This window comes from Dipodomys merriami, unplaced genomic scaffold, assembly GCF_024711535.1.
Source record: "Dipodomys merriami isolate MVZ:Mamm:240054 unplaced genomic scaffold, mDipMer1.0.p SCAF_217, whole genome shotgun sequence".
NCBI lineage: Eukaryota > Metazoa > Chordata > Mammalia > Rodentia > Heteromyidae > Dipodomys > Dipodomys merriami.
Window position 1 is genome coordinate 1,060,094 of NW_027203571.1, and position 72,089 is coordinate 1,132,182.

Genomic DNA, 72,089 nt, shown 5'->3' on the forward strand with positions numbered 1-72,089 from the left:
CAATGATTGTGAATGGCAGCAATGTTTGTGGGGAGATGAAGGACTTGAATTATCTGGAGTGCCTAAAAGATGGCAATGCTATCTAAAGGGCTGATCGTTTAGTTATCTTTTAAAGTGTGGTCTTCTTATTTCATCTAAAAAGATAAAAGTATGCTTTTCATCACATTCTGGCCTGTAAAACAGTGGAATCATTTCCTTCGTAAATCATATGCCCTGCTACTACTGTAGTGAAACCCACAAACAACTGCTCAGCTTTGTTAGCTGCTCTAGATTTTGAAATTTTCTTCCAGTAGCCCTCCCTAGTGATTCAAGCCCAGACTCATGAGATAGTCACATAATCCACAATTACAAAGCACCACAATATAAAAGACCACGTGCAAAATGAGGTTCATTTTTTTCTTTGTTTTTTCCTTTTTTTTAATTTACTGTCTTTTAAGGAGCGTGGGGCTGTTTATTTCTCATTATTGTTGGTATGACTTAAATAAATTTACCAGATTTTTGAAATAAAATACATATAAAAAGGCATATTTAGTCACAAAATAAAAGTAAACATTTGAGTGATTCTTTTCATTCTACTCCTGTTCACAGTTATTTTAAAATAACTTTGAGATGAGACAAGCATATATGTAAATTGCCACGCATCAAGCATACAGGACTCTGTAATCTTTGGGTTTTGATTTCTATATCAACTTCACCTAGAAAAGAAAATTATCACTTGCTTCATGTCTTAAATAATCTATTTAAAACAAGTTTTATTAATTTTATCAATACATCTCATAATCTATGGAATTGAGGCATTGCATAAGTATTTGATTTCTTATTTCCACTACATTAATATTACACTTATTGTAGTTTTTTGCAAAGAAATAATGACATTCTTGAGGATAAAACATTCCTGTTTTTCATTTTGGTTGCCTAAATGCAAGTATTAGAATTTTTGAGAATATAACTTTAAATCAAAACCTTCAAATTTCATAGGACTTCAATTGTGTTACTTACATCTTTAATGTTAGAATAAAAAGCATTATTAAATAGAAAGCAAAATTATGTTATCACTCCTCAATCTCTGAATTAATTTTATGATAAAAATAATTATATTTATATAATATATATACTGAAACAAAGTATGTGATATGGAAACAAAAAACTCCTTTTTTGTTTTGTGTTCATTGTTGTTGTTTATAGTTTGTGATGATTCTATAGTCTTTACCTCATGCCTGGTATATTCATTGTATGTCTTCAGGAAAGTATGGGTGGGCACAGAGCTTTAGTGAAAAATTGCAGCAGTGGAGTTCATTGAACATTGATAAAAGTGAACTATTTAACAAACGGGTAGGGACAGGAGGGTAGGACTGGGAACTAGTGAGGGAACTGAAGACATTTTATGAAAGGAAATGTACTCATTACCTGACTCATGTAATTGTAATCCCTCTATAAATCACCTTAATAATAACAGACTAAATTTATTTAAAGGCAAACAAAATATTGTTTCTTAGAATCCTAATAGTTTGCTTTGTTCAGTGGTTTGGGCTGGTTGAGTCTATCTCTGAAAATAGATACATTGACATTCATTGGGAGAAGTTGTGAGCTCATTGGGAGAAGTTGTCAGCTACTAGAAGATAAGTCAATTATGATTGTCTGTATGGTTTTTGAGACTCTGATTCATTTATTTCTTTATTCTAATTTGTGTTATTTCTGTCTACTGGTTTTTGGTTTGGCTTGTTCCTGTTTTTCAAGTACCTAATGCTGATTCAAGATTGTTCTAATTTGTTGATATACACACTCAAAGATATAAATTTTCCTTGAGTATTGCCTTTGCTGTTGTATCCCAGAGGAGGTAGCATTTTGTCTGTTTCACTTCCACTGAATTCTATAAACGTTGGAACTTCCCTCCATATCTCATCAGTAACTCACTGATGATTTAGCAATGTGTTATTCAGTCTCTGTGTTTCAGAATTTTCTGTGATGCCTTTTGATGTCGAGATCTCATTTGGTCCCATCATGGGCTGACAGATTACAAGGAGTAATTTCATTTATTTTGAATTTTCACAGATTTTCCTTGTGATCTGAGATATGATCTATTTTGGAGAACGTTCTGTGGGCTGCTGAGAGGAATATATATTGTGACACTGCTAGATGAAATATTCTGTAGATATCTGTTAGGTATGGTTTGTCAATACAGTTATTTAGCACTGAAGTTATTTTGCTAAGTTTTTACCTGGCTGGCCTGTCCAGAGGTAAGAATGATGTGTTCAAGCAACCAACAATGTGTTTGGATGTATACATGTTTTTAGGGTAAGTAGTATTTGTCTGATAAATTTGGGAGCTCTAGGATTCAGGGCATTGATAGTTAGAATTGTTATATCCTCCTAATGGATAGTTTTCTTTACCAATATGTAATGTCTTTCTTTGTCTCGTTTTACCTTCATACCACTTTTAATTTAAAGCCTATTTTATACCTTCATACCACTTTTAATTTAAAGCCTATTTTATCTAATATTAGTATAGCTACTCTGGCCTGTTTATGAGGTCTATTTTTAATTTTTAAAGATGATGTACCGAAGGGTTACAATTACATTCGTCAGATAATGAGCACATTTCTTTTTGAAGTGTCATCTCTTCCTTAATGTTCTCCCAGTTTTTCCCTTCCAACCTCCTTCCCCTATAAGTTGTATAGTTCATTTTTAATGTAGTGTCTATTGAGTAGCACTGCTGCATTTGTTCACCCTTTGTCCCACCATTTCTGCTCCCCCTTGCCCTTTGAAAACTTACATATAAGACCAAAGGTGCAGAAAAAAAACCCAGCATCAGAAGAAAGAAGGAAAAAGCAAACCAATAAAAAATCTTTCATTATCATTTATTGGAGATCATTTTGATGAACATTATTTTATATGATAATATTCATATAACTATTGAGCTTTTGTGATCCTCTCCAAAGGGCATCCTGCTTTGATCTCAGTGTATACATGTTTAAAATCCCATATAATTTATCATGTCCAAGTGTAATGTTTTCTCTTTTACCATCCAAGTGTGTTTACTTGTAGAATTAGGGGCACATTCTAATAAAACAAATGAGGGAAATCAGGCAACCTATATTTCTTTGAGTGTGTCTTTCTTCACTTAATATGTTTGTTCAAAGTCTTTCCATTTCCTTATTAATGGTGTAATAGTATTCTATCTGGATCAATAGAATTGCATCCAACTGAAGTGTTTCTTCATATCAAAGGAAAAGTTAGCAGGATATATAGAAAGAGAACAGAATGGAAGAAGGATTTTACTAGCTAATCATCAGACAAGGATTTTCATAACTAACCCATATTTAGAAATGAAAAAGTTAAACCCAACAACAATAAACCCTCAAATAAAGAAGAACGCAATTAATATATGGTTAAATACTTAAAGATAACTTCTAAGAAGAAGTAAGAATAACAAATAGACACATCTCTCTCCATAAAAGAAATGCAAATCCAAATAACACTGAGACTCATCTCAACCGTGTTACAATTTCATTATGAAAAAATGAACCATCACAGATACTGATATGGCGGTGGCCCAAAGGAAACTCTATTTTTCATTGTTGGTGAGACTGTAATCTTGTTCAATCACTTTGGAAAAAACTATGGAAGTTGCTTACAAAACTGAATAGAGAGCTACCTATTATCCAGCAATCCCACTTACGGGATGCAAGGAGGTACAAATGAATTATCTGAAATGTCATAGTCCATGGAGAGTGAAAATACTATAATTCTCTTAAAAAACTGTCAAAGCCCAGCAAAATAAATAGCAGTAAATGCGTACTGCAAGAGACGACAGTGGGGGGCAATGTGAGAGGGGTAGGAAATTGAAGGGGAAAAGGATAGAATACAGACAACAATCCATTGTATAATTCCTAGAATTGAAATATACAAAAGAAGGGGTAGTGTGAAATGGGAGTGGAGATGTTGATGTGGTAACACAATTACAGGTGAATTGTACATATAAACTGCTTTGTTAAATGGCAAGTAATTCCATAACAAAATATTTAGATACTTAAGGATTGGGCTTGATTGGGAGGGGTGGATGAGAATGTTGAAAGGGGTGATATTGATCAAGATGCACTGTATCCCATATACTGTTTCAGTGAATGGCAACTCCTTTGTACAACTACTTAAAGATAAAAACTTTTTGAACTTAATTATGATAGTTGAATATAGTTGAACCTCAATTCAATTCCAATTTAAAAATATTTCTAACCTGGAGACTTGGAGAATAAAATTCAAATAATAAAATAGTATAAATATTTTTATCAAAATTTGTGATATTTAACTCCAAACTACTTTGCTTTTTGTTAGCCATTGGGCTTTTATGAGAGAATACTTCAAAGTAAGTGGCATAAAATCAAAAGCACTATATTACCCATACTCTAGAAGCTTGAACATTGATTATAAAAATGGTTGTTCCAAGCAATTCTTTTTCTCATGGGGGTCCACTTTCTGGTTCATTATAATTATTTGCTGGACATTCATAAGGCAGAGTAATCATATTGGGCTTCCTTAATCAGGATCATTATTGCAGGGTCATCTCTAAATGGTTGATTCTAATGTCACCCGACAGGGGAATCAAATTTCAACATGTGTATCTGAAAGGAGTTACATCGTCCAATACACTTTGCAACATTTGCTTTAACTTAGGGTAGTATATCATTTGGATATTATTTTATGGAAGATAATAACTTAAGGACAAGCTTATATCATTTGATTTATGTGGATGATTCTTCTTAAAATGGGAATAATTATAGTGATGGCAAAGTGAAGTATGATAGTTTAATGACTTTTGAATCACATCATAGGTAACCATGTAAACATTGTACAGCCTTTCTAAGGCCCTTCTGATGTATTTGAAGAATCTCTGATGAGTTAATTGCTTTCAGAAATATTCGTTTAAGCCAACAAATACAAATATGGTTTCATTTTAATTACTTTCTGCTATTAGGACTTTCACAGACACCAAAATCAGAGGATATTAATTTCTCTGATAAAATACATAATAAATTTTTTGTAATTAATATAACATGAAGACTGTAACGTTAATAGCACTAAAATACTAATATGCACATTATATAATACATTGACATTCATTGGTTACATCATTTTTAGATTATTTATAATTTTTAGAATATTTATAAGTGTAAATTGTTTGCAATGTATAGACAATGAGAGAAAGATTTGCATGCATATTACTACAGATGCAAACAGATTCACCTGGTTATTCATGATCCTCAATTCGTTAGTTTCATTCATGCATGGAGAACATGCAAAGAAGTGAAAATTGCAAACTTGAATTTACTAAAGGGTTAATTATATCGAGTTTCTGTTGGACTAATAGATTTTAGAAATTAGTTTTGTCTCTTCCTTTCACCCTCCTTTCCTTCCTTTGTTCATTCATTTCTTCCTTCCTTCCTTTTTTCATCCTTCCTTCTTTATTTCTTTCCTTTCTCCCTCCTTCCTTCCATCCCTACTCTCTCTTTTTCTTTCTTTCCTTCCTTCTTTTCTTCTTTTCTTCCTTCCTTCCTTTCTTTCTTTCTTTCTTTCTTTCTTTCTTTCTTTCTTTCTTTCTTTCTTTCTTTCTTTCTTTCTTTCTTTCCTTCTTTCTTTCTATCTTCCTTTCTTTCTTTTACTGAGAATATTTCTAATGGCTATAGAAAATATACCAACTGTTGTACTCCAAGGTATTATGATTAATTATAAATATAACTAGTTTAATATTAATTTAAATATCCTGTTATATTTTGACAAATTATACTAAAAACAATTTCACAAGCGTTGCAAGATATGTAACAAATATTACTTTTCATGATATTGTTTATTTCTTCAAACTAAAATAAGAATTTAGACATAATATTGTGTATGTGTGTGTTGTTCTTGTGATTTTAACTCAAGACCTAAAACTTAGTTTCATTTTTCCCTCAAAGATATTTCTCTATCATTTTAGCCAGAATTCCGTTTTTGGCTTTGTGTGTGTGTGTGTGTGTGTGTGTGTGTGTGTGTGTGTGTGTGTGTGTGTGTGTGTGTGTATGTGTGTTTTATGATTTGTGTGTGATATGTGTGTGGGTTGTGATGTGTTTGGGCTTTGAACCGCAGCTTCCTGAGTAGCGAGGATTACAAGCTTGAGACATCTACGCTTAGCACAGATTTAATATGTGTAAGAATAAATTAAATTTCATATTATTTGAATTTTAGAGGCTCCATTTAACAAATTAACATTTAGATTATTATTATTTATTAAACTTGAACTTGCAATGTGAAAACTAGTTTTCATTTTTATGAAAAAATATACACTCAAAGGTTTAGATGACAGAATTTTTGGACAAATTGAAATATTCTATTATTCAAAAGAGATAAAGAATAATTAATCAAATTTCTCATGTAAACTAAAAGTATCAGGCTCTGTCAGGCTGAATGAAGCAATTTTACATTACATTAAATATTATATACTTTGAACATTTAATTTTCTCTTCCTTTAAACATAAGCTATATTTGACAGAAAAAAGTAGATTCATAAATTTTGGGGTATATAAAAATCTCAGTTATTTGTCATGTATTTCTAAGGTTTGAATAACAAGTCATTTCAGAGAAACACTGAATTTCATGTATTATATGTCAATAGTGATTTTAGAAATGAATCAATCTCAATATGAGATAACTAAAGCACGATATTCCATCAGTTATCCAATTATTCCAACAGACTTTAATAGAACTTATCTTTGAATAGCTACTCTCTATAGAATAACTAAAAAATAAATGATCATGATAGTATTTATTTTTCCTTCAACTAGAAAGAAAGAACCTCACTATAGATGACACATACCTGAATGGAAATGCCATAAAATTATGAAAAATTCAAGTCATTATGAGTTAGATGAAATAGTCATTTTTGAAAGTCAAAAATGAAATCTCTTGAAGCTTCCTTATCTGTCAAATAAAAAGTATTTGTACTTCTAAATATTTCATTCATTTCTCCAGCAATGGTATAACCAAACCACCTTTATGCCAAATAGCTTCTCTGATTAAGTCATGTAAATATTTAGGAACAGAAGTTATCACAATTGTATAGATGTATCTATCCACCACGCAATAAATTAAATCTGAAATCAAAAAGGATTGGGATTAATAATTAGCTTTCACTATGTTGCAATAAAGAGATGAACCCTTTCAAGTGGGCATAGTCATAAAGATTTGGTCACTGAGAACTTGTGATCAAAGAGGATGTTAAGATCAAAGTCCTTTCTTCCTCTTCCTTCTTTTAATTCTCTTTCTCCTTCTCCTTTTCCTTCTCCCTCTCCCTCTTCCCCTGCTCCTCTTTCTCCCTTCCCCCACTCCTATTCCACCTCTTCTTTACTTCCTTGCTTCCATGAATACAAATAATCCATCACTTATTCCTGACATGGGGTACTGTGCCACCAGCAATCCAAAGCAATGAGGATAAGAAACATACAATGAAATGTATACAATCAGAAGTCAAGATTTATCTTTCCTCCTTTTAAGTTAATTTTATAATGCATTTTGTTATATTAATAGGATACTGAAACACATGTTCTCATTTATGGTAAGCGATAAGATTTACTGGAGAAAAATCAGACCAACATCGCCATAATGAAATGATTGATTAAATTAATATTATATTAGGACAAATCTACTTTAAAATATTAGATATAATTGAATAAGAGGCAAAACATCACCTCTATGATTTCTCATGAAAAGACAGCAAAATACGATCTGTTAACAAAAATGGGTCCCATGGAACAATGGGAAACAAAATCTACACCTACAGATTGTGATATAGCTAGAAATTAGTTTTCACTATCCTAAGTCTTTGACATTTTAGGTTTGTTTACACAGCTACTGTCATCTCTTAGGAAATGACTTTATTAATACTCAAATGTTCGCAGCTTATAACCCAGCAACAAATAATTCTTCTAAATGTAAAAAGGCAGGGAGGTCTAGTTCAAAGCCTTGGCTTGGTGCCAGCTTAGTAAGGTATAGCTGCACCAGGGAAGATGGGTAAATCAGGGGTGGTTATAAAAAAAAAAGCACTGGTCTGAAGCCTCAAAATAAGGACCCCATTCTGTGTGGACCAAACAGTCTCTAACATGAGGTTCTTTTTAAATTAACAAGCACGATTTTAGATTTTTGCAGAGTGAGATGATGCATAGTTACAGACGAAGTCTGATATGTCAGGTAATGCAGTCTGCTCTTTCACATGTTACCCAATAGCCATGTTTCAACACATATGACTACAATGAGATTGTCCAAATTATACTGTGACTTTTACCTCTCATGAATCAAAATTCTAATAATGTCTGTCTTCCAGATGTTTTCACAACATTTCTCATGATCTTTTCTACTATGTTGTCTTCATTATTGATGCTCATACTACTTTTTTGTTGTTGTCTTTTGTGTATATGCCATTTTTAGTTCTTGAACACAATGTTTAATGGTCTCCCTTGTATTTTTTGCTCATGGCTGATGACACGCTATTCCTTGAGCCACATCTTCACCTTCTGCCTCCTGCTGGATAATTGGAGAAAACTTTTCACATTTTTGTCTGTTTGGACTGATATTGAGCTAAAATATTCAGGTGTTAGCTTCCTGAGTTTCTATGATTCTACACAAGAACAACTAACACCAAGCTTTGCTATACTATTATTTTAATTATGTCTTAGAAGAAAGTGAAGTCTATTTGTATTAAGTGTGCAATTTTCAAATACAAGTTTGAATCTACTTGATATAATGTAACTGTTATCAATTTTAACAGTTAAATCAATGAATGCTACATATTCCCAAAGAAATATAATTGAAAAAATGCATAATTATTTTCTTTAAACAAGTAAAGGAACTATGAATTTCTTTCACTTTACAATTCATGTTTTATATAACTTTAATTAGCAAACTTCCATGACTAAAAGTAAATATATTAATTTTATACTACAAGAAGCAAAGTGATTATACTTAAGAATAGATATTTCATCACAGTCAGAAGATAAGTTTTTGAGCATTCTCCCCATAAAGAAAAGTTACATGCAGAAATTAATGGATATGATGTGGCTTGATCATTAAACAACATATAAATGAATGGGAATATCACTCCATATTTCATAAATGTGTAAAAAATAATTCTGTTGCTAGGCTCCAATGGCTCATCCTTGTAACGCTATTTACTAAGGAGGCTGAGAGGTGAGAATCATGGTTCAAAGTTAGCCTAGGCAGGAAAGACCATAAGACTCTTATCTCCAATGACCCACCAGAAAACTGGCTATGGCTCAAGTGGTAGATCACTAGTCTTGAGCTGAAGACCTTACCGACATCGTCCAGGTCAGGATTTCAATCTCCATGACTGACAAAAATTAAAAATAAAGTTACAAATAAACTAATATTTTGGTATAAATGTTAAAATATGTATTATAAAAAATCTTTAAATTCTCACTAGATATACTAGTTTATATAAACGTAGAGAAGTGAACTCTGGTTTTAAATGTCATTGAATCAATTGTGTAAATCACACATTTCTCACTCAATTCATATTTGTATGTTTATATACTTATATGCCATAAGTATATTTAACTGATATGTGATAGGCAGTGTGTTTTTAGGAATCTCCCTTGGCTTTCTAACATTAAACCTTCTACCGTAAAATAAATAGTCTCTCCAACCTTGTAAGAGGTTTCATCTCAATGAAGCAGAAAAATATAAACCATAATCATTTTTTGGAAGACCTGTAACATTTTACATGCATTTCACTTAGTTTAAGAACCAAAACATTCAAGTCATCTTAACTGTACAAGTAATAACACAATGTCTTCTGAGCTTTTCAGTCTCTTAAGAGATGAAAACCTTTAATTATATATCTATTATTTTCTGCCTAACATCCTATTCCTTAGGAAGATCTTTTGTGTAACCTTGTGTTCCTGATTAGAAGACAGGAACAAAGGCAATAATGAAAATAGCTAAGGAAAATATTTGAAACAATTATAAAACAATCGCCTACACTCCTGTATTCACTGGTTTCAATGAGAATATACGTTAAAGTATCACGTTTTTGTTATCATTTAAAGAGGAATAAATGAACTTCAATTAACAGTGAAGAAGGAAAAAGAAAACTGAAGACAGCTAGACTTTGAACAATCCAACATAAGTAAAATGGATTTATCTTTTTTTTCTATGTAGTTGCCAAAATAATAGAGAGCAGCACCCAAAGGCAAGAAAACAACTAAGCCAAAGCAGTAAACGTTTGTCTATAAAATATGGTGAGGGTCTGACTCTTTCAAAGTCAGGCTTGCAAAGAGGAAAAGTGTATTTGCTTTAATGTGAACGATAAAAAATATAAAAATCCTTTATTGAAAATTTACATATCTAGACTAGGACTTCTTGTGTTGGAGAAGAGGAAAGATATGAAAAAGTTCAAGATTGTTTGACTATTCCCCAAGATCATTCTACCTTATCAGCTATAGCAATGCAAGTAGCCTTGGTTACTCTTAGTATCATGCTTGTTTACATTTAGAAGCATTATTTGTTGCTGGGTTATAAGCTGCAAACCCTTGAGTATTAATGTAGTCATTTCCTAAGAGATGAAAGTAGCTAAAATGTCAAAGACTTAGTATAGGGCAAACTATTTTCTAGCTATATCACAATCTGTAGGTGTAGTTTTTTTTTTTTTTACCATTGTTCCATGGGACCCATTTTTGTTAACTTCTTTTTCAACATCTGGTGATCCTATAACATCCTATACCATCCTGGGATTGCTTATCTTTACTGGATTCTCTAATTTCTGTTGGAAAGTTAAGAAGGAGAAAAGATTGAGTTACTGTTTCGGTTTTACCTTAATTTTATTACCTTAGAAACTGTAAATCAAAATAACATAAATTATCTTTATAATAACAGGAGACAGATTTCATTTCTATATTCTTAACCTAACCTTCTACATAACTTTGGTACTTAGTGATCCCCAAATATGAAAATGAAGATAGGGAGCTTCTTGTTTAAATATTATTTAGGAATTCAAGACTTCATTAATTCCAAGCCCTTAGTAGTATGTACATCATACATGTGTAAAAAGCTGGTGGCAACTTTTTCTTATTCTCAGAAACTAGGATTCGTGGTATCCTTGTAGTTGCATCAAGAAAAGGCTTGGTTGATATAGCTTACTACACCAAATCTGCTGTAAAATATTTTTACAAGATAAATGTATTGAATAATCCGTATTTACCATTTACATTTCTAAAGGACAGAAATCTAAAATAAGTCTCACTAGATTAAAATAGAGCCTCCTACAGAGCTAAAATATTTTTCAGGTGAATCTAGTGGAAAAGGCATTTACTTCCTGTTCTGATTTCCAGAAACTTCAGTATGTTTGTTCTTGTCTTTTCCTTAATCTTCTAATGTAGCATCTTTACATCTTTCTGATGATTCTTACCTAATGATGTCCCGTTCGAACTACAGCTGGGACTTTTGAGTATTTTTGCCCATCTGATAATTATTCAAATTAGTGTTCCTTGGGTAATGAAAGGTGATTATTTTACAAACATATATAAAATATAAATCTACATTTGATTGATTAGATATTTCGGGACTATAGGTATTTTGGGAAGGTATTTTACTGCCTACCACAATGAGTGTGTAAGCATTCTTTCTACCTGTTACCCTTTCATTAATTTTGAACAACATATTTCTTCAATAAAATATAACTAGAAAAAATTTGGTTCCTGAAAGCATTTAATCCTGATTAAAAATTGTCATTTACTAGAAATCTTAAATATCAGACAGCAGCTGCTGAAGCAGTTCTGGCACTTTCACTTTTTGTATATTCTGCTTACAATCTTCTCTTTTCAAGAGCATTTGATTATTATTTTGGAATTATGGTTAATAGTTATTTGACTGCTATTTTTAAAGAATGCACCACCAATATTAGTTCTCATCTTTTAACTTGTTTATGTATAATATATTTCTGAAAGAAACACAGCTATTTGAATTACATGAACTGCTTATTGAAGTGTGGAGAGGAAAAGAAGAAAAAAGACGTCCCTGTGTTTCATGTTGAAAATTTACCTAAAAGCTATTTTCTTAACATCATATATTTTTCATTTTGTTTGGATTCTGATAAAATTTAGCCTCTCAACTCACACAATGTTAATGCAGTCTTATTTCATGCCTACTAAAAGCAAACATCAAATTACTACATATTTTAAATTTTTTAATTGTCAAAATTATTATTTATTAAAAAAGAATATTTTTTAAAAATTAGCCAAGGAATATTGTTTATTAGATGTTTAGAGTAGTGTTCAGTCTCTATTGTTGAAGCCAGAAAGGGAAAAACCATGCTTTTCTTCTTCCTTGAGCCACTCTGATTTATTTCATCTATTTCTGAAAGAATAAAATTCTGGCTTTGAAGCCTTTTGCTTGATATCCACAATGTGTTATTCTTTCTTTATTAATAGGAGAATTTGGAGAAAGGCTGAGAATTCTCACTAGAAAAAGGAGAAGAGGAAAAGAGAAGCGAGAAATCTAGGTATTTCTTTCTCATCTCAATCAGAAGTTCTTGATAATGATTGTGGATGTTAGATACAGTACTCTAGAGTGATTAAACACATTTATAGAAAGAGTTAACCCCACGTGATCACATAGAGAATGATTATTTATTTAAAAAATGTAATAGCATCAAACAGGAAGTGTTATCTATTTGTTTAGTGCTTGTTTAGTATTTGTTAAATTCTGATGTGCTGTATTAATACAAGAATGGTAAGAAACTAACATATTAATATCACATACTAATATTCGCTTAATTCTTGCTGTGTTTGAGTTTTGCTTCAATTTTACATGCCATATTCTTCCAGTATATAAGTTGAAAAAAGTTTCCCTCTAGAAATATGCTATTTTTATCGGTAAGGGTAAAGAAGTTAGCTCTTAGACACAGACAATGGGATAGAAATCTTCCTCTAGAAATAGCCTTTGACCACTTCTGGTTCATTTTTGTAAGCCGAAGTAAGTCACATGACCCATCTTGACATTGCAGAGTAGAGGTAAATCTCACCTACAGTAAGCTGATACAGGACAGACTAATATGCCAAGATATGCAATACTTGAGATAAAGAGGAAAAAGAAGAGAACTATAATACAATCAGTCATACTTGCCATCACATATCTCTGCAGGAAGGAAACTATTATGTACTTTTGTTTCTAAAACTACTGAGATCTTCAAATCATGTCTTTTATGCTTCCATGTTACTGGAATTAGAGAACATCTTAATACTCTGAGAGCATAAAATCTCAAAGAAAGCTGCACTAATTATTTCAATGATACATTTTGTTCTGCTAGGACATGAAACGATTTTATAGACAATACTTTATACTGGTAACTTCTTTTTCCAGAACTGTATTTTGTTAATATATGTGACTATCCACCAGAATAAATGTCTTCATTTTCTGCATTTTGTGCAGACAGTATATTAAAGTAGATGTGGAGTTCGTCAGTAGCACTTTGTAAAAGTGCAAAAAATGTGGACTAAGAGCCAATATACATATTTTTCCAACTTCACCTTCTACATTCTCCTTCTTCCTTCCCAGGAAATACACCCAATCAATAAAAAGGTTTAGATTTTTGGCTCTTGAACTTAAAAGTGTAAGTATAATGTTGTGTATGTCAGGGATGAATTTTTGTTTTTTTATATAATAATGTAACATGCAACATCCCTATGAGTCCTGCAGGTCTTAACACTGTACTTCTTTAGGGTGATAGGAATGTTAGCCTTACTGGACTTAGTATTGTTTTCCACTTCCTTTTCTACCACCTAGCCTAAATTATAATACATAGTAATGGAATGAAAAAGTAATGCCATATTAAGAAAGTCATTTAGGGCTCTGGGAATGTGGCTTCATGGTACAGTGATTGCTTAGAATGCAAGAAATCCTGGGTTCAATTCCTCAGTACCACATAAACAGAAAAGGAAGTGGTGCTGTGCCTCAAGTGGTAGAGTGCAAGCCTTAAGCAAAAAAGAAAAGAAAAGAAAAGAAACATCTCAGGAAGTGTTCCCTGGACCTGAGTTCAAGCCCCAGGACTGGCAAAAAATCTTTAGCTAGTAAATGCCAAATAAAGAACCTATATTTGAATATATAATTGCTCTTTCCAATAATGACTTAATCATAGTTCTTAATTCATGTACTTTACCTATATTAGAAGGCTGTGTTGAGAAAAAAAAACATTTTGTTAGTAAGTCACGGCAATTAATGTCCGGAATGTGCTTAGATATCAAGTGAAGATTAATCCTGGAAATTCAAAGATTCCAAGATTTTGAGTGGTCACTGCTAATCACAATGAGAAGGGTCGTCTAAGTGAGAATTGGAAATCTTTTTGGTCAGAATGGCACCAAAAAGGCACCAGCTAATTAATAGTTGTGATAGAAGTGAAGGAATAAATCCAGATGGATGAAATAAATGAGAATTGTTAGTTTTTTTTAAAAAAAGAGATAGCCGAGCAAGAACAGCACCATGCACGTTGTATTCAGACAAGTAGTAGGTGAATTCTTCGTTCCAGCTGGCACCAGGCCATCTTGGTCCTCCACGTGGTGGGGAAAGGCCTGGGAAAGATTGCTGGGAGATCTGGGAAAGAGAAACAGCTGGGAAAGAGAGAGCTGGGAAAGAGAAAAGAGCTAGAAAAGAGAGAAAAGAGCTAGAAAAGAGAGTATCTGGGAAAGAGGTGGGAAAGGGAGAGCTAGGAAAAAGAGAAGAGAGCTGGGAAAGAGAAGAGAAGGAAAGAGCTGAGAAAGATCTAGAAAAGAGCAGAGAGAGGGCATCTGGGCCTGGGGTAGGCCTTATTTAGGGTATGGTTGCAGAAAGGTGTGGCCACATCAAATTCAGATTGACCTCAGCGGATGCAGATGTGACCTCTTCCAGGTTTCCTAGATGCCTAGTTAACACAGGTACTGGGTGGAGACTTTGCTGAGAGGAGGGTAGAGTCTGCTAGCCATCCAGGAGCAGACCTCACAATAATAATAACTAAATTATACCAGAAATTCTTCTAGGGAACCATATTTGATTATTGAAGAACTAGCTATGAACCAAGCTTACTCCTCATTACCTTTAGCATTCTATATCACTTAGGCTAGTTCTTAATCTCTGTGTGATAAATTGAATGCCATTCTTTGTTATTCTTTCCTATCTGATTTCCATTGCTTTCTAAAAATCTCAGTCTTTCTATATTTCTCTACTAACAATTATTTATACTAAGTCCACCGCCACAGACATCAGAAGATGCTAAAGTAAGAGTCCAATAGCTCATGAGTCTTTAATGTAACAACATGGAAAAGGAGGACATATTTATTGCTACCTCAAATTTTCTGAAAAGCTGAAATGTCATCATTTGATTCAAATTTCCATTATTTGTCTACAGTGTCATTAAGTGCACATAAATACAAATATGAGCCGGGTGCTCGTGGCTCACAGCTGTCATCTTGGCTACTCAAGAGGTTGAGACCAGAGGATTGTGGTTCAAAGCTAGCATGGTCAGGAAGGTACATGGGACGCTTATCTTCAATTAGCCATCAGAAATCAGGAAGTGGTGCTGTATCTAAACTGGTAGAGCACTCAATTTGAGCTCAAGAGCTGAGGAACAATGCCCAGGATCAGAGTTCAAGCCCCACAACCAACAAAATAGTCAAATATACTTTAAGCTTTCCCAAAAGGAACTACGAAGTGAATAGAAATCTTCCCAAGCAGAAAATTTTTTCCAATATGATTCAGTACACCTACTTTTGCTGAATTATTTAAGTTATGGCTTCTTTGCTGGATGTATTCTCTTCTTTTAAAAATGGTCAAATATTACCTTTATAATAATCTTAATCTAATATTTCTTGGTTCCAAAGAGAAGTCCATACAGTTGATGTCACTTAGCTTTCTTACTATCTCAGTTCAAAGCCAACCCAGGCAGGAGAATCTGTCAAATTCTTATCTCTAATTAAACACCAAAAAATCCGGAAGTGGACTTTTGGCTCAAGCAGTAGTGTACTAGCTTTGGGGGCAGGTGGGCAGGAAAGACAATTGTTCAGGGACAGGGTCCAGGCTCTGAGTTCAAGCCCCAGAAGCAGCACAAAGTAAAGAAACAAAAAAAGCAAACAAAGAACCCCACATATTTCTTTGGAACCATCCTTAAAGCACTGGTTTGAAAAGATGCTCCTTTTGCTGATCATACTCACTGTATCCTGCTTTATGGAATCCTTATGGATATGGCGAACTCAGGACCAGAAGAAAGGAATGATATCTGACTTTTACAACAAGAGAATCATCTCAGGACTTAAACATCCATGCATAAGTCATTTTAAAACCTCCGTGTCTTTGTTTCTTGGCAGTAGAACATTGTACAGAAATGTTATTTCCATTTTTTCTATGCTGGCCTTCAAATGGCATATTGTTTCCTTTTGTAATACTCTCAACTAGAAGTCTACAGAAAGTTTTATGAATAAAGAGCAAACTCGAAAAAGTCAGGGACAGAGTTTCCTTCAAGCCTTGGATTATTTTCTTGTACAGTAAAAGGACAACACAAATTAACTTGAAATTTGTCATTTCTCTATGTTCAATTTCTCTCCTGGATTCAGTTTCTACTTCCTGTAAAAGTTCCTTCCAATTACTTCAGTAACAATCTACGGTGCTTCTCCAGGCAAAGTGAATGTTTTCTGGCTTCATTGAAATAGCACAAAGACATCTTTGGGCATGAGGTAACACGTGTTTCAGAGACAACTTAGTAACAAGAAAATATGGAATTTACATGGCTTATAAAACATTATCCATGTACATATGGCCATGTAATAATATGTTAAGTGAAATGAGCCCCAAAATAGGGACACAACTTGTGTTTTTTTTCTTTTTTAATATTGTTTTTAATGTATCTAACATATATTATGTGGCTTTTTTTGTTTCTCTTCTATTTTCTTCCTCCATGATATAACCCATTTCCACTGTTTGATGTTGGTGACCTTGCACATACGTTTTTCTAATGTAGGGAGGGGAAGGGAAATAAAATAGTGAAACAAGGATACAGTATGACCTGTTGTAACAATGAGACGAACAAAACACTACGTTGAAAACGAACTTTACAACTTGGGGATAGGAGGGGAAAGTTGGGGTGGTGGGGAGAAAAGGCATGGCAGGGGGCTGGGAAGGTGGCCCAGTGGTAGAGTGCTTGCCTTGCATGCATGAGGCCCTGGGTTCGATTCCTCAGCACCACATAAGCAAAAAGCCAGAAGTGGCACTGTGGCTCAAGTGGTAGAGCGCTAGCCTTGACCTTAAGAGCTGAGGGACAGCGCCCAGGCCCAGAGTTCAGGCCCCACAACCGGACCCCCCCCCAAAAAAAAAAAAAAGAAAAAAAAAGAAAAGGCATGGCAGGGGAAAGACAAAAGTGGAGGTAACAATGCTCGTTAGATAATGTAGTCATTAACTTACTTATGTAACTCTAACCTTTCTGTCCACCATTTTCACAATAAAAAACATGAAAAAGTAAAACATTATCCTGGAGTACATTAAGTTCAAATTTCCTAAGTGCTCTGTAAATTAAGACCTATTTTAAGTGGGAAGAAGGTTCTCAGAAACATTTTTTGTCAGTGTGTTGTGCATTATTATCCAAGTGTACATAAGTTAACAGAAGGAGAAAAAATAGGAATAGGAGAAAGAGAAGTTCTTTATTTAAGTATAATGGTTCAATACTCTATAGAAGACTCTGAAAATAAGACAACTTTCAAATAATAAAGCCAACGCCAGTATGTAGATCTATGGGAGTGACATAGACAAAGCATTACTACTAAGTGGAACACGAAGGATGAGACCAGTCTCCTTCTTCTACTAGCTCTAAATCATGATAGCTAATCATTCAAATTTGTGAAAAATAGAATGAAAGAATAATTTTGGTTCTAAGCAATTCAGATATAAGACCATGGACTTAACTGGAAAAAAGGCCATGTCAAGAGCAGGAATTATACTAGCAATGAACTAGTGGCTAAGATTACATTTCTTTTTCTTTTTCTTTTCTTTCTTTCTTTCTTTCTTGTTTTTGATGGTAGTGGGGCCTGAATTCCGGGCCTGGGCACTGTCCCTCTATTCTTCAGCTCAAAACTTTTTCTCTACCTTTGAACCCCACACCACTTCCAGTTTTCTGGTGGTTAATTAGAGATAAATGCCTCAGAAACTTTCCTACTCATGCTGGATTTGAACTGCAATCCTCAGATCTCAGCCTCCTAATTACCTAGGATTACAGTTATGAACCACTTGAACCCTGCTTAGGATCACATTTCTATCAGTGTATACTCAGCATATGTAATGTGTAGGTTCATCTATCTTTATATGAACTCGATTTAAAAATATGGGAAACAGCTTAGATTTTACACTCACAAAAATGGTTGCAGTTCAAAAGTTGATACCCCTGGAGAAATAAAACTTAAGAATGTAAAGGAGTCTGGGAAGTTCAGTTTGCAACAAGCTTGGGCAAAACACTATAATTAACCAGCCAAAAGATGCATTAGAATAATGTCTCAAGTGATGGAATGCTAGTTATGAGCAAGATTGCTGAAGAAGAGCTTGAGGTTTTTTTTTTTTTTTGGGGGGGGGGTTCCCGTAGTGGGTCCTGAACTCTGGGCCTGGGCGCTGTCCCTCAGTTCTTCAGCTCAAGGCTAGCGCTCTACCACTTGAGCCACAGCGCCACTTCCAGCTTTTTTTTTTTTTTTGCTTATGTGGTGCTGAGGAATTGAACCCAGGGCCTCATGCATGCAAGGCAAGCACTCTATCACTGAGCCACCTTCCCAGCCAGAGGTTGAGGTTTTTGCATACATATATACATACAAATGCGCACATACACACAGATGCACTTATATGTTCAAACACACGTATGGAACAACTCTCAGATTCTGTAGAAAAGTTAGAAAATATGTCCTGAATAAAAAGAAAATCAAGTGATAATTTTTAATATTTGAAAGTCCTCAAGTGAAATTTCCCCAAAAAGCTTGAGAATATTACATAGGTGGGAACGGAGATAGTAAGAAAGTTAAGTCATCATTAATAAAGGGATTGGATCCAGAGTGGAATGAATCAGAGACCCCTTCAGTGCACCTGAAAATATTCATATCCTGTGCCAAATGTTAGAACATCTTTGAAAATAGTACATAAACAGCCTCAGCCATCATTCTAGTGGAAAATATTATTGGAGAAGTTCAGAATTGCTAGTCTGTATCTAGATTAAATAAATCAAAAAACTATGGTAGGACAATGTGATATAAGCCAGGAATTCTAGCACTCAGACTAAGACAGGTGATTAGAGAGTGGAATGACATAGTGATACTTTCAGTGGAATAGGTAGTATAATTTTGTCTCAATAAAACAAACCAAGAAAGGAATAAAAAATAAGCCAGAAAGGAATAGACAGTTGGAAGTATGGGCTAATTTTGTCAATATGTTTTGAGAAGTCAAGTTTCCTATTGAAATGCAACTCATATATAATCCTCAGTTGTGTTTAAATGTCGTCTTCATTACAGAACATTACTAGATGCAAAAGACCTCATGATTCCCAACCAAGAATTTGAAAAAGCAACCATCATTCTGTTAGATTCCAAAGAAATGATGAAGGATTTCAAAAGCTTAAGTCTAGAGAAATAGGAAAGTTCATTTAAAGTAGGACTTTGTAGACCTGGCTAAATAATAATTTAGATTTAAAATAAATATTTTTGTTTGTAATTTAATATTCTATAGGTTACTATAAAATTGTTTTTAAGTAGAAGATTTAATTTACAAATTCACAAATGATTCTGGCATTCTATTTGCCTAAAATATTCTTTCATGTAAGCTATAATTAGAACTTAGTTAACAGTTAATTTCAACAGTTCATAAGTAACATGATAATGTGAATAATCTAGATAAAGTTGACAACAAATTGATGCTATTAATTTATAAATTTACCAAAAGAGCAACTTTTTGAGACTTTGGTGTAACATGGTATGAAGAGAGTAATTGTGTGACATCTTAACTTCTAGGCCTGGGCACTGTCCCTGAGCCTGTTTTTGCTCATGGTTACTGCTCTACCACTTGAACCTCAGTGCCACTTGTGTCAGGCTTTTCGTGAGCAGTTTATTGGAGGTAAGAATCTAAGGAACCGTCCTCCCAGAGTCTTCAGATCTTAATATTCAGACATTCAGATCTCCTGAATATCTATGATAGATAAAATATATAACTGTAAATAATATTTGCAAGTGTTCTGATCTCAAGGATAACACTGGGTGGAAAATGATGCAGCAAGTTTAGTGTAGTGTTCTTTCAAGAATACGAAGGGCATCACATTAGCAGAAATGTAGTATTTTTTTACAATAGTTATATGCTTGTCATGTTGTGAATTTAAGGAATTTTAAGGTGCACATTACAAGTTGGAAATTTTGGGGCTAGGATGACTTTATGGCATAAAAACTTGGGATTGATGGTTATAGAAATGATGGCTTACTTTGATGGACAAATTTTTACTCTTGAGAAATTAATATAGATACTTCATAGTTTTACCTTCTACCAGACTGTGGCTATTTTTTCTGTTGAATTTAAATATGTAAGGCTCCATTGAAAACTGCACTTATTGCAGAATTAAATAAAATGCAAACAGGTACTGTTTTGAATGTCTCTAGTGTGGCATGTTCAGAATTTGGAAATGAGTAGTTAGTAGTCATAGGAATGTTGAAAAACATATATACTCTGTCCTCTTAACAATTATTCCGTTTTAAAAGTTAGGAGTTTCAACAGAATTGAACTTTTTTTGTTTTAGTATGGGACAATACTAAAACAATCTTTTTTTCAAAATACTGAAAATATTGTATAGTTTGATAATATTCAAGTTGATGACCCTCTGATAAAGGGGTAATTAATTCAAATTAGCAGCCAAAAATGTTCATTTCTTTAAAAGGTAATACACATAGAATAATATTTACTATACCAATAGAGTAATATTATATTTTATACAGCTAATTTTTAATTTAATTATATCGTCAAGGTGATATATAGAAGGGGTTGCAGTAATTATAAGGTAGTGAATACATAACATGTGTAACTTTTTACCCCCTCCCTCATTTTTCTCACAGTTTTCCTTCAGCCCAATACCCCTCATAGTTGTAATGTAAATTTCCAACATGTTCTTTTGTGAGTATTGCTATTGCATTGGTTTGCCCTTTGTTCTTAGTCTTGCCATTTCGTTGTTCCTCTTCCCTTGCCAAATTAAGATAAATGTATATACAATACACAGGATATTGAAATCAAATATAACAGGGATAAACCAAAGGAAAAACACAAAAGAAAAAAGAAATCACATAGTACATTAAAAACAACCACAAACAGAAAATTCTGTTCCCATATCCAGGATTCCATTTTTCTCATCATCATCTTATATGGTCATACATATATAGTTATTGAGCAATTCTGCTCAACTGCTATTACTATCCTAGACATTTCCTACTTATTAAAAATGAGCAAACCACGGAATCTGTTTCTTTGTGTCTTGGTTATTTTACTTCGTGGGATTTTTCCAAGACTTTCCAGCTCCGTATGAATTTGAAGTATAGAATTCCACCGAGCATACATAAATCCATTTTGTAAATTCTTTCATCTACTGAGTGGCATATTGGTTCAAAACATGACTGCATGTAAGTATCACTTAGGGTCATTCAAAAATGAGAGATGCCACTTCCCCAGACATTCTAAAAGCATGATTTCTAAGTAAGATAGGATTTTATGGTGGTACGATTTTTGAGAAATCTGGATGAGTCTTATGTATATCTTGCACTGAATTAGGCAGGAAGCTATCCAATATCATAGAGGATAAAATGGTAGTGTCAAAAATATTTCCCTTGAGAAAGATATAGGAGGATGCCAGAAGTATAAAGTAGTTCAGATAATTTTGAAGAATTTAGAAATGCAAGCTTAAGTATGTCTCTTTAAATAATAATTATGTAAGTAGAAGGACAAAAGAAGGGGACAGGAAGAAAATAACTGACAGCAGATCATTGTCCCAAGATAGAGTAAAAAAGACATAGTCTATAACTATCAAAGAGAGACCAGTAGAATACATGCCATTTAATTTAGGTACATGCAAAATAATTACTTGGCTTTTTCCTACTTTAATGCTCCAAAACAATTGAAAACTTATAAGAAAAGTTATGTGATTGCCATTGCTTCAACCTGAATACTAACTGTGATGAGCCCTTTTTTTTCTCACTTTGCAGGTGGAAAATATCCCTAGTTGATGATGATGTGGCTGAGTAGAGTCAGAGTTATGGGCTTGTTCTTGTACATTTATCCCAGAAGAGGTTAAAGCAGTTGCCCCCCTCCAAGATTTCCTAGTACATTGTCTGAATCTGTACTTTGAACACACCCTCACACCTGAGCACATTATTTGAAAATATACTTCAGCATGTGGCACATTCTACCTTGTGCCCTTGTCTTCTTTGCACATTCCTTTTGAGTTCATCGTTGTTCTATTACCATTTCATCTGTAAAAACTGCTAAGAAAATTGTTCAACTACCACTTCTTCTTTGACATGCCCAGTCTATGTATGAAGGTATATTGTCCATATTAAGCAGTAGGGTAGTGCTCACTCTCTGAAGAGAAAAGTTCCATAATATGACCCTGTGTCCACATTAGAGTGTGTAGAATTTAAAGCATTTTAAGACAAAATGTGATATTAGAATTGAAAGGCTCCTTATGGACATTATCTGGGAGCTCATTAGTTTTCCCAAGAGAAACATAAATATCCGAAAATCTGGATTAATATTTTTAATGTTACCACTGTGCATGCATCCATATTAAAGATTTGCACAAATAAATAAACAAAAAAAAACTAAACCATAACAGGTAGATTGACTATGTGTTTATACCAAATTATGGAATAGATTTTGGATGTATTGCAAATTCCTAACCAGAATGAATTAACTTCCTCTCTCCCCACCACTACACACAAATATTTAAGAGTGTGAACAGAATTATTTCAAGTAACATACTGTAAATATTACTGCAATATCATGTGTATATCTAAAATTCCCTTGAAAGTAATAGATTCTACATTCTATTGAAATATTAGTTATTTTATTCTACGAAACATTTGGAACAATAGACTGTATATCTTTGAAATGAAAAAGGTCAAAAAATAGTAGCATAAAAGTTTTAGAGGAAGTCTGTCTTCAGCAATATATATATATATATATATATATATATATTATATGAAGAAAGACATACAGTTTAGAGATTATTTGTCATCAGAAATATATACATATATATGAATTTATGTGTAGAACGATGTACATTATAGTGAAACAAAAATCTTAAAACATAATTAAAATTAAAAAAATACATCAACCAAGTGCCAGTGACTCACGCCTGTAATTTGAGCTATTCTGCTTAATGAGATCTTAGAATTGTGTTCGAAACTAGCCCAGACAGGAAAATACTTTTTAGGGGGCTGGGAAGGTGACTTAGTGGTAGAGCGCTTGCCTTGCATGCATGAGGCCCTGGGTTCGATTCCTCAGCACCACATAAGCAAACAGAAAAAAGCTGGAAGTGGCACTGTGTCTCAAGTGGTCGAGATCTAGCCTTGAGCTGAAGAGCTGAGGGACAGTGCCCAGGCCAGAGTTCAGGCCCCATGACTGGACCCTCCTCCCCCTGCAAAAAAGTATTTGTTAGATTCTTATCTCCATTTAACCACTAAAAACAGGAGTTACCTCTGTGCCTCAAGTTGTAAAATGCTGGCTTTGAGCATAAAAAGTCTTAGGGATAATGCCCAGGCCTTGCAAACAACAACAATATATATCACATTAATTTCAAAAAAGCACCTTTTAACTGCTGTGAACATTTCTTAGAAACAAGAATACAAGCCCCTGGAAAATGTTAAGTAAAAACTATAGAATATTAAGTTTATGTTAAAGACATGACTATTTAATTTAAGATATTTAGGTAATGATTAGGAATTAAGAATAATGATAATATATTGGGACTGGTCTTTTATTTTATTTTACTATAGTAATAAAATGATATTTGTAATGATTGTATAAAAATAATCTTGTTTGGTATTTGAGCTATAATAAATAATAAACATTTTTAATTGATTTCCATAGGAAAAAATCATTTTCTTAATGGTATCAATTCTTTTGATTTTTTTTTCTTTTCTTTTTTTCCTTTTTTTTTTCCTTTGACTCGCTTTTTTTTAAATTTTATTTTTTATTGTGAACATACTGTACAGAGGAGTTACAATTACATGGGCAAGATAATGAGTACATTTCTTATCAAGCATTGCAGCTTCCTCCTTTTTTTACCCCTCACATCCCTTCCCAGGGGATCAATTCTTTTGTAATGTCAAAACAATTAAAAAAATTATTCCAAGGCTGGTTTGCTCTAAGACTATATTTGTTTTCTTGTTCTAGTTTTTATATGTTGGTAGAAATTAACATTCCAAAAATTCAATGGATATTGATATTCAGGAACATCTTCATAGGTACTAATATTGGAGTCACTTAAGTGGAATTGTTTTATTTAATTTGTTATTTTCACAAATAAATTAAAATGATTATGTATTTTGTTTCTTTTCACTGCTATTGGCTCTTACATTAAGAATAGTTTTTTTTTTCCTAACAAAGTAGAGAATACAATTGGATTGAGGAAGTAACATATGACTTTCATAGAATGCAGATGCATAGATTTGGGTCATCTGTCATTTGCTAAAAGTTTCTTCCAGAAAAGGTTATCAATTACTTATAAGTGATGCATTATTCCTAGATATTACAGTTATCGCATACACTTTTTGATTGAGTTATCTCTGTATAAACTCAAAAAAAACACCGGATCAAAAAAACTCAAAGTACACAGAAATCACATCTTTGTTTTAAACACTGTAGTTTAACAAGGAATTTTTAGCCAACACTGAAAACATCTTTTTAGGTATTCTGCAATTTGTGTGAAGTGTTTTTAACAATAGTTTTCTTTTTTTGCTGACATGAAATTCACATCAATAAATAATCTCCTTTTATTGTATACATTTTAGTGCTTTGGAAGTAAATTGTACAATAATAGGTTTTCCAAGCCTAATTTTCACAAACTTGCATTTCTTCAAATAGAAATGCTGTAAATTTTAGAACCGACATTAAAATTGATATAAAATTCACTTACAGGAATTTTCCAGCATACATCCTCTATAGTGTGTCTTTTCACATTTGTTTTTGGGGATTATTTCCAGGGTCTCACACATATTATTCAAGTGCACTGTCAATAAACTACATTCCCTGTCCAAACAAGTTTTTTACTTCTCTTTAATACATACATAGAAGTGTAATGGCTGGATAATATACAATTCTCTTTGACCTTTTGAAGACTTGCAATTTGCTTGCTAAAATGATCACAGTATTATACAAATCATTCTCCTATGTAGAGTTTATCATTTTCTCCACAAATGCATTACTATATTTTGTGTCATCTTTTTATATTAGGGTCATACTAGTGAGTTTTCTTTGTCTTTTTTCTTAGAAACTAAAGAAGAACTTATTTCATATGATCCTCCTATTGACTATTAATTTATATATGTTCTTCAAAGAAATATCCTATTCAAGTAAAATTTATATAGAATTAGAAGATATAAAAATACTTAAGATTCAGAAATATTGTAGCATTAACAAATATGTTCCCTGTATCTGTTGGATATGTTTTCACTTCGGTTATAGTATCCTTTGGATTATGAAAAGCTATCACTTGATATTATCCAGTTTATTCTTGTTTTTCTTTAGCCACTAATGATTTCCATGTCAAATTTTTAGAAATCCTTAGTGATGCAATGTCATGAAATTTTACATTTATGATTTATAGGTTTTCACATCTCACATTTAGTTTGATAATCATTTTTATTTTAATTTTTTGTATAAGGATGGAGGTAGGACGGGTTCCTGAGGCTCATATCTGTAACCCTAGTTACTGAGGAGTCTGAGATCTGAAGATCACAGTTTAAAGCCATCCCGGGCATAAATGTCCATGAGAATCTTATATCCAATAAACTTCTAGAAAACCAGATCTGGTTCTGTGACTCAAGCGGTAAGGCACTCACATTGAGCGGAAGAGCACACAGACAGCGCCTAAGCCCAGAGTTCAAGCCCCATGAATGACAAAAATACAAAACAAAACAAAAAAGGTTTGAGGTAGTAGTCTAAGATCATTCTTTAAATCTCGAGAGAAAATAGTGTCAATACACCCATTTAAGATTTTATTTTTATTTCATAAAGTCATAGGATAGTTTTCAATATCTATTGATCATAAAACTAAGAATTTATTTTTGCAAATCTGTTACATTCTTCTATGTATCTGCTCTTATAGTAGAACTATTTTATCTTTACTACTAAACGTGGTAATAAGTTTCAAAACTAGTTTGAAGGCTGAAGCTACACCCATTTTACAAGAATGTTCTGACTGACCTGTATTCCTTGAATTTACATACAAGTTTGTTGAGCAGGTGGACCAATATTCTACACAGATATCTAGATGTTTGTTAGTCACTCATATTTTGTACCTTGGAAAAACACAAGACCCCAGATATTATACATAGAGAAATGTCTTTAGAGAATACTGGAAACAACTAAAATTAATTTAGGAATGAGTTAAGATTTAGATAATGCTGTAGCATAATAAATCTGAATGATAACAACTTGAGCTTTACAACAGAGGAGAGTGAGAGGGGAAAGAATGATGGACCACATAGGAGCTATATGTCATTGCTATTGTGTTTCAAAACACAGAAAGACTTCAGAGAAGAGAAGGAGAAAAGTAAAGTGTCCTGAGTCAAGTTTCTTTTTAATCCATCTAATAGTTTGGACCAAAAGTCAGTGAAAAATGGGAAAAAAATAGAAAATAAAGCATTGTATAATCCTGTTACAATGTAAGGAAATTTAGTAGGAATATGATAATTAATTCCCAAAGAAATAAAAGAAAGAATAGCTAAACTATAAAGGGAGAAAGAATGAAGAGAGAAAAAAAGCAAAGTAAAACCTTTATCATAACAAACACAAGAGTTTGGAATATTCTAAATAACAATAAATATTCTAAATAACAATAAAAATTGCTAGCGTGGATAGAATATGGATCACATTTTATCATATATAATTTTGAAAAAACATACTAGGAATGAAAGTTTCAAAGTCATGATTTAAAACAATATTTGGACTATAGGCAGTATAGCCCAGTGGTAAAACATTGGCCTAGCATGTGTGAAGCAATGGTGTGATCTCTCAAACATTACAAAGTACACACAAAGCACACACACACAAAAACCACATAAACACACACATACACACCACATACACACATTTGGAATATTGATATTATCATATTAAATGGAGGAAATTATCACAAATAGGAAAAGTATGTTATATATGAAATCTTAATATTGCTCGTACAATTTAAAAGTTTAGTAGAAATAAAATAATCACAATATACTTGGATTTTATAGATTAAGTAAATTGAAAATTATTAGAAGACATGAGAATCTTTGCAAATAAGTTTCAATAATAAACATTTTTAAATATGTGTCCTTTTATTTTGACAAAAGATTGATGTTACTGGTGTTTTAACTCAAGATTTAGTATATGATAGCGAGGTGCCCTATATAACACTAGCGATGGCTGTATCTCTAATCATTTCATTCTGAATAGTTTTATAATAAGGTCACAGAGTTTCTCAGTATCTCTCGAATTACAAACCCTATTTACACTTTCCACCATAGCGAGGAAATGGATGCCACAAATCACAATGCGGAGATCAAACTTTTTTTTTAATTCAAGTAAAAATATTTCCAAAGAGTGACCAAGTAATGAAGCCTTTCTTAATAAAGTATGTGCTTCTTGAAAATACAGTACGTATTTGTTACCTGGACAAATATGTTTATAACTATAAGAAAATAAATTTATTTAAAATCAATAGCCATATAAGAATTAAGAAAATAATTTAAAATAGTCACATGTTAAATATTATAAAAGCAAAATACATGTGTCTGAATAGTTTACATGTGTAAAAACATTGCAAAAATAAATTAACTAATCGTACAACTCTGAAAAAATGAATTAACCTAAAGAAACAAATCATTTAAGCCCAAAATTTGAAATTTAGAAAATAAAATGAAGTGTACTCTTTAGTTTACTTAAGTGTAAACCCTCTGTATATCGATTTTATAATAAAAGTGCATTAACAAAGAAAGCAAAAGTACCCATGGAACAATAGCAACTGCAAAAGCATCAGTAGTTCTTCTTTTGAGTGTACAAAAAATTGATGGAAGAGATAACAATGTTCCCTCCCTATGAAATGTACTCATTACTTTATTTATGTAACTGTAACCTCTGTGTACACTACCATTGAAATAAAATTAAATTGAAATTAAAAATAAACCAAATGATATACCACTTAAGAATTCTTAGAATCCATTGGTTAAAAACTTTGTAAAAAACTGCCATAAATACCCAAGGAATATACTTTGATGATACTATTTAAATACTTCAACTTCAGCAGAAAAGCAAAAAGTTTAAAAACAGTTACAAAGTAAAGTAACAAATCAGAATATATTACTATTAATGATAATCATAAGATGAATTTATAGTGGTAGTCAAATATGTAAGAAATGATGCAATTTGCCAATAATTTGCACTTAATAAGTGAGAAAGAATTTTTAAATTATCATAAGATTAATGAAGAAACTGTTCTGTCACGTCATATGATAATCAGATGAAGCTGATATTAGAGCAAAGAAGAGATTTTACTAAGTTTTTGAATGTTCATGTATATACTTACTTTGGTTGTGGGAAATTGTGGATATTTCAACTTGGGGGTATATTTTTCTTGCTAGGCCGGCGTCATATCAGTGGTTAATTTTAGGATAGGGGTTTCCTTTCCACAAGAACATGCACCTGATCTGTCCTTTTAGCTTTCTCATCATCAGTGGCATCTGAGATAAACACCAACTTTTCCAACCTGCTACCTTGACTGGCCTGGATCCACAGGCCTTCCAATCGTAGTAACTAGGTAGTGAAGGATAGTGGAAATGATCCAATGCAGGCAGCTATAGATTGAGAAGTAATTCCACTAAACTTTTGGCCTGGGTTCTGTTCTCAAGCCTCCTAAGTAGTTAAGAGTTCAGATAGGAGCGCCTGGTGCCAAGCAGTAACAGTACTTTTAAAGCAATTAGGCATATATATGACTTAGGCTTGTGATTACCTCAGGAAATGAATAAAAGAGCAGTGAAGCATAGAGGACAGGCAGAATTTTAACTAGGGACTCAGAGGCTGAATAAGCTTAACTAGCTACTCGGGAGTCTGAAATCTCATGACCACTTCAAAGCCAGTCCAATCATGAAAATACAAGTGATTATCTAAAAAACAAAAAACAAAAAAAACACAGAAGTGGCTGAAGTGGTAGACCACTATCCTTGGGCACAGAAGCTGAGGAATAGTTCTCAGGCACTATCAAGCCTCAAGAATGATGAATGCATGCATGAGCACATGCACATGTGTGTTTCCATACTCGTATGCGCATAAACACACACACACACACACGAATGAGTATTTTATTGTGAAGTTCTTTATTTTTTTACCTTGCTGTACTTTATTTCCCTGTATTAGGTCACAAATTAACAAAATCAGCTAAGGACCTATTTACATAAAATTCATCATGTTTCTCTAAAATCTACACTCTTTTTGGATGCCTGCTTTTATTTGACCCAAAAGTAAATTATTCAGGAAGTCAATTCATCACTTTCAAGTCTGTAGTATTAGATGATAGCTTAGGTTCTTCCTAGCAATATGATTTTGTGAAATCCTGCATCAAGCAATATATTTCTTTCACTAGAAGGGAAGCCTCTGTCACACAATTAATAATAGGTTTTTATACTCCTGGCATGCATCTGTAGTTATATTATCTTCATATATTTCATGATCTGCGTATGACAAAGACTACCGTGAAAGTAAAAACACCCTTCTCAGCACTTAACATTTGTATACCATTCATAGATATGAAGGTGTTTAAATGTTACTGAAATTGCTTTGGAATGAATAATGTTCACCCTGACTATCTTGAGAAAGAAGAATTCGTTTCTCAGCACTTTAGGTAAGAATATCAGGGAAAGAAACTAATGGAAAAGTGAGGAACAACTCAACACATTCATTCAAATGAAACAAAACAAGACAAGAAAACACAAATTAATTCAGTACTCAAGAACCTGCAGGAAATGCAAAGTTTTTTTAAAAAATCAGCTGTGACAAGCTTATGAAAATCCTGACTACATGGGAGTGCACTGATGTGAGAACAGTGGCTAACGCCGAGACTAGACAGAAAAAAATTATAAATAATACCATGCACTTGTTATTCTAAATTCCAGGAAGAATAACATAAAGTGGACTGAGGCCAAGATCTTACACATGTAGGAAGCCAGTTTCTATCTGAAAAATTGTCAGGATAATTTAGGGCTGGGCACATGACAAAATGGAAAGAACACCCATTTAGGGGACACAAGACACTGAATTCAAACTGTAATATTAAGGGTATTAAAGAAAAAAGGTATGATTTTAAATAATTGGAATAATTGTAACACTTGAGTATTTTAGTGGAGAAAAATCCATTAGAGAGATAGAATGAACCCACGTTCCGATGCTACTTTAGTGATAGTGCTTAGTGGTACTTCAGACAAAACAGATTTACCTTGCGAATGAGCATGGATGTGCATTTGGGTGATGGAAATACTCTACTTACACAGGTGTAAATTAAATAGATTTTTTTGGGTAGATTGTAGTTATTGAACTAAGAACCTGGGTGATGTCCCTGAGCTTTTTCTCTCAAGGCTACCACTCTATTACTTTGAGCCACAGTTCCAATTCTTATTTTCTGTTGGTTGTTTGGAGATAAGAGGCTTATGGACTTTCCTGCCCAGGATGGCTTTAAACGATGTTCATCAGATCTCAGGCTCCCGAGTAACCAGGATTCCAGGCATGAACCATCGATGTTTTTAATAATTTAGTAAATTGTATAGTTATAGAAGTTATAAATTATCATTGTAACCTGTGTAATATATGTATGTATGTATATATCAATACATATGGATAGAAATAGTTTAACATATTTTTGTATCTACAGTACATATATGAAATCATCCTTCATTATAAAATAAAATGGAAACAAAAGTTAGTAAGTAGCAAAACAAAGGGAATTGTTACAAGTTTCTTTTTGTTGAATGAAATATGTATCAGTTTTGAAAAAAAACATCTCTATTTTAACAAAATGGATAATTGCTATTAATTCCAATCCATCTATTTGCCCATATTGTGCATCCTCACACATGAGTGTCAAAATCAAACCAAAATTTTTATCTGTAACTCACCTGTTATAATTTAGGGGATAGATGAAGTAATCAAATAAAGATTAAAATAATAGTAAGTGAGGCTATGAGTTAGAGCTGAAAAAGATTTTAAATATGATAATAGCTAATTAAAATATATATTTCTTACTTTTAATCTGTTGTTATGTCTCTTATTCCCACATTAGGAAAGTACATAGAAAGTTCTCACTAAATTTATGTAAGTATTAAAAATTTATTGAAAGAATATGGGCATAGTGTGGTTTTAGCTTATTGAGACATGTATGGTAGAGTGTATTTTTGAGGACTTGCAATATCTTGTGATAGAGATGAAAGGAAGGATGTGCTTATTCTAGAAAACTGGCTAGAGGATTGCTCCCAGAAAGATAGTGATGAATTCTTCCAAAAGGTTACAGTAAAATCACTTTCACAACCTTGTTCATTACTGCACTATTCACCACAGCCAAGTTATGGAAACAGCCAAGATGCCTTTTGGCAGAGGATGGTTGGAGAAATTGTGTCATATATACACAATTGGATTGTACCTATCCATTATGAGCACTGTTACATTATTTGCAAAGAAAGGGATAGATCTAAAAATATGTTAAGTAAAAGAAGTCAGAGCCAGACACACAAAGGACCCATGTTCTGTCGCCTATTTGGAAGCCAGAATTTTATGCAAGTTAAACAAGAATATTAACCAAAGTTTTCATTTTTCAGAGCAGTATTTAAAAGGTGTAATTTCTTATAAAATTGAACTTTTAATCCAACAAAATGTATACCAGGAAACTATCACTTGGAAGATGTGAGGGGAAGTCAAAGGGAAGAAATAAAGAGAGTTATGGAGTAAGAGTGAAGACATTATATTCAATGTAAATAAAATGAAACTAGAAAAAATTAAAGGGGTGAGGTTTGGAAGGGTAGGGAAAAGTTATAAAAAGATCCATTATACTTAAAAACTCATTTATTGAATGGAAATTCCCGTGTACACCTAGTTAAGATAATAAAAATATGATTAAAAACAATGGAGACATTTGATCTTCAACTGTGTTCTCTTAAACCATGAGTCAATAAAATAGTTTCCTCCTCAGAAATTTCCTTTGCTGGTATTTTCCTCAGAGTGACAGAAAACTGATCCATGCAATGAATATCAATACATCACATTGCACATATAAAATCACGGTAAAAATATTAGAATTCATCACATGATAAAATAACAGGTAGAATGTGCCAAATGCTAATTGATTATTGTTCCAAGTACTTTACCTATGGTATATAATTTAATCCTCACAATAATTGCATAAAGTGGAACTCCTTACATTTTTAATTCTCAGATGATGATATTGAAGTCTTCAGAGTTGAAATTACTAGTACAACATTGCACACATGGTAAGTGTGAGCCTGAGGATCATCTCCCACTGTATCAATTAACCTCATTCTATTTTATGACTAAAATACCAGCACTTAGTCTACAAATTCTAGGAAAATTTCCCAGAATTATTGTTTTCACTTTCACAATATTTCACTTTATCTTTGTTAGAAAACAGGGAACTATAATATGAAAACTCAAAGTTCATAATCAATGCATACCTCCCTGGTGAAAGGAGCTGTTAAAGAATAATATTCTTGATTTCTAGCTCAAAATAGTAGAAATCATATTTTATGCCTTCACTCAACACTGCACTGCCTGGGGACCCTATCTCTGTTTAACACTGTCTTATTGAAATAATGACCTCCCAATTCCTGATGGAAACAGACTGCAGGTCTTATGGACCAATCATTTCCATATTGTAGCTCAACGAAGTTGTTTACCATTCGAAGTATTTTGATTACTTTTTATACCCAACATTTTGAGAGAAAGGAACTACTTTAAAATGCTATTAAAGCAAGACTGCTATAACAATCACCTTTGACCCCCAGATAAATATTTTACCTTTCCTATACTCAAAAATGCACTCTGACCTATCATTAATGTTAGGAATGAGAGGATAAAAAATCATAGACACCAAGATCTAAGTATGAATTAAAGACTCTCCAACTTGTGAATACTATTGGTTTAAAAAGACATGAAGGGCTGGGAAGTTGGCTTAGTGGTAGAGTGTTTGCCTTGCATGCATGAAGCCCTGGGTTCGATTCCTTAGCACCAAACAAGCATAAAGAAAAAAGCTGGAAGTGACGCTGTGGCTCAAGTGGTAGAGTGCTAGACTTGAGCTGAAATGCTGAGGGACAGCGCCCAGAGTTCAAGCTCCACCACTGAACCCCTACCCCCAAAAATGAAGACATCAATACTACCATTTTTTTCAAAATTTCTTATGATACTGAAGATTCAATTATAAACTATTAACACTTGAAAATAACTCATTTTCATGGGAGTAGAACACAAAACACAAAATTAATCCTAATCATATTAAAAGACATTTATTTTTACTACAAATTCACTCTTATAACTACAAAAATTCTAAAAATAACTGAAGCACAGTGATACAAAAATAATTTAACTGCATCATCTACATTCAAAGGACTGTGCTAATAGAAAACAAAATTATACTAATAATTAAGTTACCCAATTCACTTACATTCTTTTATTCTATTTCTTTTAGTTTCAAAAAAACTGGCTTTTCATAAAATGATCCATAAAAAATCCTATATACCCACTTACATTTTCAGATCTTAACAATATTTATTTCAGAAATGTCTTTAGCTGTATAATCAATGAACTAAAATATTACTAAAATATTTAAATGGTTTTCTGAAATTGCAAGACACGGTCTGGAATGTTATTTATATTGCAAAAGATATTCGAAAAGCCTTATTTGTTAAAGTTGTGATAGTTACTCCCACAAAAGAACTATTAATGAAGAAACCTTTGTATGTACAAAACAACTTCAAATGCATCCACAATCTAGAGATGACACATGTTTTTGTTTCTTTAAATATATATCTAACAAGCATAGCAACAATACTGATTTTCTGTCAATATGATGCGATATTCAAACCTTAAAAATACGGGGTTTATTATCTTAGTGTGAATAGATACGATCTTACAAAGAATGTTATTTTCAACAGAAATCCGGAAAGAGTTTATCCACCTTGAGTTTCACAGGAATAACCGGACAGTAATACCTATTTGGTCAAGTTGGTCAAAATCACTCCATGAATATTTCTTAAAAATATAACCAATTTAAGAAGTCAAGTACATATTTTGTACTGACAGTCTTCTTACAGCAATAACTTACTACCTAATTATATGTGTATCTTTTTACCTAACATATATTAAGAACTGAAAATGATCTCTTTTATATAACTTATGTTGTAAATGCTTTGATTATGATGATGTTATTAACAAATAAAATGTACAGAAGGGTGGTTCCACTGAAATGACAGGACAGAACACTGATAAATAAAAAGAAACTTTGCAATACAGTTCTTTTTAGCCTCACCCTGTTCATGTTGGCAAGCAACATTACAACAGCACACACACACACACACACACACACACACACACACATAAACACATATGTGTGCACACGTATACACACATATACATGCATGCCAAATTCAGGGTTTATTGTACAAAAAAGCTCAAATAAAATATTAGTGATTATGACAAATGATAATTTGCCTTATTACAAAATAATACATAATTCAGTCATCATTGTAGTTACATTTTTTCTGCCCCTCCACATGTGACCACTTCATTTATTTTAGGTAATTCTTTAACTAATTCATTCCTTCATTAGTTAAATACTAATACTAGAGCTTGAACTCAGGCCCTAGCTCTGTCCCAAAATTTATTATTTTTTTTTTAGTTTTCTCAAGGCTAGCATTTTATTGCTTGTACCACAGCTCCATTTCTAGCTTTTGCTGGTTACTTTCAAACCAGAATCTAATAGATTTTTTTCTTCATCTGGTTTCAAACCACAATCATCAGATTTCATCTTTCTGCTTATCTAGGAATAAAGACATGAGCCACCAGTGTGGCTCTTACTTTTTCCTATACTTATCTATTGCACATACTTAGATAGCAATTTAATATTGACAGTATAGAAGCAAGATGTATAGTGATTACATTGTTCTGTCAGAAATTCAAGTTAGTAATGTAAATTTCTTCTTAAGACCATACACAAAAAATACTTAAGAAGAAATCTGATGATGATGATGATGATGATGATGATGATGATGATGTGTGTGTGTGTGTGTGTGTGTGTGTGTGTGTGTGTGTGTGATGTGTGTGTACTTTTGCAATATGTTTCACATATAAGCACTGTGCAGGGGTGTCCAGACATTCACAGTAATTGCGTGAATATCTGCCTTGAACTACCAATTCGTGGACATTGTCTAAGTGTCCACTAGGCTTCCCGATGAAGAGGGGTATACACATCCTCATCCCTAGTATTCATAGGAGTGGCCTTTTTGGAAAGTAGTCTCCGCACTGTAATAAGTGGCAAGAAAAGCACTCTACCACTAGCCACTTTCCTAGCCCAAGGATTAAGATTCTTGTTTGTAATTTGTTCAAAGCTATGTCTCTTTATGTAGGCTACTAAAAATGTATTTACTAATTTCAAGTAAATATATAAATTCTATTTCCATCTCTTTTAACAAATGAAAAATAAAATTGTTTGCTTTGTAAATGGATCAGAAGCATGGATTTTTTGGCTAGCTAGGTCATTGCACATCTGTATCTCTCTTCCTCTCTCTCTTTCATGAGTCTCATAGACAATATGGTTGCTCCATAATTATCCTAATTTATTTTGCTTTTATATTTTTGGTTGCATCATTTCACTTTCTGCTCTGCCATTTCCCAAATCAGCACCACATAAACAGAACCACAGAAGTGGTTCTGTGGCTCAAGTGGTAGAGCGCTTGCCTTGATTTGAAGAGCTCAAGGACGGTGCAAAAGCCCAGAGTTCAGGCCCCACAACTAATTTTTTTTAAACGAATCTAAATCCTTGATAATTCTAGGAACCGATCTGACTGAAATCAGTTGACTCACACTTTTCCTGCAAAATGAAAGAAAAGGTCCAGGCTAGGAAAGCAGCTAGAGAAGGCAGGCAGATTGTATCTGTGACAAAACTTTGTGGAAAATGGTATAGAGGATTACTTACTGGAGATCCATTTGCACTGGAAGCATGATGTTGAACTAATGCTTGCTGATTCTGAACTATTGCTTTGATCATTATATTCTCCAAGAAGGAAAAATGAAATTTAATTGATATCAAAGGACGACTAATACATTTTGACTTCTCATTAAGCATCTTCAATCATCAAAATCACCTGAAGACAATAGATAGGCCTACTTTTTTTTTTTTTGGTCCTTTCCTGGGGCCTGAACTCTGGCCTGGGCGCTGTCCCTCAGCTCTTCAGCTCAAGGCTAGTGCTCTAGCACTTGAGCCACAGCGCCACTTCCGGCTTTTTTCTTTTTGCTTATGTGGTGCTGAGGAATTGTGTCTACACAGGATGGCAAACAATCCTAGCTTCCTGCCTGATGGATACAGATGCGGCCCAGTGAGGACAGCCCTGTATCCTTCAAGGAATCGGCCACCAGTTGAGGAAAAAGAAATCCCCACTGCCCACTTAGGGGCAGGTTAAAAAGTTGACTGGAGAAGGACAAAAGGTGTTACAATGCAATGGTAAACCTGTCCCAGCTGAGAACTTGTTCCTGGCCATGTGTGCCCTGCTTACTATAAACTCTGTCCATGCTAATGCTAATTTAAGTTATTAGGCCTTTATTCCTAATCCTCGTTATTGGAACCTGTTATTTGGGGAGACATGGATATAACCGTCTATACTGTTCCTGCTGTTTTATCTCCTCCTTGGAATAATTTCACATTTTGCAATAAGGATGATGGTAGCTTTTTAAATTATACTTACTATACTCATTCCTTGCCTGTTTGACTGGGGCCTCCTCCATGTTTAGTAATGAATTGGCAACATTGGGTTTTACCTGGGAAACGCACTTCCAATTCTAAAACACAACTGCAGCGAATAACTACTTGGCCATTAATAGTAGCTGGGAAAGTGTCACTGATGGCACGTTATCCTTACCTATGTGCCCTGATTTACTTATATTGATTTAAAATATCAGCCTTTTGTGTGGCAAGAGTGTAGAGGAATATTTGGAAAAATGTTCAATAATTTTATTAATTGAGGACCTTTTGGGCAGTTTATTAACACATGTTCAGAATGGAATATTACCAGATGTGATTTATCAAATGTTACTAGGATGCCGGAAGCCATTAATGGATCGCATACTGGAGCTCGATTGATGGCCTGGAGAGTTGGAGGCATTGCTGATGCTCTATGGGCTTTCATGGCTGCACCCACTGCTGTTCAGACTCATCTTTGGAAGGTCGCAGCGGCGCTGAAACCCGTGATGCTATCAAATGGATCGTTTTCAAGGACAGTGAACTCTGCATCGACTTATAATTTTACTTTGTACAAATCTTATGATGCAACTGCTTGTGTACCTCTGCCTTATGCATTTTAGTGGGAAATTTTACATTTTATGCTACTATTTCTTGTTTTAATTGTCACCTGTGTTCTTGCATAATTCCTCTCTTAATTTTAGTGACAGTGATAGTATTATGATATTACCAGAAAGAACTCATATTTGGCTACCTGCTAAATTAGGAAGAGAGTGGTCCCAAAATCCTTTGGAGAGTGTTGTTATTGAATTTTTTACCAAACTACTAAAACGTACAAAGCGTATGATTGGAGCCATTGGAGCTTAATTGCTTAATTGCTTAATCTTAAGCTTAATTGCTATTACCACTGTTGCTGCGGTGTCTGGAATTGCCCTACACACTTCCTTACAAATTAGCACTTTGTGGAAGAATGGCACCGGGATTCACATGAATTGTGGGTCTCACAGGTAGAAATTGATGCTCTATTACAAACACATTAATATTCTTAAACAGACAGTGGAATGGTTAGGAAACAAGTTATTGGTTGTGGAAAAACAGTTATTGTTAAAATGTAATTGGAATTTTACTACCTTTTGCATTACTAATATAAAATATAATAAATCCATACATGATTAGAATGTAATACAGCAGTATTTATCTGGAAATTCTACTGCTGCTCAATTGATTGCTCAGTTACAATTTAATGTACATGAGATTTTTGGTAAACAATTTACGAATGATGATGCTTCTAATATTGCTAATGCATTCATTAAACAATTGGAAGGGTTAGATCCGAAAGAAATACTACAAAGCATTTCACATACTGCTAGTGGTATGGAAATTATGATTGTTATTATTTTGTCTGCACTTGTACTGTTATATTTGATTTTTATTAAACCAATGAAATCATCTATGATAACTCTGTGGAAAGCTTTACTTTTAAAACAAAAGAAAAAAGAAGGAAATTGTGAAGACTCAGGGTCTATGTTGAGGGGGCCGAATGATGCAGGCTTCGCCTCAGGATTATCTGAAGAATGTATTTGAGTATTAGCAAAGCTCTTGGCATGCCGGGCTAGAGAGGGAAAATGTTCTCTCTCCCTATCTAAAAACACATGTCACAGACTCCTGAGAGCTGAGGAAGTAGCTCTTCTTCTTGCTTAAGCATAGATGAACAGCTGGTCAAGCATTTTCCTGATTGGTTTGAGCTTGCTCTAAAATAGTTTATATAATTATACACCAAGACATTGTCTCATAGGTCAAGTAAAAATGTATCTGTTGAAATTTTTGTGTCAATGTCTTCTGACCAAATCTTGGCAAGATCAAGCTTGCTTGTCATTAAATACCACTAACAATAAAGCACAGCATGCAGTGACAATTGCTGTTTGCACTCTGCATCACCAGTGTCCTGGTGATTTCATTACCCTTACCCAGGGACCCCAATGCACTAGAGGTTGACAAAAGCCCACCCAGGCAGGAATGTTCTCTAGATTCTTATCTCCAATAAACTTCTTCTTTTTTTTTTAATTGTATTTTATTTTATTTGGGAACATACTGTACAGAGGGGCTACAATTACATGGGCAGGATAATGCATACTTTTCTTACCAAGCATTGCAGCCTCCTCCTTTGTTTACCCTTCATTTCCCTTCCCCGCCTCCCCCCTCCCCCCACCCAATTTTACCCCCCTCCCCCCACCCAATGATACCCCCCTCCCCCCCCCCACACCGACATTGTAAAGCTGGTTTTGACATGACATTTTGTACTTCTCATTGTTGCAACAGGTCCACCTGAATCCTTAAACGACTTGTTTGTCCCCATCTCCTCCACATGTTATACTGACATCAAATATAATGAAAGCGGGGGTTACACTGTGGGGGATGGACATACAAAGCAACAAAGAAATAATCTTGTAAATGCGTTAGAAACACATGCATGAAAGAAACGAAAACATTAAAATACATATTTAAGGGTTCATTTTCCTAACATCACATTATCTGACCTTTTCCGCTTGACTCATACCTATACTAGATATTGCAAATAAGGGAAACCATGGGACCTATGCTTCTTTGGGCCTGGCTTACTTCACTTAATATAATTTTTTCCAAGCCTTTCCATTTCCTAACAAATGGGGAAATGTCATTCTTTCTGATGGAGGCATAGAATTCCATTGTGTATATATACCACATTTTCTTGATCCATTCATCTACTGAGGGGCATCTGGGGTGGTTCCATATCTTAGCTATGGTAAATAATGCTGCAATAAACATAGTTGTGCTGGTAGCTTTAGTGTGGTCTTGTTTGTAAACATTTGGGTAAATGCCCAAAAGTGGGATTGCTGGATCATAGGGGAGATCTATGTGAAGTCTTTTGAGGAACCTCCATACTGCTTTCCAAAGTGGTTGAACAAGTTTACATTCCCACCAACAATGAAGTAAGGTTCCTTTCTGTCCACATCCCCTCCAGCATCTGTTGTTGTTAGAGTTCTTGATTTTTGCTGTTCTAACTGGAGTGAGGTGATATCTCAATGTTGTTTTGATTTGCATTTCTTTTATGGCTAGGGATGTTGAACATTTCTTCATGTGTCTATTGGCCATCCTTCTTTCTTCTTCAGAGAAGCTTCTCTTTAAGTCTTTCGCCCACTTATTTATTGGGCAGTTGTTTCTTTGAGGATTTGTTGTTGGGTGGTTTAATTTTTTGAGTTCCAAGTATATTTTAGATATGAGACCCTTGTCCGTTGTATGGCTAGTAAAGATCTTCTCCCAATCGTTGGGCTTTCTATTGATCTTGCCAGCTATGTCATTTGCCCTGCAGAAGCTCTGCAATCTTATGCAATCCCATTTGTCCAACCTTTATTTGATTTGTTGTGCTTCCGGGTCTCTATTCAGAAAATTTCTTCCTGAGCCAAGGAGACCTAGGGTTTCTCCTATTCCATCCTGTAATGTTTTCAGAGTGTCTGCTTTGAGTTCAAGGTCTTTGATCCATTTGGAGTTGATTCTGGTGCAGGGTGATATATAAGGATCTAGCTTTAGTTTTCTACATGTAGTTAACCAATTTTGCCAGCACCATTTACTGAAGAGGCTGTCTTTCTTCCATTCTATTGTTTTAGCTTCCTTATCGAAGATTAGATGGCTATAGGTCTGTAGGTTCATTTCTGGGTTTTCAATTCTATTCCATTGGTCCTGAGGTCTGTTCTTATGCCAATACCAAGCTGTTTTGATTACTATGGCTTTATAGTAGAGTTTGAAATTTGGTATTGATATTCCTCCAGCAGTGTTCTTTCCGTTGAGGAGCATTTTTGCTATTCGGGGTCTTTTATTGTTCCATATGAATTTTTGGATTGCCTCCTCTATTTCCTTGAAGAATGAGGGTGGAATTTTGATAGGTATCGCGTTGAATTTGTAGATAGCCTTGGGAAGTATTGCCATTTTCACGATGTTAATCTTGCCAATCCAGGAGCATGGGAGGTTTTGCCATTTTTTAAGTTCTGTGTTGATTTCCTTTTTCAAGATTTTAAAGTTTTCATCATAGAGGTCCTTCACTTCTTTGGTTAAGTTAATTCCTAGGTATTTTATTTTTTGTGGGGCTATCACAAATGGAGTTGCTTTCCTAATTTCAGCCACACTTTTCTCATTGTTGGCATATAGAAAAGCCATTGATTTTTGGGGATTAATTTTATAACCTGCTACTTTGCCAAAGTTTTGAATCAGCTTGAGTAATTTGGGAGTGGAGTCTATGGGATTCTTTAAATACAAGATCATGTCATCTGCAAAGAGGGAGAGTTTTATTTCTTCTTTCCCTATTTGGATCCCCTTTATGTCTGCATCTTGTCTTATTGCTGTAGCTAGGCATTCTAATACTAGATTGAAGAGAAGTGGAGAGAGTCGGCATCCTTGTCTTGTTCCTGAGTTAAGAGGAAATGGCTTTAGTTTTTCACCATTGAGTATAATGCTGGCTGTAGGTTTGTCATATACAGCCTTTATTGTATTGAGGAATGTTCCATGGATTCCTAATTTTTCCAGAACCTTCATCATAAAGGGGTGTTGGATCTTGTCGAATGCTTTTTCTGCATCTATTGAGATAACCATGTGGTTCTTATTCTTGCTCCTGTTGATGTGATGAATAATATTAATTGATTTGCGTATATTGAACCAGCTTTGCATCCCTGAAATGAATCCTGTTTGATCATGGTGTATGATTTTTTGGATGAATTGTTGAAGTCAATTGGCCAAAATTTTGTTGAGAAGTTTTGCATCAATGTTCATCAAAGAAATGGGTCTGTAGTTCTCTTTCTTTGATGAGTCCCTGCCTGGTTTTGGGATGAGGGTTATGATGGCTTCATAGAATGTGTTCGGTAGTGAGCTTTCTCTTTCAATTTCATTGAAGAGTTGGAGGAGTATTGGTGTGAGCTCTGCTTTGAAGGCCTTGTAAAATTCCGCTGTAAAACCATCTGGTCCTGGACTTTTCTTAGCTGGGAGGTCTCTTACTGCTGTTTCTATTTCAATGCTTGATATGGGCCTGTTAAGCTGGTTTAACTCATCTTGGTTTAGTTTTGGCATGTCAATATTTGCTAGGAAAAGGTCCATTTCTGTCAAGTTCTCAAACTTATTAGCATAAAGTTTTGAGAAGTATTCCCTTATAATGTTCTGAATCTTGGTTGTTTCCGTGGTGATGTTTCCATTCTCATCTCTGAGTTTATTAATTTGGGTGTGTTCTCTCCTTTTTCTGATAAGGTTTGCTAAGGGTCTGTCAATTTTGTTAAGTTTTTTGAAGAACCAACTCTTTGTTTTGTTGATTTTTTCTATAGTTTTTTTGGATTCTAATTCATTTAATTCTGATTTAATTTTGATTATTTCTTTCCGTCTACTGGATTGGGGTTTATCTTGCTGCTCTTTTTCAAGGAGGTTTAGATGTGTCATTAAATTGTTAGTTTCCGATCTCTCCAATTTGTTGATGTAGGAGCTCAGAGCTATAAACTTGCCTCTGAGTACTGCCTTTGCTGTGTCCCAGAGGAGCTGGTAATTTGTGTGTTCATTTTTGTTGAATAGCATGAACATTTGAATTTCCTTTCTAATCTCTTCCATGACCCACTCATGATTCAGCAGTGTGTTGTTCAGCCTCCATGTGATACTGGACTTTCTTTGGTGGCTTTTGGTGTTGAGATCTAATTTTATTCCCTTGTGGTCAGAGAGAATGCAAGGTATAACTTCAATGTTTCTGAATTTAGACAAGTTTGCTTTGTGGCCTAAAATGTGGTCTATTTTAGAAAACGTTCCATGTGCTGCTGAGAAGAACGTGTATTCTGTTGCTGCTGGGTGAAATGTTCGGTAAATGTCTGTTAAGTCTAGTTGATCTATGCAGCTGTTTAGATCTGCGGTTTCTCTGTTGAGTTTTTGCCGGGTTGATCTGTCTAGTGGGGAGAGTGGTGTGTTAAAATCCCCAACAATTAATGTCTTTGGATCTATATGGGATTTGAGGGAAAGTAGTGTTTCTTTGATAAATTTGGGTGCTCCATTGTTTGGCAAATAGATATTTAGAATTGTAATATCCTCCTGAAGGAGAGATCCTTTAATTAGTATGTAGCGACCTTCTTTATCTCTTCTCACGAATTTTAGTTTGAAGTCTATTTTATCTGATATTAGGATTGCAACTCCTGCCTGTTTATGAGGGCCGTTTTCTTGGTTGATGGTTGCCTTAAGATAGGGTTCTAGCACAAAACTGGTGCAATCTTTATCTCAAATGGGCCGAGTAAGCCGGAAAAACACAAGAAAAATGGCAAATTCGGGTATTTCAATTCCCAACCTTGATAATCAGGGATTAGAACAGATAAAGAATAATCCAGAGGAGAGTTCCCAAATAGCTCTACAAACACTAATAGCAAACATGATAAATGAGAAGTTTGACAATGTACAAAGGACTCTGTATGAGCGTGATAGGGAGAGAGAGGAGGCATCCCAGAAGTTTATACAGGAATATCATAAGCGTGAGGAAGCTTCTCAAAAACTGATACAGGATTTGCGTGAACAACTTGAGAATACCCAAAGAGAAAGGGAGGAATGGCGTGAGCAGGCAGAGAACACTCAAAGAGAACTGCAGCAATCCCACAGAAGGGAGGAAACTAATCAAAGAGTAATTCACGAATTAAGAGACCAGGTAGAGAATACACAAAGATCCCTAAAGGCATTCATGGAATCCATTAACAAAGAGCTGAAGGAAGTCAGGGAGACCACAAAGGGAATGCTGAATGGAACCCAACAGAAGGAATGGGAGTCCAAAGAAACCATAACCAATCAACTAAGTGATTTGAGAACAAACACTGAACACCAAATTAAGGAAGTAAAGAAATTCATACAAGACCTAAAACAGAGCTTCAACAAAGAACTTGAAGCCATCAAAGCTGACCAATTAGAAGGAAAAGAGATAAAAAACAAAGTAGAGAGCCTTGACAGCAGGTTAGACCATGCAGAAGATCGAATCTAAGGGATTGAAGACAGCCTAGATATTATAGAGAAAGAACATACAACCATCCAAGACAAGTGCAAGAAATATGATAGGTCTATCCAACACCTGGAAGACACCATCAGAAGGCCCAATCTAAGGATAATGGGTGTAGAGGAGCACCTAGAAAGAGAAGTTAATGGTCTAGGAAATTTGTTTAACAGGATCCTAGCAGAGAACTTCCCAAACATACAAAAAGATAGGCCTATTCAGATACAAGAAGCTTTTAGAACCCCAAATAGACCAGACCAGAAAAGGACATCCCACTGTCACATTATAATCCACACAGGATAAACCCAGACCAAGGAAAAGATCCTTAAAGCTGTCAAGGAGGAAAGGTTAATCACCTATAAAGGGAAACCAATCAGAATTACCTCAGATTTCTCAGCAGAGACAATCAAAGCAAGAAGAGCCTGGAATGACGTATGCCATGCCCTAAAAACAAACAACTATCAACCAAGAATACTGTACCCAGCTAAACTCTCCTTCATAACTGAAGGCCAAATAAAAACCTTCCATAGCAAAGAAAAATTGAAACAATACATCTCCACCAAACCAGCCCTGCAAAAGATTCTTAAAGATGTCCTACACATAGAAAACCAACAAGAACACAACAAAGGCCAAGAAACTGCACCCAAACTGAGAATCCAAGAACCTTAGGAAGAACCCAGTTTTCACAGCCCCCAAGAAGGTGGATAACATGGCAGGCACCCCCAAATATCTCTCAGTCCTATCTCTTAACGTTAACGGACTGAACTCTCCAATTAAGCGACATAGACTATCTAGTTGGATTAAAAAACAAGACCCTTCTATCTGCTGCCTGCAGGAGTCACATCTTGCCCGTAAAATCTGCAATAAACTTCTTAACAAAAGCCAGCCACAAGTGAGCTGAGGTTGGAAGTGGTAGGACACGGGCCTTGAGCATAAACAGGCTCAGAGACAGTGTCCCGGTCCCTGAGTTCAAGCCTAGGACAAACCAATAAAACAAAAACGAAAATAAAAGAAATCCCAAATTTAGCATTTTTCTCACTGTATACAGATATACGTAATTAAGGAAATTGCTTCCTGTTTTACATACAGGTAGAAGAAAGAAGATGTCACACAATTAGTCTCTTCATACCATGTTATACCAAAGCCTCAGAAAATCGCCCTTTTTCTAAATTTATAAATTAATATCATCCATTTGTTGCCAACTCTGTCGACATTATTCACATTATCATTTTATACATGAAGTGTTGGGATATCTATTAACAGTTCTAATTATAACTCTCATGAAAGAAACTTCTAGGCAAATAGAATTCCAGAAACATTTGTAAATTTGTCAATTAAACCCTCTATTTAAAAAGAATTTTGTAGTATCCTATAGAATATGAAATTACAAACAAAACCAAAACATTTATTTTAAATCTAAACTCTAATTTAGCAAGATCTACATATTGCTACATTAGATTAACTTTGCTATTTTTTCAGCCTTAAGCTTTTGAAATCCTTCATCCTATCCTTGGAATATATCAGAATGATGATTACTTACTTTTTCAAATTTTGGATGGGAATCATGAGCCATTTTGCATCTAAGAATGTTCTGTAATGAAGAGAACATTTAAAACACAACTGAGGATTACATATGAGTTGCATTTCAATAGGAAACTTGACTTCTCAAAACATAATGACAAAATTAGCCCATGCTTCCAACTTTTTATTCCTTTCTTGTTTGGTTTGTTTTATTAAGACAAAATTATACTACCTGGTCCAGGGAAGGTATCACTGTGTAATTCCACTATCTAATCTCCTTTCTTAGTCTGAGTGCTAGAATTCTAGCCTTGTATCACATTGCCCCTCCATAGTTTCTTGGTTTATTTAATCTAGATACAGACTAGCAATTCTGAATTTCTCCAATAATATTATCCACTATACTGCTCAGAGTGTTCATGTACTCTTTTCAAAGATGTTCTAACATTTGACACAGGATATGAACATTTTCAGATGCACCTGCAGGAGTCTCTGATTCATTCCTCCATGGACCGGTTCCCATTAATAATCATTACTTGACTCTCTTACTATCTCTGGTCCTTATCTATGTAAGTAATATTCTTAAAATTTTTTGAAGAAGGTTCTCTTGAGGACTTTCTAACATTAAAAATTATCACTTGGTTCTAGTCTTACTCAGGACATATTTTCTATTGTTTTCCAACTTTTCCACATATTCTGAGAGTTGCTTCATATGTGTATTTGTGTGTGCATATAAGTGTCTCTGTATATATGTGTATGATTGTATGTATGTATGCAAAAGCGTCAAGATCTTATTCAGCAATCTTGCTCATGACTGGTATTCCAATACTTGAGCCATGTTTCCAATCCAGCTTTTGGTTGGTTAATTATAGCTTCTCAAAGACTGTTCTGCCCAGGCTGGATGCAAACTGAACTTCCCAAACACCTTTATATTCTTAGGTTTTATTCCTCCAGTAGTATCAACTTTTAAATTACAAACATTTTTGTGAGTGAAAAAGCTAAGTTGTAGCCTATATTTTTAACTTACGAATTTATATAAAGATAGATGAACATGCACATTATATATGCTGTGTGTTCACTGTTAGAAGTGTGATCCTAAGCTGGGTGGTGATGAGATCTTCGGATAGGGTTCAAAGCCAGGCCGGGCAGGAAAGTCCTGGAGATTCTTTTTCCAATTAACTACAAGAAAACTGAAAGTGGCACTGTGGCTCAAGTATAGAGCATTAGCCTTGAGCTGAATAGCAGAGGGACAGCTCCCAGGCCCAGTGTTCAAGTGCCAAGACCACCACCAACAAAAAATACATAAGTAAAAGAAAGAAAATAAATGTGATCTTCTCCACCAGTTAATGGCTAGTATAATCCCTGCTCTCTCAGGATGGACTTTCTTTTCCAATTAAGTCCATGCTCTTATATCTGAGTTGCATTGGAAAGAGAATTATGCTTCCATTCTACTGTCTACAAAGTTGCGTGATTAGCAAGCGTGATTAAGAAAGGGAGTGGCCTCATACTTCCTGTTCCACGTGGGAGTAATGCTTTCTCTATATCACTCTCAAATCTACATACTGGACATAGCTTTATTGTTTCAACGTCGCCTTATTTGTAGAATCTTCTATAGTGTATTGAACCCTTATACTTAAACACAAAACTTCTCTTTCTCCTATTATTGCTATTGTTTCCTTACTGTTAACTCATGAACAGTTGGGAAATAATGCGCAGCACATACACTCACAAAAAATGATCTGAGAACCTTCTTCCCATTTAAAATTCACCTTACTTTATAGAGAACTTACAAAGTTTGAACTCAATATTCTCATGGAAAATGTATTTAAGAGCAATATAAATTTCATATTTTCTCTTTACTAAGTTGTCTCTGAAACACGTGTAACCTCAGATCAGGGGGTCTTTGTGTTATTTCCATGAAGCAAGAAAGCATTCATTATATCTCAGGCAGCACCGTAGATTGTTCCTGGAAGTAACTGCTACTGGATGTGGAAACTGATCCCAGGAGAGGAATGGAACATAGAGGATTGACAAAGTTCAAGTTAACTTGTGCTTTCCTTTTTACTGTACAAGAAAATCAGAAGGCTTGAAAGAAACTCTGTCCCCGACTTTTTCGTGTGTGTTTTTACTCATATATAGCTTTTCTGTAAACTTCTAATTGAGAGTATTACAAAAAGAAATAATGTGCCATTTGACGGCCAGCATAGAACAAAAAGAAATAACATTGTTTTAAACATGTTCTACTGCAGGGACTGGGAAATTGCCTCAGTGGTAGAGCGCTTGCCTTTCATGCATGAGGCCCAGGTTCGGTTCGTCAGCACTATATAAGCAAAAATTAAGCCAGAAGTGGTGCTGTGGCTCAAGTTGTAGAGCACTAGCCTTGAGTTGAAGAGCTGAGGGACAGCGCTCAGGCCCAGAGTTCAGGCCCACGACTGGACCCCCCAAAACAGTTCTACTGCCAAGAAACAATGACACGGAGGTTTTAAAGTGTCTTACCGCTGGTATTTCCTCCCCTGAGATGATTCTCTTGTTTCAGGAGTCAGTTATCAATTCCTTTAGTTTGGTCCTGAATTCTCCAGAGCAATAAGGATTCCAAAAAAGCATCCAGTGAGTATGATCAGCAAAAAGGCACCTCTTCTCAGACCAGTACTCCTTTAAGCAGGGTCCCAATGAAATATCTGGGGTTTTTTTGTTTGCTTTTTTTTTTTTTTTAGTTTGTGTTGGTTATGGGGCTTGAACTCATAGGCTGGATCCTGTCCCTGAACAGTTTTATTTCCTGATAATCTGCCCCCAAAGCTAGTACTATACTGCTTGAACCAAAAGTCCACTTGTGGCTTTTCTGCTGTGTAATTAGAGATAAGAGTTTGACAGACTCTCCTGCCAGGGTTGGATTCGAACTAAGATAGTAAGAAAGCCAAGTGACATCGACTGTATAGACGTCACTCTTCAAAGAAGAAATATTAGATGTTTATTGTGAAGCTAATATTTTACATTTTTTCTTTTTTTATTGTAGGAATACCTTACAGAGGAGTTACAATTACACGGGCAAGATAACGTGTACATTTCTTATCAAGCATTGTTGCCTCTTCGTTGTTTCTGCTTCCCATTCCTTCCCATACTCCCCCTCTCCAAAGTTGTAAAGTTCGTTTTTTGACATAACGACATGGACATCTCATTGTTGCAATGGGTCCACCTGTATCCCTAAACAATTTGTTTTTAGAGAATATGTCCAGCACAGATTCCATAACATAACTCACCAAAAGTAGGTGCACTGAATAATTTTGGAATTAATTTTTTTGGAATTAATTTTTTTGCTTGGGAAGATTATTGATCTTGTCGTTCCTTCTGGGGAAACTTAAAGTCATATTTCACCTTTTTTGTTGTTTGTGGGGTTTGAATTCTGATCCTGGGCACTGTCCCTCCACGTTTCAGTTCAAGTTGTGCACACTACCACTTTAGCTACAGCACCACTTCCGGGTTTCTGGTGGTTAATTGAAGATTAGTGTCTCATGGACTTTCCTGACAAGGCTAGCTTTGAACCACAATCCCCTGGTCTCAATCTCCTGAGTAGCTAGGATTACAGTTGTAAACCACCAGCACCAATTTCATATTTGCATTTAGGTGGACTGAATGACACTGTGTAAACAAAGAATTGAATTTTAACCAAATGATGACATTGCAGCATTTCAGAAAAATTGAGGTAGCAGTAAATATGTCTCCTTTTCCATTTTGTTACATTAATGACTCAAGAGCTATGGGACCCTTATATTAGCATCCTGTGACATCTTTATAGGTGTATTTACTATCAGGAAATGTTCATAGGGAAATATAGAAAGACTGAGATTTTTAGAAAACAAAGGAGATAAGGTATGAAACAACAGCATAGAAGGAGGTACATTTTGGGAGTTCCGGGAAGATGGCAGAGGAGAAGCTGGAGGCAAAACAAGCTCTCCCATAGAAAGCAGTTTTAGAGTTCCAGTGAAGAGTCCTAAGCCAGAGAATCACACCAAGTGTGCCATCACAGGACAGAGAGTTAGGCCAGAGAGGGAAAATCCAGGCAAGGAGACAGATCTGAGCTCTTGCCAGAAACTGCTGCTGCTGCTGTGGCAGCAGTGGTGGCGGCGGGGGCGGTACCGCCATACCTGAAACAGAGAGAGTCTGGGGACTAAAAGAGCCAGATGCGGCAAGCAAGCAGAAACTACTCAACACCAGGAAGAACCAACAAGGAGCAGACATCTTCATCCTGCATTTCGCAGACTGGAGACGACCCAGGAACCAAGACTCAGCGTGAGTAGAAGCCTGACTTCCTCACTCCTTCTCAGGTAGCAGAGGAGGGAAGGCCACCCCTTCCCCCCCCCCCCCAGTACCAGAGATCTCCATCTTGGATACTGACAAAGCTCCGCAGAGCTGCTAGCTCCAACTCAGTCCTTGGAATAAAAATAGGGTCATTTAGCAGGTCACAAGAACTTAATGGCATGACCTGCCAGACTCAGCTCCACCCAGGGAAAAGTCACCCAGTTCGGGCACCAGCCCTGGGAGTGGCTTTCTTCATTGAGTAATCAGAGCCACAGACTGCCCCTCCCTTTAGTAGCTTCGACATCAGTAAACAGAAACCCTGCAAGTGGCTCCAGGCTGGCCTCTGTGAGTTTCTCACAAACTAGCCCCAGGGAAAAGCTACTGTTTGCTGAGAGGCCTCAACTCTACCCAGAACATAGCCTCATCACAGCATTTCCAAACTTGAGGAAAAAGCCATCTCCCTCTTTTGTAATACTCAAAGCACACCCCCATCTCATTGAACTAACTTGGGAGGAGGATCGAAAAATCCTGGGTAAAGCAGAAAATTTTTCTGCCTGTCCAAACAAACTGACTTAAGAAACCAACCAAGCCACAGGACCACAAGCAGACCGGAGACTACAACCAGAGGCTGATTACAGACACAAGGGAGGTAAGGGATTTTTCCCAACCCTCCCTAAAAAATCAAAGAACTATTTTTGTCCCTCTTCTTATTTTTTATTACAACTTTAAATTTTTTTTATTTTCTAAAACTTTTTTAAATCAATTTTTACCTTTTTTGAAAAAAAAAATGTTTTCTAGTAACTTTTTTTCCACCTATAATCTTTATTTTAGGGATACATGCATGTGTGCGTTTTTCTTTCTTTTTTTTTCTTCTTTTAAAAATGTTTTTCTTTTTGTGTTTTGCTTAGCTCGACTGAATTTCTGATCTTTTTTTTCCTTTCTTTCTTATGCTTCTCACCTTTTCCTCTCTTTTGTTCCTCTTTATGGGACTTAATTGTTGTTCTGCACATCCTCAGATAAACCCATAGGTGACTATTAGCCTCTATCCCCCATTGTGTACACACTTAATCCACAAATTTATTACTCAATTCAAAACTTCTGAGAATTAAATTCCTTAATAGCAGTACTACCTCTTTATACCTATATAACACTTTAAGTATTTTTATTTTTAAATTTTTCACATCTCCTTTATATCCCTCCCCTTCTCTCAATATATTCCCGTTCTTTGAATAGTTTGTTCTCAAATCTGCATATTACTAATTTTTAATTTTCTACTTTTTCTGGTCTCTTTTTTCCCTTTCTCTTTCTTCTTGTTTTCTCCCTACTTCCATCCTATCTAACCTATTTCCCGCTTTGAGACTAGGACTTAGTTAACTCTCCCTGTACCTTCCCACATCACTCCATTCCTAACACTAATAATTTCCCTAACACTAATAATTTCTGGTTTACCAAATTCTTCTTAACGGTTCATAGCCCATTAATATATAGTTGTTTGATGTTGAATAGAGATATCTGTTGAACTAGATTGTATCTACAGACTATTGACTATGCAAATTCAGACTTTGGTTGATGCTTGCCTAAAGTTAGTGTTCTTGCACAAAACTGCTGTTACTTTCATCCCAAATGGGCAGAGTAAGCCGGAAAACCACAAGAAAAATGGCAGGTCTGGGTATCTCCACTCCCACTCATGATAATCAGAGGACAGAACAGATAATGTATAATTCAGAGGAGAGTTCCCAAATAGCTCTACAAACACTGCTGGCAAACATGATAAATGAAAAGATTGAAAACATACAAAGAACTCTGTATGAGCGTGATAGGGAGAGAGAGGAGGCAAACAATAGGTCAATGCAGGAAAAGATTGAAAACCTACAAAGGACTCTGTATGAGTGAGAGAGGGAGTGAGAGGAGGCAATCCAAATGTCTATACAGGAATATCATGAGTGTGAGGAAGCTACTCAAAAACTGATACAGGATTTGCGTGAGCAGTTTCTTGAGAATAATCAAAGAGAAAGGTAGGAATGGCGTGAACAGGAGGAAGATAAGCAAGGAGTAATACAGGAATTGAGAAAGCAGGAAGAGAATACAGAAAGATCACTAAAGGCATTCATGGGATCCATTAACAAAGAGCTGAAGGAAGTCAGGGAGACCACAAAGGGAATGCTGAATGGAACCCCACAGAAGGAATGGGAATCCAAGGAAACCATAACCAATTAACTAAGTGATTTGACAATAAACACTGAACACCAAATTAAGGAAGTAAAGAACTCCTTACAAGATCTAAAAGAAAGCTTCAATAAAGAAATTGAAGCCATCAAAGCTGAATAATTAGAAGCAAAAGAAATAAAAAACAAAGTAGAAAGTCTTGACAGTAGTTTAGACCATGCAGAAGATCAAATCTCGGGGATTGAAGATAGCCTAGATATTATAGAGAAAGAACATACAACCATGCAAGACAAATCCAAGAAATATTATAGATCTATCCAATACTTAGAAGACACCATCAGAAGGGCTAATCTAAGGATAATGGGTATAGAGGAGCACCTAGAAACAGAAGTAAATGGTCTAGGAAATTTGTTTAACAGGATCATAGCAGAGAACTTCCCAAACATGTAAAAAGATAGACCTATTTAGATACAAGAAGCTTTTAGAACTCCTAATAGACCAGATCAGAATAGGACATCCCAGTGTCACATTATTATACACACAGGATCAACTCAGACCAAGGAAAAGATCTTTAAAGCTGTCAAGGCGAAAAGATTAATCACCTATAAAGGGAAACCAATTAGAATCACCTCAGATTTCTCAGCAGAGACAATCAAAGCAAGAAGAGCCGGGAATGATGTATGACAAGCCCTAAAAACAAACATCTATCAACCAAGAATACTGTACCCAGCTAAACTCTCCTTCATAACTGAAGACCAAATAAAAACCTTCCATAGCAAAGAAAAATTGAAACAATACATCTCCACCAAACCAGGCCTACAAAAGATTCTTTTTTTTTTTTTTTTGGGGTCCGGTCGTGGGGCCTGAACTCTGGGCCTGGGCGCTGTCCCTCAGCTCTTCAGCTCAAGGCTAGCGCTCTACCACTTGAGCCACAGTGCCACTTCTGGCTTTTTTCTTTTTGCTTATGTGGTGCTGAGGAATCGAACCCAGGGCCTCGAGCATGCAAGGCAAGCGCTCTACCACTGAGCCACCTTCCCAGCCCCCAAAAGATTCTTCAAGATATCCTACACATAGAAAACCAACAAGACCACAATAAAGGCCAAGAAACTGCACCCAAACTGAGAATCCAAGAACCATAGGAAGAACACAGTTTTCGCAACCCCCAAGAAGGTAGATAACATGGCAGCAACTCCCAAATACCTCTTAGTCCTATCTCTTAACATTAACGGATTTAACTTTACAATTAAGCGACATAGACTGTCTAGTTGGATTAAAAAACAAGATCCTTCTAACTGCTGCCTTCAGGAGTCACACCTTGCCCATATAAACAAACACATTTTCAAAGTTAAAGGCTGGAGCAAAATCTACCAAGCAAATGGCCCCCATAAACAGGCGGGTGTTGCAATCCTAATATCAGATAAAATAGATTTCAACTTAAAATTAGGGAGAAGAGTTAAAGAAGGTCGATACATAGTAATTAAGGGATTTCTCTTTCAGGAGGTTATTGCAATTCTTAATATCTATTCGCCAAAAAAATGTAGCACTCAAATTTATACAAGCAACAATACTTTCCCTCATATCCCACATAGATCCAAAGACATTAATTGTTGGGGATTTTAGCAAACCACTCTCCCCGCTAGATAGATCAACTCGGCAAAAACTCAACAGAGAAACCGCAGATCTAAACAGCTGCATAGGTCAACTAGATTTAAAAGACATCTACCTAATATTTCACCCAGCAGATTCAGAATACACGTTTTTCTCAGCAGCACATGGAACATTTTCTAAAATAGACTACATTTTTGGCCACAAAGCAAACTTGTCCAAATTCAGAAACATTGAAGTTATACATTGCATTCACTCACACCACAAGGGAATACAATTAGAACTCAACACTAAAATCCACCAAAGAAATTCCGGTAACATATGGAGGCTGAACAACACTGTTGGACCCCCAGTGGGTCATAGAAGTGATTAGACTTGAAGTTCAAGTATTCATGATATTCAACAAAAATGTACACACAAATTACCAGCTCCTCTGCGACATAGCAAAGGCAGTACTCAGAGCAAGGTATAGGTCTGAGTTACCAAGTCAACGAATTGGAGAGATCTGAAACCAACACTTTAATGAGACATCTGAACCTCCCTGAAAAAGAGCAGCAAGATAAACCCCAATCCAGTAGATGGAAAGAAATAATTAAAATTAAATTAGAATTAAATGAATTAGAATCGTAAAAAACTATAGAAAGTATCAACAAAAAAAGAGTAGGTTCTTTGAAAAAATCAACAATATTGACACACTCTTAGCAAATCTTATCAGAAAAAGAAGAGAACACACCCAAATAAATAAACTCAGAGATGAGAATGGAAACATCACCACGGAAAAAACCCAGATTCAGAACGTTTATAATGGAATACTTGACAAAACTTTATGCTAATAAGTTTGAGAACTTGACAGAAATGGACCGTTTCCTAGCAAATATTGACATGCCAAAACTAAACCAAGATGAGTTAAATCAGCTTAACAGGCCCATATGAGGCATTGAAATAGAAACAATAAGAGACCTCCCAGCTAAGAAAAGTCCAGGACCAGATGGATTTACAGCAGAATTCTACAAGGCCTGCAAAGCAGAGCTCACACCAATACTCCTCCAACTCTAAAATGAAATTGAAAGAGAAAGCTCACTACCGAACACATTCTATGAAGCCATCATATCCCTCAGACCAAAACCAGGCAGGGACTCATCAAAGAAAGAGAACTATAGACCCATTTCTTTGATGAACATTGATGCAAAACTTCTCAACAAAATGTTGGCCAATAGACTTCAACAATTCATCCAAAAAATCATACACCACGATCAAACAGGATTCATTTCAGGGATGCAAGCTGTTTCAACATACGCAAATCAATTAATATTATTCATTACATCAACAGGAGCAAGGATAAGTACTACCTGGTTTTCTCAATAGATGCAGAAAAAGCATTCGACAAGATCCAACACCCCTTTATGATGAAGGTTTTGGAAAAATTAGGAATCCGTGGAACATTCCTCAATACAATATTGGCTGTGTATGACAAACCTACAGCCAGCATTATACTTAATGATCAAAAACTAAAGCTATTTCCTCTTAACTCAGGAACAAGTCAAGGATGTCCACTCTCTCCACTTCTCTTCAATCTAGTATTAGAATGCCTAGCTACACCAATCAGACAAGATCAAAAACATAAAGGGGATCCAAATAGGGAAAGAAGAAATAAAACTCTCCCTCTTTGCAGATGACATGATCTTGTATTTAAAGAATCCCATGGACTCCATTCCCACATTACTCAAGCTGAATCAAAACTTTGGCAAAGTAGTAGGGTATAAAATTAACCCCAAAAAATCAATGGCTTTTCTGTATGCCAACAATGAGAAAAGTGTGGATGAAATTAGGAAAGTAACTCCATTTGTAATAGCACCTCAAAAAATAAAATACCTAGGAATTAACTTCACCAAAGAAGTGAAGGACCGGTATGATAAAAACTTTAAAATCTTAAAAAATGAAATCAAACAAAACTTAGAAAATGGCAAAATCTCCCATGCTCCTGGATTGGAAAGACTAATATTGTGAAAATGGCAATACTTCTCAAGGCTATGTACAAATTCAATGTGATACCTATCAAAATTCCAACCTCATTCTTAGAAAAATTCATATGGAAGAATAAAATCCCCAAATAGCAAAAACGCTCCTCAATGGAAAGAACCCTTCTGGTGGAATATCAATACCAAATTTCAAACTCTACTATAAAGCCATAGTAATCAAAACAGCTTGGTACTGGCAAAAGAACGGACTTCAGACCAATGGAATAGAATTGAAAATCCAGAAATGAACCTATAGACCTATACCCAATTAATCCTTGATAAGGGAGCTAAAATAATAGAATGGAAGAAAGACAGCCTCTTTAGTAAATGGTGCTGGCAAAATTGGTTAAAAACTTGTAGAAAACTAAAACTAGGTCCTTATATAACACCCTACACAAGAATAAGCTCCAAATGGATCAAACACCTCGGAGTCAAAGCAGACACTCTGAAAACATTACAGGATGGAATAGGAGAAACCCTAGGTCTCCTGGCACAGGCCAAAATTTTCTTAATAGAGACCCGGAAATACAACAAATCAAAGAAAGGTTGGACAAATGGGATTGCATGAAGTTGCAGAGCTTCTGCATGGCAAAGGACCTAGCTAGCAAGATCAATAGAAAGCCCACGGATTGGGAGAAGATCTTCACAACCATACAACGGATAAGGGTCTCATATCTCAAATATACTTGGAACTAAAAAAATTATATCCCCCAACAACATGTCCTCAAAGAAACAGCTGCCCAATAAATAAATGGCCTAAAGACTTAAAGAGATACTTCTCTGAAGAAGAAAGAAGGATGGCCAATACACACATGAGGAAATGCTCAAACTCCCTAGCCATAAAAGAAATGCAAATCAAAACAATATTGAGATACTACCTCACACCATTTAGAATGGCTATAATCAAGAACTCTAACAACAACAGATGTTGGAGGGAATGTCGACAGAAGGGAACCTTACTTCATTGTTGGTGGGAGTGTAAACTTGTTCAACCACTTTGGAAAGCAGTCTGGAGATTCCTGAAGACTTCACATAGAGCTCCCCTATGACCCAGCAATCCCACTTTTGGGCATTTACCCAAATGTTCACAAACAAGACCACACTAAAGCTACCAGTACAACTATGTTTTTTGCAGCATTAGTTACCATAGCTAAGATATGGAACCACCCCAGATGCCCCTCAGTAAATGAATGGATCAAGAAAATGTGGTATATATACACAATGGAATTCTATGCCTCCATCAGAAAGAATGACATTTCCCCAATTGTTAGGTATTGGAAAGACTTGGAAAAAATTATATTAAGTGAAGTAAGCCAAGCCCAAGGAAACAAAGGTCCCATGGTTTCCCTTATTTGCAATATTTAGTATATGTATGAGTAAAGCAGTAAAGGTCAGATAATGTGATCTTAGGAAAATGAACCCTTGATATGTATTTAAATGTTTTTTTCTTTCATGCCTTTGTTTCTAACTCATTTATGAGATTATATTTTTGTTGCTTTGTATGACCCTCCCCCACATTACAATCCCTGCTTTCACTATATTTGATGTCGGTATAATTTGTGGAGGAGATGTGGAAAAACAAGTCGTTTACGGGTACAGGTGGACCTGATGCAACTATGAGAAGTACAAGTTGTCATGTCAAAAACGAATTTTACAACTTTGGTGGGGGTGGGGGTGTTGGTGTTGGGGGATGGGGAGAGGCTGGGAAGGGATGTGAAGGGTAAACAAAGGAGGAGGCTGCAATGATTGATAAATGTACTCATTATCTTGTCCCTGTAATTGTAACCCCTCTGTACAGTATGTTCACAAAAAATTAAAATTAAAATTAAAAGAATAAAAAATTTAAAAAAGAAAAAAGAGGAAAAAATGCACACAAGTAAAAAAAAAAGAGAGAAACATTTATCACGCAGAGATTAAGAACTAGCCTAAGAGATTTAGAATGATAAAGGCAATGAGCAAAAGCCTAGTTGACAACGAGTTCTTCAATAACCAAAAATGGTTCTCTAGACCAGTTTCTGGTATACGTTATTTACTATCATTTTTTCCTTCCATCTGGAGTTATTCCTTATTTTCTGTCACAACTAGTAATTAGCCTCTGCCTTTTTGATGCCAAAACTGATCCAAAAGATTTCAAAATCACACTTAGACTACTTTTCACTTTGTGATTAGCAGTGATTACACAAAATCCTTGAATCCTTGAATTTCCAGAATTAATCTTCAGCTGACATCTAAGCACATTCCTAGCATTAATTGCTGTTACTTAAAGAACAAAACTTTTTTCAACACAGTATCCTAACATAAGTAAAATACATGAATTAGGGGCTATTATCAGGTATCAGTATGGAAATAGCAATAATGTATTTCAAGTATGGGTCCTTTATTTTCCATTTACTAAATTTTGCCAGTCCTGGGGCTTAAAATCAGGGGTAGGGAATTATTCCTGAGCTTTTTTTCTCAAGGCTAGCACTCTACCACTTGAGGCACAGCATTCCTTCTAGTCTTTTTCTTTTTTTCTGTGTTACTGAGGAATTGAACCCAGGTTTTCATGCATGCTAGACAATCACCATACCATGAAGGCACATTCTCAGAGCCCTCAATGACTTTCTTAAGAAGGCATTATATTTTCACTCCATAACTATGTATCATAAGTTTGGCCAGGTGCTAGAAAATGATATAGAAAGCAATACAATTCAATAAGTCCAGTAAGGCTGGATGGACAATGAATTTCATGGTCTAGCCAGGGAACAGTGGGGCTTACCTCAGGGAGCTGTTTCAACAGGCTGAGCGAGACAGCTCCTGACCCACAGCCCACCTCCAGAATGAGAGGGTCACCTTGGATTCCAGCCACATGGGGATGCTGGACCCCCTTCTCCAGCACCAATTCAACCAGTTTTTGTAAAAGAGAGAGAGAAGTCAGAATTAAAATGAAGTTGAGTGCCAGTGGCTCAGAACTCTAATCCTAACTACACTGGAGGCTGAAATATGAGGATCATGGTTCATAGCCAGCCCCCGCATTAACGTCTTTGAGCCTTTTATTTCCAAAGAACCATCAGAAAACCAGAAGTGGTGCTGTGGGCTCAAGTGGTAGAGCACTAGCATTTTGCTGAGGAGCTCAGGAACAGTGCCCATGCCTATGGTTCAAACCCCACAACTGACAAGAAGTGTACTTCCTACCACAAGAAGTGGATTGAATAGCACCCATTGTCCTAGGGAGCATGGTAGTGAAGTCAGGCTGAGCTTCCTGTGAAGTTGAAGTCATAAGGAGGTCACCTGACTTCTCTGTGCCTCGGTTTCCCCAGATGCAAAATTCAACACAGTGAAGGATCCCCTTCCTCATGGGGATAGGGTAATGATGAAAGAGAGCCATGGTTTGTTTCAAAATCCCCAGCTGTTGCATGATTAATAACTGGCCCAACCTGAGCCCTTTGTGGGTATCTTCCTGTCATTTGCTCACAGAATTGCAGAGAACCTTCTCTGAATGCCACTCCCTCCATGCCAAGTCATGCTCCAGAGATTCCCTCTCTATAAATCCCTTGTTTCCTCAAAACTGTCCTGTGAGGAGAATGAGGTCTGATGGTTGTGGCCCTACTCAGAGCTTCACTTGTGGTCAAGAATCGGCTGCTGTGGATTAAAAGTTTGGGATAATCCATCTAAATCGATGACTGAGCATGACGCTACATGTTTACCATCCCAACTACAGAGGACCAATCCTGGTGGAGCATACCTGTCCCAGATAGGAGGACCTCAATCCAGTCCAACTAGAACATATAATGAGTTTCTGTTTCAGAAATGCCCAAGACAGAAAGGTTGCTCCTCAGATCCAAGAAAGTGGTCATGGTGCCCCCAGAGGGGTGTCTGATCCCAGGTAGTGGTGATTTGGGGGCAGCCACTCACCTGTGCTGCTGGGAAAAGCTGCTGGAGGTTGCTCCAGGTGGGGCAAGCAGCAATGGCAGCGGCATTGCAAACACATGGGCCAAGAGCAGAGAACCAGGGCCAGGGACCAGGTCATGGCTTTATGCGGGCTGGCTGTGCACCATTGCCTGAGGTTTGAAATCCTACAACTTGGAAAGGCGAGGAGGGAGCGAGGTGCGGGCAGGCTTCTCAATTTCCTACTATACTCCAAAGTTGCTTGAGTCTCTTCCTCACCACTCAGCCACCTCTACCTTCCTCAACTGCTGGTAGTGTTGTAAACTAACAGAGGGAATCCGGGGTGCTACTAGGCAGCATGGAATGTGGGCGTGGTCACCGTTCTTGTATCTCATTGGTCAGAAAAAACCATGAAAGAATGGGGGTGTGGCCAGAATTCTGTGATGCAAGCAGCATGGGCGGAGTCAAGAAGATAGGAGCTCCCCCAGCCCTTTTCTCAGGGAAAAATGTCCAATTCATTTGGAGATGAGATGGTGACCTGCTTTAGCTGGATGGCTGCACAGATTGTTCTGTATGTCTGTTTGTTGCCAGACCCGGACCGTGAACTCAGGATCTGGGCACAGTCTGTGCACTGCTTTTGCTCAAGGCTCGCCCTCCACACTGGAGCCCTGGGCTTCTGGCTTTGTTGGCACTGAAGTTGGACAGAGGTCTCAAGGACTTTCCTAACTAGGATGACTTTGACCATGATCCTCCCATCACAGCCTTGTAAGTATCAAGGTGGACTGCTGAGAGCCACTGGTGCCTGTCTAATCATTGGTCTTGCTGATATTCTTGGACAGCCCGGTGAGTAGCCTATCCCCAGGTTGAAGTGGTGGGAGCTGGAGCTCACATTTGGAATCCTGGTCCTGCCACCTCCAAATGGCTGGAGATCCTAAGGAACTCATTCCTATCCATATGAATACCAATGGAATGTGATGTATGTCATGGTTGGGAAGTACTTGAATGATTCTAGGATAAAATTATACACAATTATATTATAGGACATTGATCGATTTTAGTTAATTCTTTATTAAGCAGTTAAACAATCACATTCATAAAATGGAGGCATAATGAAAGGCTTAAGAATTGGGCCTCCCATACTGCAAAGGTACCATTTTTCTGCCAGGACTGGGATTGAAACTCAATGTCTTGGTAACTCTGTTGCACTGTGTGGGAATGGGAAGCTGGCCTACTTAAAGTCAAGAAATTCAGGTCTGTTCCTTATGCCTAAAATAGATCTCCAACACTAGAAAACATCCTATTCATGTACAATTTACATATATGATTTATATTTATATACCTATGTTGACTCCATATTGCATTCAGTGTAGTTATTTTATTTTGTTGTTTTATTCATGTATTGACAATTTATTTTATTGACTATTATGGAACATAAAACATTGATTACATTGATTACACAGGATATAGGTCTGCATATGTATTCCACTTCATACCTGACACCCAGGACTTTCATAGAAAAGGAAAACATGTGTCATCATCATCTTCTTACTCCACGATTCATTTTTGGGAGTGCTGGCATCTGAACTCAAGACCTACAAGCCTATAAGGCCCAATTCATGAATGGGTGAGTGCTAGCATGCCATCCTGGGGCAAATTGAGCTGACAGGCTGTTCCCAGGACCTCAGATCAAGCCCCAGGGGTGACCAAAATAAGAAAAGATTGACATGCAGATGGCAGTACGCTAATAAATATATATCTTTATAGAGTGTTAGATATGACTATACATTATTCAGTTATATAGACTACATTCCTTCCAATTCCTGGGTATTAATTATGCCTCCATGTAATTAATGTAATTAATGTAATATAATTAATTGTTTTCATCCTTAAACTATTAATGAAATCAGTGTCCTGAAATTATTGCGTTCCTTTAATTAATAATATTCCTTCAATGCTTCATAAATATTAAATAAAATACATCAACCTCCTAAAATGATGCTGTTTAATTTTATAGGAGCATCACTCATGATCAATTCATTCAACCATGATATTGACAACATTCCATTGTTAATCCTATGGATGGGAACCATTTCCTTAATAGCTCCTGCCATTGGTTGGTGTCAGGACAGGGATTCGAAATCAGAGCCTATGTTGCCACGTGGGCCTATGGCATCCCTGATAGTCTGGCAGCCTTCAGCAATGCAAGATGAAGTACCCTTTGCAACAGTGTCATTCAGACCCACGAGGGTCACCATGCAATGAAGAAAACATAAAATGGCCATAATTTTTCTGTGCATTGCTTTCCTTGCAAGGCCTGAGGGTCTAGGATCCTAGGAGGAGCTGTAGATCTAGTGGCTGCAACCCAGCCTAGGGTGATCAAAGCTGAGGCAGAGTTGCCACGACCTGACTTCAAGCGCCATATTGAGAAAAGTAAAATAAAAAAAAATTAGCTCCCTGGCTTGCAATTCACGCTGTTTATTCTTCCAGGCTTTGGATTTGAACTCAGGATCTGAGTAAATCTGCAGCAATGTGGATGAAGGAGAAGATCACTGTATTTGAAGATAGGAAAGTTAGGCCTGTTCACTAGTCCTGTATTCAAGCCCTAGCCCTGGAAACATACTATTTATATACATTGTAAAGATAGGAGTTATACTTACTTATAGATGTTCAGTCCATACATGTTTGGTGTGGTTGTTCTTGTATTTTTTGTTTTATTCATTTATTTACCATTGATTGTACTAAGATGAAACACCTTAAATTTATTACATTGATGACATCCTATCACAGAGTATCTAGATTTATAGAAATGTTCTCCATCATGCCAGGATTCTCAGGATTACCCAGGATATTCAGAGAAAAGGAAAATAAGTTTCACACTTGGCTTCTTACTCCACGATACACTTGTTGGTAGTGCTGGGATCTTAACTCAGGTCCTAGTAGGACCAATTGGCCAATAAGTCAAGGTGAACACACTAACCTGTGAGCAACTAATGAGCTAGGCCATTCCCAGGATCTGATATTGATTGCCAGGGTGGTCCACTATAGTCATGAATTCATAATTTAAACATACGATCTATATTGACATACATGTTTGTACAGCATCTTGTGTTCGGTGAACTTCTTATTTTGTCTCTATTTCATGGAGCTATTCTGTATTTTACTAAATATGGTGACAGGTATAACTTTGCTGACATGGATGACAACCTGTTCCTATGGTTATGGGGTTGCTTATGAATTCCTATTCTTGGATGAGACTCAGGACTTTCACAGGAGAGGAAAACATGTGCAACAACTGGCTTCTGACATCAGGATGAATCTTTTGTGAGCGCTGGGATTTGAATTCAGGTTTGGATAGCTCTGTTGCACTGAGGGGGAAGGGGAAGCTCACCATCTTTGAAGACTAGAATGTCAGGCCTGGTTTAGGGCCTGATTTGAAGCCCTAGCACAGGACAAAATAGCAAGCCCACCTTTTTAAAACATAGGATCTCTCTTAACCTACAGGTGTGGTATGCATCTTGCATTCAGTGTAGTTACACTTTTTATTCATTTTTTATTTATCTTATTCATGGATGTATTGTGCATTTTATTGAATATGGTGACAGATATAACTGTGCTTACATGGATGACAACCTATTCCCATGGCTATTGACTTGCTTATATAGCATTTTCCATCCTCAATGAGACTCAGGACATTCGCAGAACAGGAAAACATGAGCAACCCTAGGCTTTTCACATTAGAATGAATCTTTTGGCAGTGCTGGAATTTGAACTCAAGGCCTAGCAGGCCCAACTGGTGAATGGGTCATGGTGAGCACACCAGCTTGTGAACCACTAAGGAGGTAGGCCATTCCTTGGAACTGTGATGGAGTCCTGGTGGGGGCTAATATAGTCATAAATTCATAATTAAACAAAGGATCTATATTTCCAAACATGAGTGGGAGACATCTTGCGTTTAGTGTAGTCATTCTCTTTATTTTGTGTCTCAGTCATTGATGTATTGTGTATTTTCTTAAGTATAGCTTGACAGATATAACTGTGGTGAACTGGATGACAACCTATTCCCATGAATATAGAGTTGCCTATACCTTCTCTATCCTAGCTGAGATCAAGAATTTGCAGAGCACATGAAAACAGGTGCAATGAATGGCTTCTCACATCAGGGAGAATTTTGGGTAGTGCTGGGATTCGAACTCGAGGCCTAGGAAGCCCAACTGCCCATTGGGTCCAAGTGATCACAGCAGACTGTGAGCCAGTAAGGAGCTGGACTGTTCCCAGGAACTGATATTGAGCCCCAGGGAGGCCAAAATAGTCCTCAATGCATCATTGAAACATGGGATGTATATTCACATCCGTGTGTGGACTGCATCATATATTAAGTGTAGTTATTGTCTTTATTTTGTATGCTATTCATGGATGTATTGTGTATTTTCTTGAGTATATGATGACAGGTATAACTAGGCTGATATGTATAACAACTTATTCCCATGACCACAGGGTTGCCCATGCATTCTCCATCCTAGCTGAAACCCAGGAGTTGCACAGGAAAGGAAAACAGGGCAACGATTTGCTTCTGACATCAAGATGAATCATTTGGCAGGGCTGGGATCTGAACTCGGGGCATAGCAGGCATCACTGGTGAATGGGTCCACATGAGCACACCAGCCTTTGAGCCATGAAGAAGCTAGGCATTCCCAGTACAAAGAAATAATCTTTTTTTTTTTTTTTTGTCGGTCATGGGCGCTGTCCTTCAGCTCTTCAGCTCAAGGCGAGCGCTCTACCACTTGAGCTACAGCGCCACTTCCGGTTTTCTAGTGGTTTATTGGAGGTAGGAGTCTCACAGTCTTTCCTGCCCGGGCTGGCTTTGAACCGCGATTCTCAGATCTCAGCCTCCTGAGTAGCTAGGATTACAGGCGTGAGCCACCAGCGCCCGGCCCAAAGAAATAATCTTATAAATATGTTAGAAACAATTGCAAGCAAGAAAAAAAAAACATTTCAATACTTATTTTTGGGTTCATTTCACCTATCATATTGATCTGGTTTAATCAATTCTCTGCCTTGACTACAAGATTATTTGAAGAATACATAAGATAATTGCACTGAGAAGTGATTTAGAGAATTAATTCATATTGTTTATTTTTAATTTTTTGAGGTAAGTACTTGGATTCAAATTCAGAGCCTTGCATTTGCCAGGCAGGCATCTGACCACTTGAACCATGCTACATCCAGCAATTTTTGCTTTGTTAGTGTTTGAGATAGAATCTTGTATTTGTTTATTCCTAGGCTACCTGGAAAGTGAACTTCCTAGTTTTATGTCCAACATAGGTAGGATGACAGCCACACATTGGCACACCCAGCTTTTATTGATTGAGATGGAGGTCTCTTGTAGCTTGACCTTGAACTGTAACTATCGACATTTCCATTTTCAGAGTAGCTTGGATTATAGGTATAAAACACCTCATTTGCCTTATTATGTATGTTTACGAAATTCTGAAAGTATGAGAAAATCCTCTAGAGTTACTAACCATATCCAGATTCTAGATGATACAGTAATGATTATTCTGTCAAAAACTTTTTGACATTATTCTGCCAATCGTTTTTTAGATATTTTTTTCGCAAAATCTCGTACAGAGGGGTTACAATTACATGGGTAAGGTAATGAGTACATTTCTTATCAAGCATTGTTGCCTCCTCCTGTTTCCACTTCTCATCCTTTCCGATCTCCCCTCTCCAACCCCCCAACACCCCGCCCTTGGCAAAAGTTGTAAAGTTCATTATTGGACATAATGACTTGTATAGCGCATTGTTGCAATGGGTCCAACGTATCCCTATTTAAAGGTTGGTTTTGCCCATTCCCTCCACAAATTATACCAATATCAAATAAAATGGCAGCAGGGGTTATACCATGGGGGAGGGACATACAAAGCAACCAAGAAATAATCTTATAAATATGTTAGAAACAATTGCAAGAAAGAAAAAAAAAACATTTCAATACTTATCTTGGGGTTCATTTCACCTAACATGAACTTATCTTACCTTTTCTGCATGTCTCAAAAATATACTAGTTATTGCAAATAAGGGAAACCATGGGACCTATATTTTTGAGCCTGGCTTAATCCACTTAATTTTTTCCAAGTCTTTCCATTTCCTAACAAATGGGGCAATTACATTCTTTCTGATAGAGGCATAGAATTGCATTTTGTGTATATATACCACATTTTCTAGATCCATTCATCTAATGAGGGGCATTTGAATTGGTTCCATAACTTATCTATGGTAAATAATGTTGCAAGAAAAATAGTTGTGCTGGTAGCTTTAGTATGATCTTGTTTGTGATCATTTGGGTAAATGCCCAAAAGTTTGATTGCTGGGAAATAGGGAAGCTTTATCTGGAGTCGTTTTGAGGAACCTCCCACCAACTATGCAGTAAGATTCCCTTCTGTCCCCATCTCCTTCAGTATCTGTTGTTATTAGATTTCTTGATTATAGCTATTCTAACAGGGCTGAGGTGGTATCTCAATGTTGGGTTGATTTGCATTTTTTTTGTAGCTAGAGAGGTTGAACATTTCTTCATATGTCTACTGGCCAGCCTTCGTTCCTCTTCAGAGAAGTTTCCCTTTAAGTCTTTAGCCCACTTATTTATTGGGCAGTTGTTTCTCTGAGGATTTGTTTTTGGGGGATTTAATTTTTTGAGTTCCAGGTATATTTTAGATATGAGACACTTGTCCATTGTATGGCTATTGAAGATCATCTCCCAATCCGTGGGCTTTCTATCGATCTTGCTAGCTATGTTCTTTGCCTTGCAGAAGTTCTGCAATTTCATGCAATCCCATTTGTCCAAATTTTCTTTGATTTGTTGTGTTTCTGGGTCTCTATTAAGAAAATTATGGCCTGTGCCAAGGACACCTGTAATGTTTTCAGAGTGTCTGCTTTGACTCCGGGGTCTTTCATCCACTTGGAGTTGAATCTTGTGCAGGGTGATTTATAAGAATCTAGCTTTAGTTTTCTACAAGTGATAAACCAATTTTGCATCACCATGTACTGAAGAGGCTGTCTTTCTTCCATTCTAATTATTTACCTTCCTTATCGAAGATAAGATGGCTATATATCTGTAGGTTCAATTTTATTCCATTGGTCCTGAGGTCTGTTCTTGTGCCATTACCAAGTTGTTTTGATTACTATGGTGTTGTAGTAGAGTTTGAAATTTGGTATTGATATTCCTCCAGCCCTTTTCTTTCTGTTAATGATCTTTTATTCTATCCTGGGTCTTTTATTGTTCCATATGAATTTTTGGATTGTTTCTTCTATTCCTTGACGAATGAATTTGGGATATTGATAGGTATTGTATTGAATTTGTAGATAGCCTTGGGAAGTATTGCCATTTTCATGATGTTGATCTTTCCAATGCAGGAGCATGGGGGGTTTTTGCCACTTTGTGTGTTCTGTTTTGATTTCCTTTTTCAGGTTTTTAAAGTTTTCATCATAGAGGTCCTTCACTTCTTTAGTTAAGTTAATTCCTAGGTATTTTATTTTTTGTGCAGCTATTATGAATGGAGTTGCTTTCCTGATTTCAGCCACACTTTTCTCATTGTTGGCATACTGAAAAGCCATTGATTTTTGAGGGTTAACATTATACCCCGTTACTTTGCCCAAGTTTGAATAAGCTTGAATAATTTGGGAGTGGAGTAAGTGGGATTCTTGAAATACAAGATCATTCCATCTGCAAAGAGGGAGAGTTTTACATCATCTTTCCCTATTTGGATCAATTTTATGTTTGCATCTTGTCTTATTGCTGTAGATAGGCATTCTAATACTAGATTGAAGAGGAGTGGCGAGAATGGACATCCTTGTCTTGTTCCTGATTAAAGAGGAAATGGCTTTAGTTTTTCACCATTAAGTATAATGCTGGCTGTAGGTTTGTCATATACAGCCTTTATTGTATTGATGAATTTTCCCTGGATTCCTAATTTTTCCAGAGTTTTCATTATCAGTGGGTGTTGAATCTTGCCAAATGCCTTTTCTGAATCTATTGAGATAACCATGTGGTTGTTATTCTTGGTCTTGTTGATGTGATGAATTTTATTAATTGATTTGCATATATTGACCCAGCTTTGCATCCCTGAAATGAATCCTGTTTGATCATGGTGTTTGACTTTTTTGCATGAATTGTTGAAGTTGATTGGTCAAAATTTAGTATCGATGTTCATCAAAGAAAAGGGTCTATAGTTCTCTTTTTTGATGAGTCCCTGACTGGTTTTGGGATAAGGGTTATGATGTCTTCATAGAATAAGTTCAGTAGTGAACTTTCTCTTTCAATTTCATTGAAGAGCTACTGGTGTGAGCTCTGCTTTAAAGGCCTTGTAGAATTCTGCTGCAAATCTTTCTGGTCCTGGGCTTTTCTTAGATGGGACTTCTCTTATTGCTGTTTCTATCTCAATGTTTGATATGGTCCTCTTAAAATGTTTTAACTCATCTTTGTTTAGTTTTGGCATGTCAATATTTGCTATAAAAAGGTCCATTTCTGCCAAGTTCTCAATCTTATTAGCATAGTTTTGATAAGTATTCCCTTATAAAGTTCTGAATCTTGGTTGTTTCTCTGGTGATGTTTCCATTCTCATCTCTGAGTTTATTTATTTGGGTGAGTTTTCTTCTTTTCCTGATAATATTTGCTAAGGGTCTGTCAATTTTGTTAATTTTGTTAAAGAACAAACTCTTTCTTTTGTTGGTTCTTTCTATGGTTTTCTTCGATCCTAATTTGTTTAATTCTGATTTAATTTTAATTATTTATTTCCATCTCCTGGATTAGGGTTTATTTTGCTGCTCTTTTTCAAGGAGGTTTAGATGTCTCATTAAATTGTTCATTTTAGATCTCTCCAATTAGGAACTCAAAGCTATAAACTCGCCTCTAAGTACTGCCTTTGCTCTGTCCAAGAAGAGCTGGTAATTTGTGTCCTCATTTTTGTTGAATATCATGAACATTTGAATTTCCTTTCTAATCTCTTCCCTGACCCACTGGTGATTCAACAGTATGTTGTTCAGCCTCCATGTGTTACAGGACTTTCTTTGGTGGTTTTTGGTGTTGAGTTCTAATTTTATTCCCTTGTGGTGTGAGCGAATTCAAGGTATAACTTCAATGTTTCTGAATTTGCACAAGATTGCTTTGTGACATAAATGTGGTCTATTTTGGAAAATGTTCTATGTGCTGCAGAGAAAAACGTGTGTTCTGATGCTGCTGGGTGAAATATTCAATAGATGTCTGTTAAATCTAGTTGATATATGCAGCTGTTTAGATCAGCGGTTTTAGACTTGAGCTGAAGAGCTGAGGGAAAATGCCCAGTCCCAGAGTTCAGGCCCCACAACTGACGAAATAAATGCCTCTGCCACATCTGCCTTGACTCCCTGCATGTTGGCATACTAGGAGGCCAGCATAAGATGAAGCTCCAGAAACCTTTTTGGATAGCAAAAGAAACCACTGCTTGGGAAGTGAGGGGTGTTGTAGAAGAGATGTGGAGCTGAACGCAGGCAGGAGGCCTCATGGCTTCAGACTCAGCTGTCTTTTGAATCATTGCCCAGTTACCAGCTATAAGGTTTTGCTCCAAAATCAATGTGGCAAAGTCTGCAATTCATAGGAGGCAAATGGGAGCTTAGAGAGTGTTAGTGATGTGGAGGGGGCCCACTAATGCCCATGGTCCCACCCAGATTCTGAGCCTCCCTTTGTTGTCCCTGAGGGAGGTAGAGAGGTGTTTAGGTGGTAGCGTCTAGAGGAGGACTAGCTGGAAATTCTGAAGGATGAGACACCTTAAGCCTTGTGCAGGTGGCTCACACCTGTCATCCCACGCCTGTCATCCTGGCCACTCAGGAGGCTGAGATCCAGAGGACCTCATTTCCCAGACCAGACAGGAAAGTCCCAGGAGAGCCTCATCTCCAATCTGCAACTGGCAGTGGTACTGTGGTTCAAGTGGTAGACCACTGGCCTTAAGGAAAATTAGAATTCAAGGACAGTACCCAAGCCCTGAGTTCATGCCCTTCAACCAAAAATCAAAGAAAGGAAGGAAGAAAGAAAGACACCCATTCCTTGCTTGCAAGAGATGTTGAAGTTGTGGGGTTGCTGTGGTTGGGAGACCAGCTGCTGGCCTCACCGTACAGACATTTCTAAGAACTCCCCAGATTTGCCCCAGTGTGAAACCACAGTAGGGTTGGTGGTGTCTTACCAAGAACTCCATAGGTAGTGGCCTGTGGCAGGCAGGGAGTGGTTGAATGGGAGCAGGGGTGGGATGTTAGTGTCAATTATATGCTCTCCATCCATGGAAGAATGGTTTTGGATGCTGGTGTCAAAGTCTGAAGTGAAGGGTTGCATGTGGTTTGTGGCCTGACAAGTTGGGTTTCCCCTGGGTCTAAGAAGGTGGCTGAAGCCAGGCGACATGGGTGGCTCACACTGTGTCATCCTAGATACTCAGGAGGCTGAGATCTGATGATCATGGTTCAAAGACATCTTGGGAAGGAAAACCTGTGAGACTTTATCTCCAGTGAACCACCAGAAAGCCAGAAGTGGCACTGTGAATCCAGTGGTAGAGGGCTCACCTTCAGCTGAAGAGCTGAGGGATGGTGCACAGGCCCAGAGTTCAAACTCCATGACAGACAACCAAAAATAAGGTAGATGAGTTTTCTGCATAGTGGTGTGTATTTTTAGGAACTTGCAAACTCTGTTATGAGCCATTCCAGATGTGTGAGAGGCCATGAGTTTTGTCTACAGTTTGTCTGAAGATAGTTGTGCCATCTTCTTGGGGGTGGGATCTTCAGAGTGCTCAGGAACTGCTGAGGCATTTTTCTACTTATGTGTGTGTATGTGTGTGTGTGTTGGTGTGTGTGTGTTTTCCCTCTTCTTTCTCTGTGCACTTCCTGGGTGCCTGTTTGACTCTTTCTGCCTCGGATAGTGCTCCTTCTCCATGCCGAACTTGTCCTTTAGCCTCCTATCAAGGTCAACAATGAGTCCTAATTTGGCAGAGGCCTGCATTTCAGCTTTACTTTGGGACCAAAGTCTGGCCTGTCCAAATCTTTGGGCACCTCCAGGGGATTCTGGGCCAGCAGGGCCGACTGGCATAGGGTCTCCCCTGCCTCTGGGGGTCCTTAGTCATGCGATATCCTGATTTTTTCTCAGTTGGGCTTCTGGCTGCACGTCCCTCCCTTCAAGCTGGCAGTGGAGTGGAGGAAAGGGGGTTTCTGGTGGCTCTGGCCAACTTCAACATGATAGTGGACTGAAGGCTTCCCAAGCAAGGAGGGTACGGGGCTACATGGGAGATGAGACCAAAGTGGTTTGGAGTATCCATTGGTGTCTAGGAAATGTCAACATAACTTGTCACAGGAAAGTCTATCTTCCTGCCCCAGCTTGGCCTCTCAGGTCCTTCTAGACAATTCTGGATGTCCAGAATACAGAGGCACAGACTTTAGATTCTAAGCCCAGGGAACTGGGGCATGAGAGACTGGTATGGCCAATATCTTAATGTTCTGGGGCATTAGCCTTGACCTGGCTGTGCCCATCTTGTTGAAAGTTCTCTTAATCCAGTGTGGCCACACGCTGGTCACTTGTGGCAGTGCTATGAAAGTGGCAGGAGTGGAAGTGACCAAAATCTGGATTTATGGCCTGATTGGGGGGGGGTGGAGGCAAAGGGTGTCTAAAAAAATCTTAGAGCTGGAACTCAGGGCCTAGGCACTGTCCCTGAGCTTCCTTTGCTCAAAGCAAACACTCTACCACTTGAACCACAGCTCACCTTTCATCTTTTTTAGTAGTTCACTGGAGAGAAGAGTCTTACATACTTTCCTGCCTGGGCTGGCTTCAAGCTGCCATCCCATGAGCTCAGCATCTTAAGTAGCTAAGATTGCTGGAATGAGCTATTGGGAACTGCTAAGGATGTTGTGTGTGCTTTTTTGTGCATGAGTGTGTGTATGTGTGTGTGCATGTGTGTGTGTGTGTATATTTGCGTGTGTGTTTGCGTGTGTATTTGTTGTTTACCGAGGCTTGAACTCAGAGCCTATGTGGTATGCTTTAGCTTGTTTGCACAAGGTTTGTGCTCTACCACTTGAACTACAGTACACATCAGCTCCCAGCAGCCCCTGACTGTGTCTGGGCCATGGCAGTATGTTCCATGTAACCTGCTCCTCCATCCGTGCACAGGACCACAGGACCAAGGGAAAGGACACTATGGATGATCTTTTGTAGTCGGCCCACGACTGAAGGCCTCCATTGGACCCCAAGCACTGGTGAGCCCTGGAACTCCAGGGATAGTGAATACTACAAGCACCAGCCAGCCGGCTGTGGATTCCTGAACCCACAAGACTTT

General features: G+C 36.4%; 1 long non-coding RNA gene across 1 annotated transcript; it reads right to left on the minus strand.

Moving 5' to 3' along the window:
• Positions 1 to 8,377: 8,377 nt before the first annotated feature.
• LOC138834497 (uncharacterized) lies at positions 8,378 to 59,856 on the minus strand. Its single transcript, XR_011374148.1, has 3 exons — positions 59,782 to 59,856; positions 45,825 to 45,875; positions 8,378 to 8,549 (listed from the first exon to the last, which is right to left on the minus strand). It is a non-coding gene; the product is annotated as an uncharacterized lncRNA (long non-coding RNA).
• Positions 59,857 to 72,089: the final 12,233 nt, after the last annotated feature.